The sequence below is a fragment of the Agrilus planipennis genome, unplaced genomic scaffold (genome assembly GCF_000699045.2).
Source record: "Agrilus planipennis isolate EAB-ADULT unplaced genomic scaffold, Apla_2.0 scaffold211, whole genome shotgun sequence".
NCBI lineage: Eukaryota > Metazoa > Arthropoda > Insecta > Coleoptera > Buprestidae > Agrilus > Agrilus planipennis.
Window position 1 is genome coordinate 113,761 of NW_020438967.1, and position 72,089 is coordinate 185,849.

The 72,089-nt window shown below is 34.9% G+C and overlaps 1 protein-coding gene across 5 annotated transcripts; it reads right to left on the bottom strand.

Annotated features, from left to right (window-relative positions):
- Window positions 1–24,282: 24,282 nt before the first annotated feature.
- Window positions 24,283–52,536, bottom strand: LOC108738439 (YEATS domain-containing protein 2). Of its 5 annotated transcripts, none has more exons than XM_018471844.2 (7): window positions 52,234–52,533; window positions 51,508–52,171; window positions 51,279–51,424; window positions 43,663–44,495; window positions 40,371–40,632; window positions 24,486–24,717; window positions 24,283–24,419 (listed from the first exon to the last, which is right to left on the bottom strand). In XM_018471844.2, exons 1-7 carry the CDS (start codon window positions 52,307–52,309, stop codon window positions 24,323–24,325), a joined length of 2,310 nt encoding a protein of 769 aa, XP_018327346.1. In that variant the 5' UTR covers window positions 52,310–52,533; the 3' UTR covers window positions 24,283–24,322. The 5 variants fall into 5 exon arrangements, with proteins under 5 accessions (XP_018327346.1, XP_018327345.1, XP_018327348.1 ...); XM_018471843.2 differs by lacking the exons at window positions 24,283–24,419; window positions 24,486–24,717 and adding an exon at window positions 38,813–39,778 and having other exon boundaries at window positions 52,234–52,311; window positions 52,361–52,536; XM_018471846.2 differs by lacking the exons at window positions 24,283–24,419; window positions 24,486–24,717; window positions 43,663–44,495 and having other exon boundaries at window positions 40,490–40,632; window positions 52,234–52,534.
- Window positions 52,537–72,089: the final 19,553 nt, after the last annotated feature.

A 72,089-nucleotide genomic window follows, 5' to 3' on the forward strand; every position in this document is an offset into this window, starting at 1 on the left:
GTCACCATTCGGAGCTCTCTTCTTGCGAAAAATCCCAAAAAGCTTTTCCCTCACACAATACAATATTATAAAGATCGCTATAATACTCAATATGACGATATAGAGTATGTTGTTAATGTCATGCCATGGTTCCTTCATGTACGCTACCGGGTCATTCATATCGAGAGTCAATTTTGATAGTTGGTCTAAATTAATAGATTTTAAATTTAATTGTATAGGGTTAGCGTCTAATACCTCGTATGGTAACGGTGGTAAAAATACCGGTTCCTCAATAATATTTTCTCGTAAGTTAGTATATGTAAAATCCTTAGTCGTGAAGGAGCATGAATAGGGTACGTTTATTAAAAATGTCCCTTGGAGATTATGTACCTCCTCGGTATTACATTTTTCATGAAATAGCGTCCTTATCGGTACTATAGCCAAATACCTTCCGTCATTAATTGTTTCAATTAATGGTTCTGTTATATTTATGGGAATTTGTTTACATTCCGGATTATGTCTTACTTGTAGTAAATCTTTTATACATTTGTCCTGCTGAAAATTCTTTTGAATTACATCACTTTTACAAAAATATTGTTGTTCTATCAGTTTACATTTCTCTTTAAGATAATATATGTTTTCCTCAATTAATGCTACATATGACGTCGGTGATATTATAGTCGTGTTAAATCTAGTAGGTACAGAATATAAATGATAAAGATTATAAACTAATTCATCCAAAATAGGCACATGCAATAAAAATACAACATAATCGTTATTAATGTAGAACTCTACTTCAATGGACTGAATAAAAAGTACATGATTATCTGAATAAAATGATAAGTCGTTATGATGTTTACTAAAAATTTGTTTCATTCCAATTATTTGTTGTTCGCTAATAATGCTGAGGTGCAGTACACCCATGCTAGCGAAACCAATAGCGGTCTGAATTCTTTCTAATACAGTATTTACTTCAAAAATTAACATTTTAATCACAATTATTGAATGTATCACCTTCTCTTGGTACATCAAGCTGCTAATCGCGGTCTCAACCATTTTGAAATTATCTGAAATATTTTTCATCTCTTCCTGAATTTCATTAAGAACATGCTGATTGATCGAAATTTGTTTATTAAAGTGTGTTATCACATTTTCCTGATTAGATTTTAGGCCGTTTCGTGGTTGTTTCCACTATTCCAGGATGTATAATTAAAAGTTGCTGTCTTAGACGTCTTATCTCCCTTTCAACAAACGTAATTTCTAGTAGATTCCTATCGTCTCGATTATTTTTGATTACTGCTTTGATAATTTCCGCATTATTTTCTATTTTACGTACATACTCGCCTAATGGTTTTAATGGGTAATTATGAATGAAAGTGTGGTGTGTTATTTGAACTCGGGCTGGTCCTAACTTCAAAGGCAAGATACCAGGGTTTTCTTCCATGCTCTTTATGTCAATCCGTTGAAGACTCACAATTACTATTTTAAGAATTACTATTACAGCGGTTAGTAAGTGACTCATCTGCAACAAAGGTTTTGTTTAGTTGGGATTTTCTGAAGGGTTTAATTTCCTTTTTGTGATAAATTCTATCCCTATGTGTAACTATCTTATTGTCTAAGTTTTCCTTACTAATTTCCTTTCTGTACCGTGGCAGTTTTTTATTTCGTATTTGTTGCCTAACATATATCGGTGCGTTCGAAGGTATGTGTGGGCGTTCTGTTCGCTTTTCATTCCGATTGTTAATATATTTTTGTTTGTTTTCCTGTTCCCTCTGATTAATTATATCATACAGTGCCCTAATTCTATCAAAAGTTTCACTAGTAAACTGATGGTAATAATTAATGTCGAAGGTCTCCAGTAAGTCATGTGTCTCAATGTGACCAAATATGATTTCTAAAGGTTTAAATTTCGTCTGTGAATGTATACTACGATTGTAAATTATTACTGCGTTTTCAAAAAGGTTGTTCGATAAAACTTTATTCTTAGAGGCTGTGATCGTTTTGACTATTTCCAAAATAGTACCATGCGCACGCTCAATTGGACCGTTACTGTCCGGATGTAAGGGTGTTATTACGTGGTGATTAATTCGATGTATCCGCATTAAATCTTTGATAAGAGGATTGTCAAATTGATTATTCGTGATAAGAATTTTGGGAATTTTATAATGTGCGAATAGGTTAACGTACGCCTCCACAATGTCCGGGATGTTCATGGATACTAGAGGATGATACATAAAAAATTTACAAAAGTTGTCTATCGCTGTCAAAAATTTCTGGTTTCCCAAAGAATATATATCCACATAAACAGTATCGAAAGGTTCTCTAGGTGTGGGGGTTAATTTTAGTTTTAATTTAGTGGGATGTCTTTCATATTTTGCCTCTTGGCAAACAGAGCAATTATCAACAAATTCTTGTGCGTCCTTTATTATATTGGGCCAATAATATTCCCTACCTATTTGCACAGATAACTCTTGCGCTCCGCGGTGACCCGGGATATGCAGTTGTTTCAAAATTTCCCTTTGTTCCTGAAGGTCAGAGACATCTTTTAATAGTTTATTAGTGTACAATAATTTAATAGAATCGTTAAAAACGTTATGTATCATCTTTCGTATAAATGCAATTAATAACTTTCGGGTTCGCGTATTCGCGTATTACGTTAACGAATTCGTTCTCACCATTATTTCGAGTTATGTGTAGTAAATATCTCGTCTTGTCAAAAAGTTTTATTTTACTTAATTTCGGACTACTGAAAAGAGTTATAACAAATTGCATCTTGTGGAGATTAAGGGGTTTGTCTGTAATTGGCAATATCACTCTTACATTCTCCGATTGAGAATGTCTTGTGACACTAGAATTATCTTCTGAAGTCCTTGTCGAATCGAGCAAGTTTCGATCCTCAAAGTGTTCGCGTTCTGGGGGTTTGATCCTAATGTCCGACAGTATCCGAATTTTCTCTTGTACAGGTTTTTCGATAGGTTCCGAAAACAAGCGCTGCTCTGGTTTCAAATTTTCCTCAGGTAAAAATTCGTCCAAGTCGCTCGGGGCAATATAACTTCGTTCGGCTATATCTCCAGGATGGTTAAACATAGAAAACAAGTCCTCCTGTGTTTCCACCGGGTATGTCTCCAGTCGCGATAAGAAGTCAGCATTAGTATTAGCCTTCCCCTTTTTATAAGTTATCGTGTAATCGAATTCCTCCAGCTTTAACCGCCACCTTACCAATTTTGAATTGGGCTCCTTAAACATTCTTTTTCCACAGTTGAGTAGTTTTGTTCATGATTATTGAGGGTCCTGCTTATGTACATTATAGGCCTGTCTTTCCCAATCGGTCCTTGTGAAAGGACGGCACCCAAGCCTACGTTCGAAGCATCCGTAGTTACATTAAATTTTTCGTTGAAATTAGGATAAGCCAAAATAGGGGGGTTTGTAATTAATCTTTTCACCGATTCGAACGCATTTATAAATTCTGGTGTATGAATAACCTAACTATTCTTTTTCAAACATGCTGTAAGTGGTTTCGTTATTGTCGCGTAAATCCGTATGAATTTTCGATAATATCCGGATAAACCTATGTATGTTTTTATTTCCTTTTGGGTGGACGGTAACTTAATGTTCTTAATTTTGTCAACTAATTTAGGGTTAGGTTTAATTCCGGTTGTCGTTATAATATGACCTAGATATTCAATCTCCTGTAAAACAAATTCCGATTTTTCCAATTGTATCTTAAATTTGTGCTGCTGCAACCTCCTAAACACTTATTCGAGATTCGAAAGATGTTCTATCTATCAATTTCCTGTTTGTGTATATGAGGAAAACGATATGGTTTTACAAAAACTGGTACATCAGAATTTAGGGGAATTTTATGTTTAATTGTATTGGTAAACGTCAATACGTCTCCCTCCTTATAAAAGATTTCTTTAAAGTTATCGCATAAATTTTGGATTGAAATTCTTTTGTCTTGAGATAAGTGGTCTAACTCCAGTTGAAGATGTTGTACATTACTATTAGGTCTCATTATAGCGCTACATATATCCGTATCATTCTCATTGATATGCATACTTTTGATAGATCTTTTTGGGTTTGATCTATTAATTTCGCCAAAAACCGGGACCTTACAGTGAAAGTTATTCGCTATTGTTATTGTTTCGGGAATGATTACGTTGTCATGTAAATGATGTTGTGGAACCCTTATTAGTCCTTTTCTAATTGAAGTCGGAAACGTCAGTCGAGTGAATTGACTTTGTTTTACGAAACTAGAGCTATTATATCTAAATAACGGGTAACTTATATCGTTTAAAGCTATGGTACCTGTTGAGTAATTAACTTTGGCCCCCATCTGATCAAGACTCTCTGAGCCAAGTAGTGCGTCGAAATAGGAGTGAAATTGACTACGAAAAATTTTAAAAATTGTTCTTCTAAAAACAAATCCACTACGATCGACCTATCGTGCTTAGTTTGGGAATTTATGGTACGCAGAATAAAATTTTCGTTACATAAATAATTAGAAAAATAAATATTTGAAGGTTCGGGATTAATCNAATGATATGTAGGATATTTGAAAGGGGAAATGAAACAATTATGCATGTGCTGGGAGGATGTGAGGAAAGTAAAGATATGGATGATTGTAATGAAATATTAAGTGGGGGTGGCGATGGGCTGATCCTGCTAAAAAATATAATTAAAAAATGAAAAGGTTCAGCTTAGTTGATAAAAGGGAGGGGGAGCAATAGATAAATTCGATAATTGAATATATGGCATATATATGTATGTGTGTATGTATATATGTATGTGACATATAATATAATAAGTGATATTCGATTAGTTTGTTAGTATTTAAGTTAACTTTCTTATTGTAATTGTCGTGTATGAATTAGGGCTTAGTTTGATAAGAAGTGTATGTATTGTATAAACCTTTGTATGTAACTTTATGTTGACATATAGGTATGCTATACTATACTATAGAAACTTTTTGCAAAGAAATTAATTATCTAAAGACAAAAACCCAGTTACCATCTAGTAGTAAATTACAACCACTAAATTAACGATTTAATCATCTTAAGTATCAATTAAAAAAATTATCATGCTGGTACCCAAGTCACTTTATATGCTGTTTGAAAATTGTAATTAATGGAAAAAACCAAATACTATGAGTGATAAACAATTGCGTAAGCTGCACTTGCAATCAACCCAAGCAATTTACCCATCCCATGGGTTCATTGCCGCAACAGCGTGTTACCCCATAACAACCATATTCCCACGTCGGTATAAATTTTTGCGGACCCTTTTACATCAAGGATACTTGTTTTCGGAACAAAAATGAAATTAAAACTTATATTGCCATCTGTATTTGCCTGTCGAGTAAAGCGATCCATATAGAGCTGGTTAGTGACCTCACCACCGAAGCCTTTATTGCAGCCCTAAGATTTATTGCCTGAAGAGGTAGATACAACCACATTTACTGCGACAATACCATCAACTTGGTAGGTGCATAAAGAGAATGCAAAGACATACTTAAATTGATAAAATTGCAAACCGTGATACAACACAACTTTTAACCAACGAAGAAATATAATGATATATTTTTCCACCGACAGCTCCTCACTTCGGTGGATATTGGAAGGCTGCCGTTCGCTCCTTTAAACATTACATTAAAAGAACCGTTCGTAAAACAGTTTTCAACTTCGAGGTATTAAATACCTACGTCACAGTGATTCTAAATTCCCGACCGTTAACTCCAATTTTTTCTGATTCCAACGATAATCCTAGCCTTAACTCCTAATCATATCCTTATTGGTGAATCCACAGCCAATTTGCCTGATCTGGAATTTAATTCTATCCAAAAAATCGATTATCCAACTGGCAACAGGTTCAGAAATTAAAACAACACTTTTGGAAGGGATGGTCGAAAGAATATATTAACGAGTTAATGATGCGTAATCGATTGTACCAAGGCACTCAGAACATCCCAGTTGATATCGTGGTGATCCTGAGGGACGACAACCTACCTCCTTTACAATGGTCTTTAGTATGCATCGTAGAAGTTCATCCTAGCGACGAAGGCATTATTCGTGTTGTTAGTGTGAAAACCGCGTTTGGAGTTTAAACGAAGTGTAAGACAATTAGCCCCTTTTTTAATAATTAGTTTAAGTGAAATTCAGTTTGAACTGACTATAAACAGAACCCAACCCTCAAATTAGTTACTGTGTTATGTTGTAATAAACTCTTTGAACCAATAGTGTTGTAAGATGCTTGAACTTTTTCCTTATTGTGTTTTTTCTTTAACGTGACTGTCGGCGGTTCCGGTTCATCAATTACATGAACAATGCTCAAAACTTTTTACTATTTAGAAAATTTAAACTGTTCCTGCTGTGCCTTTGAACCTTTGGTAGCCAGGCTGTTTTCTTGATTTATGACTTATATATCTTGTCGACAGTTGTCCCTCGATATTCGAGGAACACGGTAACGAATTGAATTAGTTTAGGATTATATTTTTGTACACAGCTCCAGAACCGACCCTTTCCCCTTACTTAGAATTTCAAAACGCCTACCACTTTCCTATTTCTTTTCTCATCCAATAGTAATAACTACCCCACTTAGTTTAGTTTTTAAATACTTATACCGGCCTGACGCTGGAAGCTGGCGGAAATTTTAAAATGGCATGGATGCGCGGTGGCAAAAGTAGGCAGTTTTAGGTATAATGATTGCAGCCTTCTTTCTTCAGTATTCCTATCAGGGGCGTAGATTAAATATTTAAAAATAGGGATCAGTGAGCAAGTAATAGACAGACAAACAGAAGAACTAATTGTTGATGTTGGTGACAGTGATAGAGATTCCCATGATGACAGTGAATGTGAAAACTAACTATAAAACAAAAGCAATAGGTTNTACCTCCTCGGTATTACATTTTTCATGAAATAGCGTCCTTATCGGTACTATAGCCAAATACCTTCCGTCATTAATTGTTTCAATTAATGGTTCTGTTATATTTATGGGAATTTGTTTACATTCCGGATTATGTCTTACTTGTAGTAAATCTTTTATACATTTGTCCTGCTGAAAATTCTTTTGAATTACATCACTTTTACAAAAATATTGTTGTTCTATCAGTTTACATTTCTCTTTAAGATAATATATGTTTTCCTCAATTAATGCTACATATGACGTCGGTGATATTATAGTCGTGTTAAATCTAGTAGGTACAGAATATAAATGATAAAGATTATAAACTAATTCATCCAAAATAGGCACATGCAATAAAAATACAACATAATCGTTATTAATATAGAACTCTACTTCAATGGACTGAATAAAAAGTACATGATTATCTGAATAAAATGATAAGTCGTTATGATGTTTACTTAAAATTTGTTTCATTCCAATTATTTGTTGTTCGCTAATAATGCTGAGGTGCAATACACCCATGCTAGCGAAACCAATAGCGGTCTGAATTCTTTCTAATACAGTATTTACTTCAAAAATTAACATTTTAATCACAATTATTGAATGTATCACCTTCTCTTGGTACATCAAGCTGCTAATCGCGGTCTCAACCATTTTGAAATTATCCGAAATATTTTTCATCTCTTCCTGAATTTCATTAAGAACATGCTGATTGATCGAAATTTGTTTATTAAAGTGTGTTATCAAATTTTCCTGATTAGATTTTAATTCCTGTATTGCCTGATCATATCTCTCGCCGTCATCCGCGTCAAGGGTACCAGAAATGAATTTGAAAACTGAGCCAACTGCATTTATCAGTCCGCGTTTAGGCCGTTTCGTGGTTGTTTCCACTATTCCAGGATGTATGATTGAAAGTTGTTGTCTTAGACGTCTTATCTCCCTTTCAACAAACGTAATTTCTAGTAGATTCCTATCGTCTCGATTATTTTTGATTACTGCTTTGATAATTTCCGCATTATTTTCTATTTTACGTACATACTCGCCTAATGGTTTTAATGGGTAATTATGAATGAAAGTGTGGTGTGTTATTTGAACTCGGGCTGGTCCTAACTTCAAAGGCAAGATACCAGGGTTTTCTTCCATGCTCTTTATGTCAATCCGTTGAAGACTCACAATTACTACTTTAAGGGTTACTATTATAGCGGTTATTAAGTGACTCATCTGCAACAAAGGTTTTGTTTAGTTGAGATTTTCTGAAGGGTTTAATTTCCTTTTTGTGATAAATTCTATCCCTATGTGTAACTACCTTATTGTCTAAGTTTTCCTTACTAATTTCCTTTCTGTACCGTGGCAGTTTTTTATTTCGTATTTGTTGCCTAACATATATCGGTGCGTTCGAAGGTATTTGTGGGGGTTCTGTTCGCTTTTCGTTCTGATTGCTAATATATTTCTGTTTGTTTTCCTGTTCCCTCTGGTTAATTATGTCATACAGTGCCTTAATTCTATCAAAAGTTTCGCTAGTAAACTGATGGTAATAATTAATGTCGAAGGTCTCTAATAAGTCATGTGTCTCAATGTGACCAAATATTATTTCTAAAGGTTTAAATTTCGTCTGTGAATGTATACTACGATTGTAAATTATTACTGCGTTTTCAAAAAGGTTGTTCGATAAAACTTTATTCTTAGAGGCTGTGATCGTTTTGACTATTTCCAAAATAGTACCATGCGCACGCTCAATTGGACCGTTACTGTCCGGATGTAAGGGTGTTATTACGTGGTGATTAATTTGATGCATTCGCATTAAATCTTTGAAAAGAGGATTGTCAAATTGATTATCAGTGATAATAATTTTGGGCATTTTATAATGTGCGAATAGGTTAACGTACGCCTCCACAATGTCCGGGATGTTCATGGATGCTAGAGGATGATACATAAAAAATTTAGAAAAGCTGTCTATCGCTGTCAAAAATTTCTGGTTTCCCAAAGAAAATATATCCACATAAACAGTATCGAAAGGTTCTCTAGGTGTGGGGGTTAATTTTAGTTTTAATTTAGTGGGATGTCTTTCATATTTTGCCTCTTGGCAAACAGAGCATTCATCAACAAATTCCTGTGCGTCCTTAATTATATTGGGCCAATAATATTCCCTACCTATTTGCGCAGATAACTCTTGCGCTCCGCGGTGATCCGGGATATGCAGTTGCTTTAAAATTTCCCTTTGTTCCTGAAGGTCAGTGACATCTTTTAATAGTTTGTTAGTGTACAAAAATTTAATAGAATCGTCAAAGGCGTTATGTATCATTTGAGCAATGTTTTCGTATAAGTACCTATCTTTCGTATAAATGCAATTAATAACTTTTGGGTCCGCGTATTCGCGTAATACGTTAATCAATTCGTTCTCACCATTATTTCGAGTTATGTGTAGTAAATATCTCGTCTTGTCAAAAAGTTTTATTTTACTTAATTTCGGACTACTGAAAAGAGTTATAACAAATTGCATCTTGTGGAGGTTAAGGGGTTTGTCTGTAATTGGCAATGTCGCTTTTACATTCTCCGATTGAGAATGTCTTGTGACACTAGAATCATCTTCTGGAGTTCTTGTCGAATCGAGCAGGTTCCGATTCTCAAAGTGTTCACGTTCTGGGGGTTTGATCCTGATGTCCGACAGTATCTGAATTTTCTCTTGTACAGGTTTTTCGGCAGGTTCCGCCACCAAGCATTGCTCTGGTTTCAAATTTTCCTCAGGTAAAAATTCGTCCAAGTCGCTCGGGTCAATGTAACTTCGTTCGGCTATATCGCCAGGATGGTTAAACATAGAAAGCAAGTCCTCCTGTGTTTCCACCGGGTACGTCTCCAGTCGCGATAAGAAGTCAGCATTAGTATTAGCTTTCCCCTTTTTATAAGTTATCGTGTAATCAAATTCTTCTAGCTTTAACCGCCACCTTACCAATTTTGAATTGGGCTCCTTAAAATTAAATAACCACTGGAGTGGTCCATGATCCGTAATGATATTGAATTTCCGTCCGTACAGATACGGCCTAAAAACCTTGGTCGCCCAAACTATTGCCAAACATTCTTTTTCCACAGTTGAGTAGTTTTGTTCATGATTATTGAGGGTCCTACTTATGTACATTATAGGCCTGTCTTTCCCAATCGGTCCTTGTGAAAGCACGGCACCCAAGCCTACGTTCGAAGCATCCGTAGTTACATTAAATTTTTCGTTGAAATTAGGATAAGCCAAAATAGGGGGGTTTGTAATTAATCTTTTCACCGATTCGAACGCATTTATAAATTCTGGTGTATGAATAACCTTACTATTCTTTTTCAAACACGCTGTAAGTGGCTTCGTTATGGTCGCGTAATTACGTATGAATTTCCGATAATATCCGGATAATCCAATGAATGATTTTATTTCCTTTTGGGTCAACGGTAACTTAATGTTCTTAATTTTGTCAACTAATTTAGGGTTAGGTTTAATTCCGGTTGTCGTTATAATATGACCTAGATATTCAATCTCCTGTAAAACAAATTCCGATTTTTCCAATTGTATCTTAAATTTGTGCTGCTGTAACCTCCTAAATACCTGTTCGAGATTCGAAAGATGTTCTTCGAAAGTTTTTCCTAATATAATTATATCGTCCAGATAGACAAGACATACTCTATTAATTAGGCCTTTCAATACATTATTCATGACGCGCGCGAAACACGCGGGGGCGTTTCGCAGACCAAAAGGCATACGAACAAAGTGCCAATGTCCCCTCTCGGTGGTAAACGCTGTTTTATGTCTATCCTCAGGTTCAATCTCGATTTGGTGGTATCCGCTTTTCAGATCTAATTTCGAAAAGTAATTTGAACTTCCAAGCAAATCTAAAATTGACGTAATGTTGGGTATCGGGTATTTATCCTCAATCGTCTTTTCATTTACCTTCCTAAAGTCCACGACCATGCGCCATGACTTATTACCGTTTTTATCCGGCTTCTTTGGTACTAGAAAAATCGGAGAGCTGTATGGTGATTCGCTCTCGGTAATAATATTTTGTCTACGTAATTCCTCCACTTGCCTATCAATTTCCTGTTTGTGTATATGAGGAAAACGATATGGTTTTACAAAAACTGGTACATCAGAATTTAGGGGAATTTTATGTTTAATTGTATTGGTAAACGTCAATACGTCTCCCTCCTTATAAAAGATTTCTTTAAAGTGATCGCATAAATTTTGAATTGAAATTCTTTTGTCTTGAGATAAATGGTCTAACTCCAATTGAAGGTGTTGTACATTACTATTAGGTCTCATTATAGCGCTACATATATCCGTATCATTCTCATTGATATGCATACTTTTGATATATCGTTTTGGGTTTGTTCTATTAATTTCGCCAAAAACCGGGACCTCACAGTGAAAGTTATTCGCTACTGTTATTGTTTCGGGAATGATTACGTTGTCATGTAATTGTTGTTGTGGCACCCTTATTAGTCCTTTTCTAATTGAAGTCGGAAACGTCAGTCGAGTGAATTGACTTTGTTTTACGAAACTAGAGCTATCATATCTAAATAACGGATAACTTATATCGTTTAAAGTTATGGTACCTGTTGAGTAATTAACCTTGGCCCCCATCTGATCAAGACTCTCTGAGCCAAGTAGTGCGTCGAAATAGGAGTGAAATTTGACTACGAAAAATTTTAAAAATTGTTCTTCTAAAAACAAATCCACTACGATCGACCTATCGTGCTTAGTTTGGGAATTTATGGTACGCAGAATAAAATTTTCGTTACATAAATAATTAGAAAAATAAATATTTGAAGGTTCGGGATTAATCAATGAATTAGTTGCGCCTGTGTCTATTAATATTTTAAGTGGTGGATCACTAGTTACTATACAGGGTAATGAACTTAATACTGGTTTCTCTCCGAGGCAGTTAACTGAAAATGTAGTACGTTATGTGCATTTTCGTCATTATTACAATATGGCAAGGATACATCGTTTTCATATAGGTATTGGTCAGGATAAGAACTCGGATGTTGTTGGTCTGATTCGGGGTAATTGTACCTATCCACGTCGTTATTCAAAAATTCGTCGTCATAATTTTGTGCATGTGGCGTGATATCTTGCGATGCTTGGATAACTCTGGTGCTAATAGGTACCGTTTGTCAGGTACCTGCACTAGCTTTCAACAAAATAGTTGAAACATTTTCATTTAATCACATAAATATTTAACAAACATGATCCTTATAGGCAATAAGAGGACTGGAATCGTTCACGTCCTTTCGGCAAGCTTTGTCTTTTTGTAGTTTTTAAGTTTCACTTATTTGTTGTATACCCCTAACAGTATCTCTTTCAAATTATTTGTATTCTCTTTAAATTATTTACAAATACTTTCCTTAACTCTTACCGAATACCGTAGCTCTAGCTAGTAGAAAACCAAAACAAAAAATGACTAAACTACTAATAAATAATCACAAAAACTAATATTATTAAACATAAAAGCGTAAAAGAATTGTTTGCGTTTTAAAAGAGTTTGCTTCTTATAAGTAATAAAGTTAAGACATTGCAAATTGTTGTAATGTTAATTGTCAAGCAAATACTTATAGATTACCTTTTATTTCTACATTAATTTGATAATGCACTAATAGGATACCAATAGAGATGTAAAAATTTTCGTGTAAATGGTCACTATTGTTGTAAAAGAATGGAAATAATTGTTGGTAATAATTATTGATCATGTACGCCATAGAGTTAGGTAAAACCCTCATCAAAAGAGTTTGTAGCTCAATGTCAAAAGCCCTCACTCTCTCATTTTATTTGTACATTATTTTGATAATGCATTAAAATAATACCTACAGTAATGTTAAATTTTGGTTTCTTCGATTTTACCGTTAAATAGCTACTTAATTGTAAAGCATATTTTTTAACATAAAAAGGTCCTTATGGGGGATAACCCCAGTTCCCAATATGTACTTTAGCCGCTGTAGGGGTAGAGGTTAAAGTACGTACCCGGCACTGACCTCACAGCACTCTCCCTTCCTTTAAATTACAAACTACCAAACAGGAAAAACTTTTCTGACGGACATGTGTTGCTAACCTGAAGTGTATTATAGTAAATAAGAGTAACAGAAACAGAAAATTGTAGTTCGGGAATTACATGGGTAGGAATGAGGAAGATTACAATGTGCTTTTAATTTAGTGACCACTTCTTTTGGTCAATCATTAACCCATGGATTCGAATTTTTGGTTGCCAGACTAATTACATCTCTTGGAATGTAAATAATCCGTACATTGCAATACAATAGCATAAATTATAACACACACCAACTTCCATTTAATGATAATTTAATTTAATAATTATTATATTGTTTATTTTATTATTTAATAGTAACATGATAATAACCTCTATATCGATGTTATTTTCTTACGGCGAAAAATGCCGAACTACTGCCGAAATTGTTACGATAGGCTTAAGCAATGCTTAAGTCAGGAACATCCTGTGCTTAAAGTTAAGCATCGGTTTCGATTCTTAAGCGCGACTTAACTTGCGGTGCAAACCAATTCCGTCTTTTAAGAACTACTTAAAGCTAAGTAGTACTTATTTACGTCGGTGCAAACGGGCATGAATTCTTTTTTTTCATTTACAGTTTCAGGTCAACAATATCTGTTCACTCAGTCGTAAAAGCTATACATGCTCGTTCCCTTTTATCAAACTACCCATTGGTTCTTGTTTCGCTAGGTATTACCCTAGGCAATTATCGAAAAAATAACCTGCCACAGATGTATAACTTTCTCATGAACGGTTTTTAACCGACCGCTATCCGGCTTTTGTAGCTTGCCTTATCTGATTTGCCTTCACATTATTATTCATATTTCAAATTTAATTACATATTTCTCTTAATTTAAATGAACCAATTAAGTTTGTAAATCAATTGAGTTTGAAGTGAATTTTGCTGGAGCATAGCGGCTTTCCAAAAAAAAATACTACAAAACAAGACCACATAATTACAAAAGTTTAGCAAATATTGCAACTATTCTGCCTCAGTAAAGCAGAGAGCCGGTCAGAAAAAATTTGGACAGAACTGAATACACCTCTGCCGGTTCCTTTTTATAAACAGAGATTAACAAAACCTCTAATATTATTTTTAAAGAATCTAATAGTGGAATAATGATGTGGCGTAAATTGATAACGTGTTTTTTTCCCGCCATCTACTACTAAAGTTAGTGGACAGGCACCAGACAATACTTCCAAACTACACTGTAGGGCAAAGCTGGAAGGTGGAGCGGAAAGCCTCTTTAATCCTTTGCTTAGAAAAATGATATGGACGAAATGAATATGTATTTTTTACTCGTTAATTTCTGATTAAATTAACGAAATTCAAACCGTTTGGTAATCAACTGGCTGGCTAGCCACCCACTACGCGAATGATGTTAAAAATATTATTTATCATTGTTGTGTGGATTAATGCATCTTGGGCAATAAGTCGACAAAACTTTTTAATTCACCTTCCATAAATAATGCATTCAATATACCTAAACTGATAATTTTATGAAATGCAGGTGTAGTTGTTATCTTGCAAACGAAATATGTGTTTTTAAGAGAGGAATAAAAAACAATCGTTTTCTCTTGGAAATTTTGAAATTCAGTTTTGTTTGTTTCCGTTGCAACAGGCAACCAGCTTTACAATACACTACTATTAACACTCATTTGCACAAATTACATTTTAAAAACTATTAATTACGTCAAAGTATACATCGCCAAATACCATGGTATTCTTATAGCTAACTGTAACGTCTTGGTAAGATATACGATATGACAAGTGATGTCTGGTACTATGACATCTAACGATAGAAAATAACACATTCATAGGGCAAGATGCAACAGTGTCGTGGTAAAAACCACCCAACTGTATTAACCTTTTTTGGTTAGAAAGATGCAGTTTATCAATGGCGCATTGATCATTGTTAGTCGCCAAATTTAAGAAAAATTCATTTTTGCCCACTTTTACAAAAACTATTGGCAGAGAAACTTACATCATCTATTTTGAAAAATGGGTTCCAAAAATGTGGCCTCGTTACCTGGGATGTCAATGCAATTACATTTCCCAATCCGAAAATTGACATTGTGAAGAAAGAGCAAAAACTGTAAGAATTAAAGGGTGGAATACGTTATTTTCAAATCGATAAAAATTGGAATGGTGACAAAGAGGATTTATCACTTTTTAGTTTCTACAAGAACATTTGCTTGGAATGCAACAATCTTCAAAAAGAAATAAAAACCATCCAATCACAGTAATCTGCAGACGATGTAACAAACGAAATATTTGAATATGAGGAGGTCAATAATAGTATCGATCAAGTCACTCCACCCGCCTTTGAAAATTATGTACAAGACCTAAACACTGCCCAACAAATACCCGAATTTAAAGCTAATACTTTCAACAAGATGTTTGTACAAGCAGATGTACATAAACCGGTGATTTATTGGCCCCACGTATCACCGAGAAAGCAAAATAAAAGTGCTTACCAGTCGCCAAAATCTCTTCAAGAATCTGGCTATGATTCGACAAAAACATGTCTACTTGCCACCTCTGTCATAACTATTCATCCACCTGATTCTGACTTGGTAAAGATGCCCGAAGAAATTTTGCCCTCCCCTTTCAAGCGTGCACTTTTCTGACTAGAATCTAAGCCCGCAACCTCAAAAAACAAACGGAAAGTAGAGAAGATACCAGCAGTTGTAACATCAAAAGAATGGCAAGGCTACCATGAAAATAAAGATAATAAAAAGCTACGTTTAGTAGAGGAAAAAAAGAGCTGAAGACAGGCAGAAGAATAAACAAGAGAATATTTTAAAAAAAGAAAAGCTGGAGCAACGCGGAAGCTATCAAGAAGAAACAAAAGCCATCTACGAGGAAACGGAAACTTTCCTTAAGTACTGATGACGAGTCATGGGTTGAATCTGGGATTAGTACAGATGACTTATCCGCTAAAGAAAAGAGTGATGAAGATCCTAAGGAGAAATAAATGATGAATGTTATCAAGAAGGTGAATATATATTAGTCTAGTTACCCAGAAGTGTAAAGGATTATAAATATGTATGCACTATACAAACAATCCTTAAAGAAGTATGAATTGTTGTGACGAAAAAGAACTATGTTCAATCCAAATGACACAGACATAAGCTTTCCACAATTTAACCAAATGCTGAGGAAATTTGTCAAATCCTAAAATTATCATTGCTGGAGAGACTTAAATATCAATTTCTGACACCCATTGAAGTTGACGGTTGAATATAATAGTCCCTATTTTCATGTTTATATTTACTTTTTGTGTATGTTATACATAAAATTCTTTTTAACTAGCATAAAAATTGTTTCTTTTTCATGTCAACTACTGGATTTTTTAGTTTTTTACCAACAAATTTTAAGCATTTCTTAAAAATTCTTAAAAAAACTGTACCTCTATTTTTTAAATTATATCATTTTACCTCACTCATAAGAAAATAAAATACGAAACTATAGTACATTATCTAAAGAATATATTAAAATATAAATATAAAAGCAAAAAAAACCTTCTTTTCCCCCATTATAATGTCAACTACTAGTGCGTTCACCTTACGCAAATTTAATTAGGCGCGTAGTCCGTCTAAATCAAGACGGGACATAATCTATTCGTCGAGTCTCATTGTTCTACCGCAAGCTGACTGTCCAGAGAAAACATTCGTGATGGATATGCTAAACTATAATACAGTACATGTGTCGTATACGACGCCATAATAGCGTTTGCGTAATGAAATTGTTTATTTTAAAAATGGCACCTTCAACCAGATATTTAACTAAAGCATAACCCGAAGAAATATTGAAGCAGTACGAAGATGAAGAAGATAGTTTGGACAACGATTTATCTGCAACTGGTGCTGAAAGTGAGGATTCCAATGATATAGACATTCCAGAGAGTGAACACTTTGATTCATGTGCTCCAGATGAAGTGACTCTGATCATGAGGAGATTTTACCAAAAAAGGTAAAACACAGAAAGAATGGACATCAGTGGTACATTTTTCCATTCCACAATAAAAATACAAGAAGCTTGAAAAGAAATATTGTACTTAGATTACCTGGACCCAAACTGTTGTGAAAGAAACTCTTAACTGCGTGAAAATTTTCTTTTAATGAGAAAATGCTGGATAATGTAAATATTTGCACTAAGAAATTGCTCGCTAATCTGTTAAATATTCTACACCACAGATCTTTATTGGCGACACCAACACAACTGTATTGAATAAACATATTTTTTTTTACGAATTAAAGTCTTAAAACATCTAACACCTTTATAACTAGAGTATAAATAACTAATTGTAAACTTCGTTTTTCACATTATGTTGAACTACACTTTAATCTTCATCTACCATTGGTAGAGGACAAAGTCGGTTGATTACTCTCTTATAAGTTCCACTGCCAGTCTTGACTGTTGCGACTCTCGTAATTCCATCTCTACCTGGATGTACTTCAATAATACGACCTAGAGGCCAATGTAAAGGTGGGATATTATCCTCTACTATAAGTACTAGCATTCCAACTTCTATTGGTTTACCAGGAGAGACCCATTTATTTCTTTTTTGAAGCTCTTGCAAATATTCAATTTTCCAACGCTTCCAGAAAATTTGCTGGAGCTTTTGAAACTGTTGCCATCTTGACAATCTGTTATCTGCTGTATCTAGATACGTATGTTCTACTGGTTGGATCAAGGAATCACCAGTTAAGAAATGAGCAGGTGTAAGTACCTTCAGGTCATTGGGATCATTGGTTAGTGGCGTAAGTGGCCTCGAATTTAGAATCGCCTCAATTTGGCAAAGCAATGTGCAATATTCTTCAAAGGTGTAAGCTTTACCTTGAGTGATTGTATATAAATGTCTTTTTGTTATTTTTACAACTGCTTCCCATAATCCTCCAAAATGCGGTGCCCTTGGAGGAATAAAATTCCATTCAATCCTGTGATTTAGTAACTGATTATTCAGGTCTGACTGATTAGTTTCTAGCCAATCGTACACTGCTTTTAATTCTTCTGATGCTCCTACAAAATTTGTTCCATTATCTGAATAAATTCTTGTACAGATACCTCTTCGTGACATAAACCGTCGCATTGCTGCCATAAATGCCTCAGTAGTCATATCCGAGACTAGTTCTAAGTGTACTGCTTTTGTTACCATGCATGTAAACACTGCTATATATCCCTTAGATATGTGAATTCTTCCTCTACGTCGACTTTCTCTTACTTGTATTGGGCCGGCATAATCTAAACCTGTATTAGAAAAAGGACGTTGATACGCTTCAACTCTGACTCTTGGCAAGTCACCCATTAGCGTTTCTGTCATGGTAGGTCTGAAACGAAAACACTTGATACACTTTCGCACAGTTTTTTGAGCTTCCCTTCTTCCACTAATAGGCCAAAACTTTTCTCTCACAATGTGCAGTAACTGCTCTGGTGGACAGTGCATTGCTCTTTCGTGTTCTTGACGAAATATAAGGCTTGTGACGTGATGTTTTGCTGGTAACACTATAGGATGTTTTTGATCTGCTGGTAATGACGAATTATTTAATCTGCCACCTACTCTGATTAACTTGTTATTGTCTAAAAAACCCTTCAATGATTTTAATGGACTTTTCTTAGGCAGTTCTTGATTGTTTCTCAAACTATTTCTTGTTGAAAACATTCTCGTTGAACCAATTTTAATATTGCTGTTTCAGCTTGTTGTAATTCTTCAGTGCTTAATTCATGACCTTTTGTTAACTTACGACAGTTTTTACTAAATCTACATATTTTGTGAAAGATGAAAGTTTCTTAATCATTTTCAGTGGAGTCATGATTGTTACTACTATAGAGACTGCTTTGAGTTCTGGAAGCTCTGTTTCTGGTTTTTTTGTCACTTCTGGACATCTATTAACTGTTCTTAACCACGATGGCCCATACCACCACAATTCATTGTCTTGAAGGTCACACATACTCATGCCTCTTGAAATAATATCTGTTGGATTCTCTGCCGTAGGAACATGCTGCCATTGCACTTCATCAGAAATACATTGAATCTTTGATACCCTGTTAGCTACATATGTTTTAAGTAATCTTGGTTCAGTTTTTATCCACCCAAGGACAATGGTACTATCACTCCATGGTTTTGTTGTATTTATTTTGCTTTGTAATGATGATTTAACTGTCTGATACAATTCTGCTAGAGCTGCTTCTAATTCTAATCTTGGTAGTGATAATGTTTTGACTGGTGCCACTCTTGACTTAGCGCATAGTAAATGACTAGTGTAAATACCTTCTTTGTTTTGACTTATTACATAAAAACATGCGCCATACGCTTTTTCCGAAGCATCTGCAAATCCTACCAAATCAACGAAATCACAGTTGGAGGACGTGACACGTCTTTTTCCGAAGCATCTGCAAATCCTACCAGATCAAGTTTCATTGTAAAATTCTCTTGATTGACATTTCTAGGTATGATTAATTTGTCAACTGCGTTTAGTGATTGATAGTACTGTTTCCAACACGATAAAGACTCTTGATCTAGTATTTCATCCCATTCAACTTTCTTTATCCATAGATCTTGTAACAGCATCTTCCCAACAATGAGCAGCGGAGAGATTAGACCTAATGGATCAAATATTTGTGATACTTTTGAAAGTATCATGCGTTTGGTATTTACTGAATTTTCTAACAATGATGACTGATACTGTAGCATGTCTTCTTTTGCATTCCGTAACAGTCCTAATGTCTTGATTGCTTCTTCTTTGTCTAATATTAACAACTCTTGATTATTATGTTGTTGCTTTATAAATTGTAAAATTGTTGAATTATTAGAACACCACTTTCTCATGACGAATTGAGCTTTTAATAATGTCTCTGATAATTGAGTATGTAACTTTTGAACGTCTTCCACTGTATTACCTCCCGATAAACAGTCATCCATGTATAAATCATTTTCTATTACATTTGCAGCTACCGGATATTCTTATTTGTAAATTGATGCTAATTTTTTCATACATTTAAGTGCATGATATGGTGTACATGCTGTATCATACGTTCCAGTGTTGAGTTGATATACTTGTGGGTCTTTGCTTTCATCTGCTCTCCATAATATCAGTTGATATCTTCGATCTTCAGGATGAATGAGTATTTGTCTGTACATTTGTGCTACGTCTCCAGTTAGCACCACTCGATGAGTTCTGAACCTTACAATGATTTCAAAAAGGTTTCCTTGGAGGTTAAGACGAGGCATAAGCTTATCATTTAGTGTTGCACCTGAACTGGACTTGGCTGATGCATCAAATACTACTCGTAGCATTGTAGAAATACTTTCAGGACGTATGACTGATTGATGTGGAATGAAATAATGTTCCTCACTTTCCAATTGTGTTAAATCAGTAACTAAACTCATGTGATTTTGATCTAAATAGTCTTGCATGAATTCTACATATGCTTTCTTTAATTGTTCATCACGACGAAACCGTTTTTCAATAGAATATAACCTCTTCATTGCGTTGTTTCTCGATTCACCAATTTTGATAGCTGATCTCATGGGTAACCTAACTACAAATCTTCCTGTTGTTGATCTTTCTGTTGTCTTTTCAAAAAACTTCTCGCATTGACTTTCTTCTTTTGACAAATTTCTTGTTTCTGGTAAAGATTCTTGTGTCCAAAACTTCTCTACTTGTTGCTGTAATTGCAAATTTGTTACTTTTAAACATGTAGCTTCTCTATTTGTTTCTAGACTGTTCATTTCACCACCACAGATCCATCCTAAGCGAGTGTTTTGCCATGCTGGTTGGCCATCTATGTCGTTTTCAGGAGCTCCTATGATTAGCTTCCAATAGAGTCCTGCTCCTATGAGTAATTCAACTTCACCAGGTTCAGTAAATTCTGGATCTGCTAATTTGACATCTTTTGGCTGATTAATTTTATCTACTTTCAGTTTGCCCTGTGGAATTTGATCTGTGATTGATGGTATCACTGAACAACTTATTTCTGTTTTGAAATCTCCATAAATTGATTCTAAGACTGTTGTTATTGTTTTGGATGTATTAACCTGTGCTTGATTTACTCCACTTATTGTTTTATTTGATCTACCATACTGTAGATTTAGTTTCTTGCATAATTGTTGTGAAATTAGATTAACCTGTGACCCAGGGTCTAATAATGCTCTGCAACATATCTTTTTCTTCTGATTACCTGATATGAAAACTTTAGCTGTTGATAAAATCACTTGTGACATTGGTTTTCTAACACAATACATAGATATTGATGTTTCTTGTTCATTTTTGATTGGCTCTTTTTGTTTATCATCTTCATGGAGAAGTGTGTTATGTTTATTACCACACATTTTACATTTTGAACTGGTACAAACACGAGCTATATGTCCTTTTTTCAGACAATTCATACATAGTTTTTTCTCTAACAACTTTTGTCTTCTTTCTTTAACAGGAAGTTTTAGAAATTCTTCACAACGAAATATACCATGATCTCCTGTACAATATTTACATGAATCTGATGTTACTGTTGCAACAACCCTTTTATCTGTCTTTTTTTCTTTCTGATTGCTATATTTCGATGAATTGACTGTATTCAACTTATTGTTGACTGCTTTTTGATTTAACATTCTCAGTGTGTGACTACGCTCTGTTAAAAAACTCAGAAACTCTGTTAATTTGGGCATATCTCTTGGTGTTTTGCCTTTTATTCTTTCCTGCCATTCTTTCTGCTCCGCGTAATCTAAATTTCTTCTAGCTAAATAAATTATAATACTATCCCACGTATCTACAGGTTGTGATAATGCTTTGAGTGATTGTACATGTGTCTGAATGTGCCAAACGAGATTCTTCAAGCTTTCTGCCTTACTGTCTTTTGCTACTGCGGGAAAATTAATAAGATTTTCTAAATGCGTTTCAAGAATTATCATCTCATTGTCATATGTTTCTTTAAGCAACTTCCAAACTGCTTCATAATTTTCCCCATTGACACTAAACCCTTCAATTACTTTAAGAGCTTCTCCCTTAAGTACTCCCAATAAATATTGATGTTTTTGTGCGAGTTCAAGATCTTCATCATTATGAATAGATGTTTCAAAACTAGATTTAAATAACATCCATTTTGAATAGTCTCCGTTGAATTCAGGTAATTTCAGGTCTGGCAGCTTTGGTTTCTTTCTGCGCGTATTACCACTGCTTGCATCATTGTTTTGACCTTGATTGACATGATCTTGATTTCCAATACCTCTAAATTTACGTTCTTCTCTTTGTTCTTTATCTCTGTCAATAAGTTTTTGAAATATACTAGCTAGTGTATAAAATTTGTCTTCAAATTGTTTTCTTTCTTGTTCATGATCTTCGTCTGATAACTGTGCTTGCTCACCTAACCTATCTGTTTCATCTTCAATCAGTTGTTGTAAATTTTCAAATTCTTGAAACCAATCATTTAACTTTTGTAGTCTGACTTCAACTTCTGATGCTAACATGTTTGTATGCTCTTTTGTAACATTTTCCATCCGTGTTACTTGAGATTTGACTACTCCTCGCCTTCTGATAAGTTTTTGAAGACTTTCCATGATGCTATTTTATCTACTTTGATGCTATAATATCAACTTAGATGACTTCTAAATTGACATTGTCCAACTTTGTTTTGATATGTTTTTTTTATTGTCTTCACAATTATCTGCGTTTGTATGCGTTGTTGGCCGTTAAACTGACGCCATTAATGCGTGCTGACAGCTAACAAATTTTCCTTCTTGAAATTGACCTATGAATTTTGCCTGTTCTTCGATCTCAATTATGTGAGCCGACACGTTGGGCGCCAATGTTCTTGATTGTTGTGAATAAGATCAAATAATCATTTTTTAGTTACAAATAAAAAAACACTTTATTAAGCATCCAAAATGACACACTATTGCTTCCCATTACATCAAAACACCTACAGCGCCCCGATCTATCTATACAAATTAAATATGAATGACAATATCATGAATAACAATATCAATATGTTTTTCCTGACTGACCCTACAATGGAATAAAACCATGCGAAAAATCTTTTTGAATTGTTGTCGGATCGTGCAAAATATGTAATATTTTATGAACGACCCCTAACAGAAAACAGAAAGGTGTAAGAAAAATGCTGACTACACCACTGTATTCTACTGAAAAAATTCTATAAAAATACCTTATAACTTTTTTGATAAGTTCAAAGATAACTGAGACACGAGGAGGTGCTTCAAAGGCGATACTTTTCAATTCCATCGTGGATCTCAAAAACTAATGAGGATATAAAAATTCTGCTTACTTTATCTTTAATTTCACAAAAAAAATAATAAACTGTCGCGAAAAGCACAACCCTCCATCTTTAGCAAAAAGGGAGGTCCCCCCAAAGGTGCCAAAAATGGAATACCATGTACAATGAAAAAGAAAAAACAAAACATTAAATGCAGTTAAGCGTTTTACCTTAAAATTTACTTTTAAGTAACATGACATGCATAATAAACTACTATAGATAAGATAAGTGGTATTTACAGAACCATCAACTCGTCGATAACTAAGCGGTAATTGGTTTATCTTTACATTTGGCGTTGACAACCGACTCTGTGTAGCTCCTCATTCCGTATTGCAATTTGTACTCATGAGATTTAATCGTACTGCACCGACATTGCCAAATAACGCCTACAGCCAGCAATCAGATTGTAGCTTATTGTGGTTTTCTTAAAAAAAATTACCCTTAACCACACCACTATACTTACAATGCGATCCCTTATTACATCTAGCAGACGTTCTCCAAAGCTTCATACTTGTTTCAACTATACCCTATTTAGTTCGAATTACTTGAATTTACAAAATAAATTGAGACATTTAGAAGAATATTTTGCAGGATTATTTTTAATGCATTAAAGTGAATTAACTTTTGAATTAATTTTTACCACTAGAGATGACCTCAAATTAACGAAGGAAAATTTTTGCTGCTATCAGATTTAAACTGATCTAACCTTGCCGGCGCTCCATTTTTCAACATTCTTGTGACATCTATTGATAAAATTTAATAGCCAATAGAAATTAAACTCAAAAACATGCACACTTATAAAAAACTAGAAAGTATAAATTCTAGAGGTTCTTCAATAGGAACTTCTGGCATTGTTGACAAAACGATTGTGAAGTAACTTCTTCCACTGAAAAATGGCCTGAAAAGAAGTTCTGAAGGTCAAAAAGTAGTTATATGTAAGATGGACAAATCATCAACATGATTTGGTGTACTGCTTTACTTTACTACATTTCACAACATTATTTTTTTCACTTTAAAACTAAAGTTAACTATACATGTTCTCTTTCCAATTTAATTACTCCTTTATTTTTAATTTTATAAATATACAGTATAAATATATTTAAATGCTAAGTACAACGGTAGGTAATTTAAAAGTTATTTAATTATCACTTTTTTCCGCTACAAGAAAATTTAATTCAGGCCTGTGATGTAAAACTTTTAAGATGTCTTCGACTGTCAATGTACATTCACCTTCCCTAAAATTACATATAAGCAACTGATATTTTAAAACAAATTCTATTTTATTCTATTTGCGTTCGCACCTGTAATTCCTTTCAAATACTCTACAAGCTCTTGCTTTTCGAATTAAATTTTCCGCAAGACATATTACAGCCTGCAATATGACCCTCTCTGAACTATTAAACAATAAGCCTGGAATTAATTCTTCAGGTTTTAAAACTATTCCAACATCAAATGCACACTGTCGTATATACGAACACTCGGAGTCGATCTTTGAATCAATTAATTTGCTTAAACTTCTTTTCGGAAATTTTTCTGCAACAAATATTCACAAACTGAAAAACAAAGAAAATAGTATACAAAAAGTTCATTAACATTAGTTAAGTCATTCTAGATATATTAGACTGAATATAGAAAAAACTGTCAAGAGTAGGACTCCCAGAAGTACAACATTGGTATTGGAATATGCGAGAATTCCTAATTAGCTTGATATCCACCAAATAAACTAAGCAGGGAGCAAAGGCGAATTACGGCCTTTTGCGTTTTCATCTGGTTTTGGAAAACACGGCTATCGAAATGGAAAAAAGGTGCAATTTAGCGTATTAATAGTATAGAACTGCAAAAGTTGATCATATTATACATTCAGACATTTCTGAGCTTCCCAACAAATAGACAAGTAAAGACCAGTATGCCGGAAACATTTTGGCATTCCTTACAAGCAATCTTGTTTTGTCAACCAAAACTTTCAACAAGCGTTAATGACGCAATGGTATGGATGTGTGGCTGCCACTGAGGCGAGTCTGAGCTCCATTCCCGACAAATGCTACACACCACTTTTTTATAATTTATGCTTATTAATTGATTGCTAATTTCTTTTTTAATATTAAATGCATTACCTGAACAATGCTTCTGTATGATTAATTACAATCACAATGTTTCAGGAGAAAAAGAAAAAGGCATTAAAGTGAAATTTCTGTTATATTTTTCTGCCACAAATTACGGCCGCTTGACGTGTCCATGTTTGGACCATTACAGACATATTACAATGTCGCTATTGATTCATGTCTTTTACGTCATCCGGGAATACCTTTAACAATATGAAATTCTGCAGAACTACTCGGTCAAGCATTCGAAAAGGCTATGACACTCATAAATATAAAATCGGGTTTTATGAAAACCGGTATATTTCCTTTCGACAGGAACATTTTCATAAGCGACGATTTTATGTCAAGCGGGGTTATAAACCCATCTTTAGAATCCGAAGCTTAATTATTGCAGCAGAATAAACAGGCAACAGATGCCTTGATGCAGGAAAATGAACAATCTCTGAATCAGCCTACAATTTCTAAAAATTTCATATTGCAGCAGCAGAATGAACAGTCACCAAACCAGCCTATGACTTGTAAAACGACGTTGTCACTGCAACAAAATTTTGAAGAAGCTCAGAAGCTCAGCGATTCAATGATTCCAAAGAATTTAAGCTCAACAAGAGATATTGATCCAATGAAAGGCATTTTAGTGAACCCAATCGAGTGTAGAGAATATGCAAAGACGAGTCTCGACTCTCTGAAAAAGGAAGAAAAAGGGGGAAAAGTTGTATCGGCACCGATACACCGATTAAACAGAAATTTGAAGAAGTGGCCAAAAAAAAGAAGAAACCAAAGAAATAGTTGAATAAAGATTCGGGCTATAGGGTCGTGGTCTAAGTGAACTATTCTCTCCAGACGTTTCTTCAGCAACTGCGGCGTGGCTTCGTCGGCCTGACTAATCCGATGAACGCTCGGTGTAGTAGAATGGCTTGTCAGTGTGTTCGGCGCTTTCTGCATAGTTTTCTTTATGACTGGGTACCATACTTTATTCAAACGAAACCAAAGAAAGTCGAAAAGGTTACCAGGGTTTTATTTCCAAGTTCTGGAGAAGGCTCTGAAAATTCTGATTAAGATTCAGATGCTCTATCTAACGGATCAGATAACAATAACATCCCTCTGTCATTACTGAAACATCCAAAAAAAGAAAACGTTTTTTATTGCTAAATATTCTGGAAAGAAACCAAGCATTATATTGGAAAATTATTGATAACTGATAAGAAAGATGAATATGTCAATTATCTATGCAAAAGTAGTTAATGTCTTTTTATTTTCCTTTAGAACCGGATTTTGCTACTATCATACAAGATGATATTGAGCTTATATTCCCATTACCTAAAATGGAAAAAAAAAACACAAAACGTCAAGCTGTTTGCTACTCATTCCCAAAAAAATACTGAGGCGCTTTAATCTAGGTTAAGAAAAGATAATTATTAATGTTTGTACCTCTTTGTTCATGTTTACCATAAATATGTTACGGAACATCATCATCAGTCAGACTGGTTGAACACGCATCTCTCTTTCCTATCTTGCGCTAATCTTCGCATTTCCCTAAAGCTAGAACAACCCATATCCTTATATATATGCGAACAGTAATCTAATCTAGGTCTACCTGTACCCCTCCTAACTTCCGTTTCTGCCTCTAATATGTCTCTACTAACCTAACTCGCCTATTTTTTATTGACTTCCATAGAGTCCTCTGTTCTCTTACTCTTTCTAATAACTCTTCATTTCTAACCTTCTCTATCCACGGTATCCTCATCATTCGCCTGTAACACCACATTTCAAACGCTTCTAACATTTTCTTTTCCGCCGCGCCCACTGTCCATGTTTACGGAAAATAATTCAAGTTAAAGGTTTTCTATTTTTCATATTTCATTTCGTTTGTCTACTGTTTTAGTGTACCCCCGTCTTATTATACGGTACCCCTATGGTTGTTAAACTGTTTCCCACCCCTGGGGCACACTATAGCAAATTTGTGATCTCACAAAACTAAAAAAATAAGTAGTTTCCAAGTATAATTTTGATATTACTTTAAGCCTTTCATGAAAGTTAAGAACTGCTGATTTTATAATAACTAATAAGAGGACCATATAATATAGTAGACGGTTGTTTTCTAAAAATAAAAATGACTTTTTGTTACACTTCCCCCACTTAACCCTACATTTTCTCCTGCATAGCTTTTACCGAGACAAGACGTTGGATTTCCTGCCTAGGCATACTTTGTATGTGTCTCCATTTCTGATAATTGGTAATTAATCTGTTTTAATCCGTTTGGGAGTTTGGAGTTGTACTTTTGATATAAATGATTAATATAGGAGATTTGTTTTATGTGTTTAGACCCATTGTGTCTGTTCCTTATCCTTATCTGCTACAGTTTGTGTGTTCGATTTTGGACTGGTTTACTGTTGACAGACTGAAAGTTTCATATATCAAACCAAGACATAAGAAGAGTAGAAATGAGGATGTATCAAATTACAGACTAGTTGCTCTGTTGTGCTCGATTGCTGATTTTCGATAGTATTGTTACTAATACTCTATCGGATCAATTCACAAGTTTTTATCGAAATTTCAACATGCGTTCATCAACGGTCATCAATCATACCTGTTTCAAAAATTACGTTGATGAAGCTGCTGAGGGGCTTTAGACTGATATAACATATACTGACCTGGACGGTGCGTTTGGCGCTATCAACCACAGATTTTTGCTGTCTTGCATTAATATAGTTATCAAACAATTTAATAAGGTGGTTCGAATCATATTTGGATAATAGAAATTCTATAGTTGGGGTTAACAGCGTCGAATCTCTACCTACGTTGGTTGAGTCTGAATACCTCAGGGTTCACACTGCGGTCCTTTTTTGTTTATCACATCTAATATTGATGTTAATGTGATCGAGTATTCTCACATACTAATTTATGCGATGGTGTCCTTGTTTAAAATAAATTTCTTCGAATTAAACATTGAAAAATGCTCGACTGTCACGTAAACGTAAACAATTTCAATTTGGTTATAAGATTAATGATAAGATTATTAAAACAGCATGAGTCTAAAGATTTAGGAATAGTTTTTGATGAAGAATTAACTTTCAAAAGTCATGTTATTTATCTTGAGGAAAACATCAAGAAACTTATATTTTATTATAAAAAATACTATGGAATTTACGCAATCACGAACACTGATTAGGCTTTATGATTCTTATGTATTATCCGTACTTATGTATGAGTCTATTATTTGGTCTCCTCTAACAAAGGGTGTATTTAGACTGGAGGGGATGAGGCACAGGTGTCTCTGTTTTTTATCATTTAAAAAGAGTTGTGCCATGAATCGACTATCTCATGATTACGTAGAAGTAGCGAATAAATGGAATACTTCCTCTTTACAATCATTGAGAGAATACCATGACGCCTTATTTTTCTTCAGATTACTGAAGGCTCTAGTGATTCAATTTATTTGCTTAATTAAGTGAAGTTGTAGGCTACAGCTAGGCCACTAAGGAGTAGACCTCAAGGATTCTTTTATGAACGAAGCAAGGTGTTAAGGCCTTTTCTTGGAAAAAGAAATCTAGAGAATTTTAAATAATTTGAAATAGATGTTAAATTTAGAAAGTGCAGGAACAACTGTAGATAAGAAAAATATATAATAATAAATAAACAGCATGCCGAGGGTGGTCGGTCTTGCCATAAATCGTAGGTAGTTCTTAAGAATCACGAAGTGACCCTGACTATAAAGAGCAGAGGGTGAGGGGTAGCGACGGTGCTGGACACAATTTAACTTTGAGTTTTAAAACGAGATTGAACGTCAACGATATAGGTTGAATTTGTACCCAAAAAGAAAAAACTTTGTACTTATACTGAAAATAAATTTAAACTGCAATCTGTATTTCAATATAAGGATATAAAGGTGACAATTTAATAACTAGTGGTAAAAATTAAGTGTTTGAAATTCTGTGACTCTAATTAATAAACGTATAGTTGCATGAGATGTGACTATCAATAATTGTGGTTTTAAGAAGAACCGATTTTATAATAGCGTTGGACACATTTCTACATCAATGATGAATTGAACAATATTACGGCATCCGATGATTGACACTATTGCAGTATCCCAAGGTTGACACTACTGCAGCATCCAAATTAAAGTGAGCCTGGTGTTAGACTGATTTATTCAATTATTTACACGCTATTTATATAAAAATTGTTTACATTGGATTAATAGCAATAGTTATTTCAGCAGTTTACATCTGAGTATGTAAATGTCTATGACCTAGTTAGTCGCACTGTACCGCGATTTTACTAAGTCGGCACAAATGATGAACTTTAATTATTACACATTTAATTTGTTTAATGCTATACCGAGTGTTCTCACAAACGTGTGGTACTATGTTGAAGAATAATTGGTGGAAAAGTGTGTGTGATTGCAGCCTACACTCATTGTACAATGTCGAATGGTACAGCGTACATCAAATAAAGAAAATATAAAGGATAAAGGTAAATATCCAATTATCATTTTCTTCCATTTTCTTAAAACCATTCAATATGTGTTAATTAGTACAAATAAAATAAATAACAATGGACCAATTAAAATTTAAAAGGATATATATTAAGGAGAGTTTGACGCGTTTTTTAAATTGTTTAGATTCAGAGGATGTAAATCCTCATGAAGTTAAAAAACGACCAGAAAAATGTGAACAGTTATACAAGCAGTACAACGCTATTGTCGGCTTGACTGATCCGATGAACGCTCGGTGTATTCGAATGGCTTATCAGTGTGTTCGGCGCTTTCTGCGTAGTTTTCTTTCAATATAGACTCCTCCGCAGGAACAAGGGATTCTATAAACACCGGCGGATATTAAAGGATCTCTAAGATCTTTAGCTGATCTTATTAAGATTCGTAGCTGTTGTGTGGGTTTGAAGAAGGTTCTGATGTTATGACGCTTCAATAACTTCCCAATGCGATCCGTTACCGTTTTAATATATGGTAGGGAGGCGAAATCTACGGGCGGTGGTTGAGGTGTCTCCGGTGCAGTTCTCCTGGGATGAAGCTGTAGCTAAAGTAAATCAACGCTTTGCTATCAGTCGTTCAGCTATGAGAGAGATCACCATGCAGCTGCATCAACTCTTACATGAACATAATCAGTTGATCCGATTGTTCAAAACATCCTTAAAAATGATGCCATTGGACGATCATAAAATAATGAACAAAGAAGACAAAAAACATGCAGAACATGAGAGACGCTTCAACGCACCAATGTTAAACGAAGTAGCCATTGCGGTTGTTGGAGAATATGGAATCTCGTGACATTGTAATTCAACGATGTGATGGTGATATATGTATGTATACAAATGTATCAATGCAAGCATAAAACAACTAATGGCAGAAATAACCCTCTACTGTTGTTATAAACTTTTTTCATTTTGATTACTAAATAAAGTAAACTATTCTTCTACAGATCAAGAAACAAAACAACGTCAATTCGATGAATTTTTATGTGTACGGTTTTATGATTCGTCTAAACGAGGAAAACCACATTTTGAAATGCCGCAGATTATTTCATCAGTTCGCCGTTGATATGCATGTCAAAACTGAAATAGAGCATCTGACATATAAATATACGTTAAAAATAGAAACAATTACATTCAGAAGAATACATTCATTCGTGCGATGCCATGAACACAGATGGAAATAGAATGAATGTCGGTCGACTTACTATTTAAGAAATGCTCGAAGCGTTATCCCCGTGCTTTGTTAGCTGATAAAATTGCAGGCAATGATGGTTACCCTCTGTATCATCGTCGCCCTGTAGAAAACAACGGATGAACAATATCGTTGCAAGTCAAACATGTGGATGTCGTAGTCAAGAACAGCTGGATTATTCCGTATTCACCGCTGCTTTTCAAAACATTTAAAGCGCATTGCAATGTTGAGTACTGCAATTCAGTCAAATCGATTAATATGTTTGCAGTACGTCACGAAAGGAAACGACATGACTGTATTTAGTATTGCACCTTCAAATAATAACGATGAAGTCTCACAATGTCTGGGAAGATATGTTAGTAGCAATGCGGCAGTTAGGAGAATCTTTTCATTTTCTATACATGAACGTCATTCCACCGTAGTCCATTTAGCTGTTCATCTGGAGAATAGACGAGTTTATTTCACGATAGAAAACGCAGCGCAAAGAGCTGAACGACCACCAACGACAACGCTGACAAGCTTCTTCTTATTATTCATATAATTTGAAGAACAAATACAAAGACAATATAGCTGAAGATATTTTGCATCGAGTACATTCAATAACGGCAAATCCCGAACTTGAATTTGACTTCCAGTGTTGTTAGAGGTTGCTTGTTATTTTTTTTCTAGACAGTTTAGAATTCTCAACGGCATACAACTGTTTATTTGTTGTATCAGGTATCAATAATGCTGATAATAATATAAGCAAAATCAATTTGTGCAATAAGGATTTTCATTGGGAACTTGGTACAATGGGGGAGAGAAAATCAATATACAGGGTGTCCCATTTATAATTATTAAAAAAAAAACATGGCTTTTATGAAAAATGTTGAAATAGTACGCCATTCGCATCAATGCAACACTGACAGCGCTGTACCCAGTTGCTGCGAATTTTGGCCCAGATACCGGGAATATTTCGAATTATACGATAGGCATTGGTAATGTAACTCACCACCAACTGACGATTGAATGAGAACCCTACTAGAATGCACTATCACACTACTAATTGTCCTTATTGTAATAGTCTTTTATGAAATGATCACTAAAAAACAAGTAAATTCCACAACAATCCAAAGCAAAGTGAACAACTTGTTAGAAACTACGACATTATGTGTATTTATTCCAGTCACTTCCAGCAGTGTAATTATACGAGGTTATATCAATATTTAGCTTTTTATATTTAATGAAAACAAAATAACCAACTCGGTCCTTCTGGACACATCCTTGTATTACTCCACGTGGGGTTAATGAGCCCTACCAGGCAAAACTAACGTCAGAATGAGCAATTTAACACGTGATTTGTCAAAGTAGGTCTGCATCACATACATTTGTTTTCGTACACTAGTACGTTATGTTACAAAACCCTCACCAAACGCTGGGTGGCCAGAATCGTTTGTGCACCGTTTCTAACTATTCCGTAGTCGTTATAATTTCTTTTCTATTTAAAATAACATAATACTCGACGTCATGGGCTACATTAGGTCCGTTTACGATCATGGGATTTTCGATTGTGATAGATATGTAGTTTTTTTAACATGTTCAGTCATCTAATGGACCTTAACGCGAGTGCATTTTCTTCGGCTGAACGTAACTTAATGCCAAACATAAACAATAACATTACCCCAAAAAGCAGCTGATTCCGACCTACTAAAGGTGAATTTTTTTACGATCGACTGGCAATCGTAATTAATTTGCGATTGTGCAGGGCCGGCATCAAAACTGTTATAATTTTATAACTTTTTATTTTGTTTCAAAATACCAGCTAAGACAAGTTTGGATCTACTATAATTATGATTGACAGTCTTTATGTTAATAAGCATAATCTTCAGGCTTTAGCAATTTCTTCAAAGGCTATTACATTATGGAAACCTGCTTCTAGTGCTCTTGTATTAAATGAAGAATTTTGGCATAATCTTCAACAAATTTTTCAATTGATAAAACCGATTGTAAAGTAGATAAATATTTTAGAGGGTGATAATCCTTTAATTAATAAAGTACCAGAATGTTTTTATGATTTATATAATCATTTTAATAATATTGAAAATATTTCTTATCAAATATGTCAATTTTTATGTGATATTACTATGTTTATAGTTGATAGAAGATATAGATTATATGATTTTATTTTTTCATAGATAATTTCTATAAAAGTTAATAAAAGTTAAAGTTCTTTATGATATGTAATAACGAAGGATTATATATTTTATAAAAAAAAAATTGACAGTGGTGAGGGATCCTGTATTAATAACTTAGCTTAGGAAAGGAAAGAGTGAAAGTGCGTCTCCAACCAGTCTTAGGACTGACAACCTTATAACGATGATGATATGGTTGTATTGTAAACGGAAGATTTTGTCTCATCTTTTGTCATTAAGTACGTAACGTGTAACATTTCTGGTACTTTATAATTTGACAGGTTAATCACTTTCGATACATCAATCGTGTCAATATATGGAATTATTGATAATCCAACTGATTTGAATTTACCGGAAGTGTTACATTTTCTTAGTCGGCGAGTGTCCACCAACCGTGTGAAATCGAAGCGGATATAAACAGTAAAACAAGTCTTTCGGAAATTTCGAAAATATTCACGAAAAGAAAAATATGGCAGAACAAAGTTCCGCCGGGTCAAAAGAAATGAAAAGGAGTACGCCAACATGACAGTTCAAACGTCACATAGTTTTGCATCAATAATACAGAAGTACCGATGATATTGACGTAAGTGCCTTTGACACCAATAAAATACTTATTAATGCTGGTCCAAAAGGTAAAACGATAACGAAAAAACATCTGTTGGGATAGCATCCGATAAACTATTTGCATTACGATCAGATAGTAAAAAAACACACTGGTGAAATAAACGAAACAAACACTCTAATGATGAATGTCATTCACTGTCACGCAATTAAGAGAAGCTGTACAAATACGCTGTGGTTCCTCATGAAAAAAAAAACATTTTCGAATGAAACTGTTATCTCAAGTAAAATGCATGTACGACATACATATGTTTTTCAAAGTCGTAAAGAGAGAAGAAATAAAGTTATCGATTTTGCTGCCGAACTAATTCGTATAAAAATTTGGACCACTGTTTGCTCCGTGAGTAAGTATTCTGCCAGTAACAAGGTATCTACAAAGTTTAATAAACATATTTCGGCGTACTGCACTTTGTGCAACATTTACAAAAGCAGCGGATGAGCTGGAAAAATTATTTACCTCACGTACACAGGATTATTCCCCTGTAAATGTACGCTGGGAAATATTAGAACAAAAATATAACGCCTTACGAATCGTAGATGAGGAGATTTTCAATAATCTACTGCAAGGAAATGCTAAGAAGGAAATTCTAATGATAGACATGTAATCTTCAGATGAATATTCGAGAAGTTTTTTCACACTAAAATTTCAAGCCAGTGGTCAGAGACAGAAGAGACAATACGAACAGGGTGCGACGAACTGAAAGAATACGATGATGATATTTGCGAGTGTTTCCAGTACTCGTAGACCCTGAAATTGATAGTATTGATAAAATCGAATTTCTTATTTAGGGCAACTATTCCGGAATTTCATGTAGGTCGAGTTTCCCCCCAATAAGCGGAAACAATCAAAAAATGATAAACAATTTAAAATCGAGATTCGGGCGAGATCTCCAAATCGAAGTTTACGTGCATGAGCTGTTGATATTGGTTGTAAATAATGCAGCAAGTAAAGAAAAAATGGAACTCTCAGCGTTATAGGTACGATCGAATCGAAACAAATGCGCGCTCTAGAAACGTTGGGTATTCTAGTGATAAGTGTTCGGTTATGTTTTTTTCCAAAAAATGAGCACATAATCGTGTTTGCAATGGAAGGGTTTGACTTGGATGCTAATTCACGTGAATATGTGACACTTAAAACCAAACAAAAAGCGACTGATTTAAATAGCTGCGAAATAAGTGCGCATTTTGTGAAGGAAAACACGACAGTGAAAAATATTACTGTCATTGGACCAAAAAATAGACTCCTTAGTCAAAAATGGGGCATGTTTTCGTTGTCTAAAAATCGAACATCAATCGCGAAAATGTCGGCAACGTTTAAAGTGCGTCTTGTGTGGAATGCCTCAAGTAGCCTTGATGTGTTCTGATTTATCGAAACCAAAAGAAGATTCTAACGAAAACAAGGCAAGCGTTGCGTGTACTGAATCCGTAAACCAAACAATAAGGAGCAACTCTAATGCTCACATCGTTTTACAAACTGTTTGTGTTAAAATAAACAACAGATATAATTGGGGAAATTCGAACTTTAATCGATAGTAATTCGCAAAATTCATGTTTATTTATTTATTATCAAGTAAAAAACTGATTCATTCATTGTTCGTTGTTTGACGGAAAAATACAGCTGAACTGGAACACAAATGTTATAACATCAAACTGGAGGCGGTGGATATCCAATATTCTTTAGAAGTTCTAGACCAAGAAAGAATATGTAACGTTCCCGTGGGTCCTTTTGGATTGACGAACTGACCAATTTAATTATCAAAATAAGCGACGTCGGCAATTCTGTGCCTATCGAACTTTTAATTGGAGCAGATGTTTTGGAAAAAATATATACGGGGTGATTGCCATGGAAACGCTCTTTGGGTGGACATTGATGGGCAAGATTCCACAAAAAAAACGGAGCAATACGAGCTCCATAATTATTATGTCTCGGTTTTCACAAGATAGGTCTTTAACAAATTTATGGAAACTCGACTTGAGGATTTCCGAACCGTCAATTAAAAAAAGCGACACAAACGGAGAAAGATTTCTTCCTGGAACTGTTGGAAGGTCGATACGATGTCCGACTAGGGCAACCACCTACTGGGCGAAGAAAAGATTAAACTCGTGGTGCAAAAACTAAAAAGCGATGGTCTTTGAATGAAATCTTCAAAGAGAGGGGTTGCGGAAGGTATAATAGAAGAGGTTCCCTGTTCTGAATTAGAGTGTGCTTCTCATTATTTACTATACAGATCTGTAATCAAGAGGAAAGTAAAACAAAGATCAGATCAGTGTTCGGCGCCTTCTACAAGAGAAAACATAATCCCTTGTTGAATCATTGTTTAGAAAAAAGGGCCTATTCGCATCAAATTAATCCTGTCCATTTAAGTAATATTTAGAGAATAGAATAGGGGTAGTTTCTGATATTGGGAAAGCATTCTTGCAAATGAGCGTTCAGGAAAAATTAAAAACCTTTTACGCTTCTTATGAGTGAATTTAGAAGTAAAAGAAGTGGTATTTCGCCACCAACGACTAATATTCGGCGTACAGTGTAGCCCTGTCCTTCTAGGTGCAACAATAGTCCATCACCTATTTGAAGGCTTGAAACAATACTCTGAAGAAAATTCAGTTTCTTCCATGTCGACTAAAAAGTTATGTTGACAATTGTGTTGCAAGCCTTACCAATGATACAGATTTGAAAGCATTTATTCATGAATCCACAGAATTTCTCAGTCAAGCGAAATTCGAATTGAGAGGGTGAGAATTTACTCGAAAGCAAAGTACACGTTTCAAAGAAATGTGCTAGTTCGGCCGCAGACCGAGGCTAATGCGACAGTGCTGCAAAGCAGAGTCCCCGTTCCAGAAACTTAATAATAAATACATAAATGATTACTTATTTTCTGAGTAACAAAATGGTGTGATAGAGTACTATTAGTATATACTTTAAACGTATGGATACCAGCTAACTTGAGCCGTAGGCCAATTTGCAGATACCAAATTAATAAACACACTTCCCACGGACAGTAATTTCTGCCATACGCTTCAAAGTTCGCCAAAAATCGTAATTTTACTGAGTTTTCAGTTTTATATACGATACTTAGGGAACTATTTCATGACTTTCTGTAAGTAGGTACACCAATTAGAGGCGCCAAACATGTCATAAAGCCATATAATTATGGTGCTTACCTATAGGATGTCCCAGTTATAATAATTAACATTTATACCACAGATACCACATTTGGAACATAAAATGTTATAACACTTTTGACTTTTGAAACAAAATTAAAAAATAATAAAATTATAACAGTTTTGATGCCGGCCCTGCACAATCGCAAATTAATTACGATTGCCAGCTGATCGTAGAAAAATTCACCTTCAGTAGGTCGGAATCAGCTGCTTTTTGGGGTAATGTTATTGTTTATGTTTGGTATTAAGTTACGGATCAGCCGAAGAAAATGCACTCGCGTTAAGGTCCATTAGATGACTGAACATGTTAGAAAAACTACGTATCTATCACAATCGAAAATCCCATGATCGTAAACTGAAGTGGACCTAATGTAGCCCATGACGTCGAGTATTATGTTATTTTAAATAGAAAAGAAATTTTAACGACTACGGAATAGTTAGAAGCGGTGCACAAACAACCCTCACCACCCAGCGTTTGGTAAAGGTTTGTAACATAACGTACTAGTGTACGAAAACAAATGTATGTGTTATGGTTGTAAAAGTTGAGACAAGATGCAGACCTACTTTGACCATTCACATGTGTTAAACGTTAGTTTTGCCTGGCAGGGCTCATTAACCCCACGTGGGGTAATACAAGGATGTGTCCAGAAGGACCAAGTTGGTTATTTTGTTTTCATTAAATGTAAAAAGCTAAATATTGATATAACCTCGTATAATTACACTGCTGGAAGTGACTGGAATAAATACACATAATGTCGTAGTTTCTAACAGGTTGTTCAGTTTGCTTTGGATTGTTGTGGAATTTACTTGTTTGTTAGTGTTAGTTTATTTATTTAGTGGTCATTTCATAAAAGACTATTACAATAAGGACAATTAGTAGTGTGATAGTGCATTCTAGTAGGGTTCTTATTCAACCGTAGGTTGGTGGTGAGTTACATTACCAATGCCTACGTATAATTCGAAATATTCCCGGTATCTGGGACAAATTCGCAGCAACTGGGTACGCCGCTGTCAGTGTTGCACTGAATCAATTGGCGGACAATTTCAATATTTTTTATAAAAGGTACGCTTTTCTTTTTCACTTTTACCTTTTTTTTACAAGGCGGAAGTGCATTCGGTATCTTCCCGCTAGGTACTTGTTACATCCACACTAGATCAGCTGAGCGACGTTAGTCGCCTAGATCCAGGCCCGTAATGAAACAAATTGTACGTTCAAATTTACAAAGACGATTTGCGAGCTCAATTGTCACTGGATTGAGAAATTCTATAACACGTTTTTGTTGTATTTTGTGTCAGGAAGACATGTTTCTTTTTTTAATTATTATGAATGGGATACCCTGTATATCTACAGCGACATTTTAATTGAGTCTGGGAGATATTTGACTCGTTAAAATTGCGATTTTTTTTGCGAACTTTGAAGCGTCTGTGTAACAATCAGCAGTCAGACTTTAAGAAAAGTAGGTAATATTTTTACTTACCTTTAGCAGGTGATATCTGCAAATTGGCCCACGACCCAAGCTAGCAAATACGTATATCTTCAAAATACACAATAATACTACCTTATCCTATCCATTTTGTTTCTCAGAAAATAACTGATGTCTGGCAGCTCTTGGATCTTGGACTAGAATGAGTATTCGCAGTATTGCAGTTCTAGTTGTATAGCAGTATTACGGAAGTTACACGAACACTTTGTTGACAAAGAAAAAAGACTAACACCGCGAATACGAGAACATGATATCATTTAAAATTTACAGAAAATCGCAAATTTCTCAAAAAATATTAATTATAGCAACCAACAACAGGAAGAAAATTTAATTTTGCGTTATAGGATGTAAAAAAATATAGTGTTCCAGTAAAAAAAAAGTAGTTGTTCTTATTTGAATTTGTAAATATTATTATTATTTATTCAGGTGTAAGTAAAATTACAGATATTGCTTACAAATATTTTGGACGGATTTCTTCGCAATTTACATTGCAGACTTTTATCTCTGTCATGAGAGTATAGACACTTAAAATCTAACATTCATCTTTCGCAATATCTTCGCTAAAGGCAGTAATGCCTGTGCGCGACCCTGTACATATAATTCATCATTAAAACTATTTTCTCACTTTCTCTCCATACACATGCTTATAAAAAAGAAACTATTATTGCGTAGATTATACATACATACATACATACATTATCACAAATCAAAAGATGTGGTGAAATAATAAATTTATTTCATTACTATTTAAAGTAATAATCCATTTTCTGATAGCTCTTGATCTCTCAATTTTCTTTTCTTTTAAGTTTTCTGGAAGTGTAATTAAATGTTTTCACACTGACGTATCTGTTATTCCTTCTATCAATTTCTTTATTTATCTTTGGCGTTTGTAAGAACTGTTGTCTAGCAGGTTTTTATTTTATTTTTATAAATTTGACTTGAAGTGACTGATAATTAGTGAATAAGTTACGATTAACTAGAAAATGCTATAGTATAAAGTCATCAACTGTTTACTTGAAAGTATACTTCTTAGTTTATAAAATAGGTAAATAATGTATCTTGTTTTCTTTGTAATGTTAGAGACATGTTCATTCCATCTCAAATTAGAATCTACCATTATTCCCAAATATTTGGTACAGTTTACCCTTTCTATTTGTTCACAGTTACATTGGTCGTCAACATTACAAAAGAATTCATGAATCGTTATACTGGATGTTGATGGTAAACTATTACTATAACTACCAAACGTGATATAAACTGGTTTTCTAGTGTTCAAAGAAAAATGGTTATGGCAAAGCCAATTCATTACTTTATTTAATTCTATATTTGCAACTCGTATTGCATCATCCCAGGTTTTTTCTTCAATTAGTAAAACTGTATCATCGGCAAAAGAATATATATTAGCATTGAGTTTTAAACTAAAAATACTATTTAAATGTAATATGAATAGAATTGGGCCTAATATAGTGCCTTGAGGGACTCCACATTTGACATCTTGCTCATTACTTAATTCATCATCTATTTTAACTAGTTGCTTTCTGCCCGACAGATAGCTTTTTCATAATGATAAAGTGCTCATCTAGTATGTGTAAATGATAGCTAATCGTTTCAGAAACAAAACGTGAAAAATGCATCCCTCTGTTCAGAAATATTGAAAACGGTGCAATAAAAAAAAATCAATAACTCCAGCACGATGCGACCTAAATCCAGTGTAATATTAATAAAACGTTTGCGCAACTTTTATTGAAAACATTTTTAATTTTTAGTATATTTACAGACCGTTTCAGCTTTAGTGACTCCGCTGTATAAAGATGGCCGCTTTCTTCGTCAAAAAAAATTAAAAACTTTTTTCCATCATTTATCATAAAATTTTAATCGATTTCACCCTAAACCTATAATTTTATTATAACACTTCCGCATGGCCACCCATTAGTCAAATAACAGCTGAAAGCAAATAAGTACTTACCTAATTCCTTTTCTTCCTTTTCTTCGTCAATATTAAGTTCACAATCAATGCTTCTTAATTGAAATGGTTTAATTATTTGAGGATGTTCAATCATCAATCGATAATAATCATTATATTTCGTTTTTTTAAAGATTCCATAATTATCTAATGGAGTAAAACCGTATGCTCTCCCAAACATAATGATTGATTTTGTATTCCATTCTTCACAGTTACTTAATTTCGTCAACATTATAAATTCCTTTACCAACTTTGCTCTGAACCACTACAAAATAAAAAGTTATATAAAAACTGCTAATGTGACACTTTATAAGTGTAAAGAACATAAATAGATATGCATATTACATTATATACCTACAACTAAATTATCCGATTAATTTAATAAATTACCTTATGAATTAGTCAAAGTATATATAATGAGGGGGCAAGAATAAGCAATTAGTTGGATTCAACAATAACCACTTACCATTTATGTGGCGCAATTTGTTTGAATATAAGGAATAAAATTTAGTGCTATTTAATACAAAATTATTAGAAAGGATCATATGGGCATGTAGATGTACACGTATATGTATTCAAGGTATTTCTGAAATATATAGAAACCTTGTAGAAGGTGATAGAGGTAAAAACAAAAGAAAATTAAGTAAATGTTTACGGGTTCGAAAGTTCACTGTTTTCAAGAAAAAAATAGTTGAAAGTACAGACAAATCTAATTCTGGCCCTGGAGAGAAATACTACAATGCAACGCACAATTCAATCAGTTGGTAAATGGCAGCATCAGTGTTGTATTTTTTTTGTATTTTTTGCTCATGTATTGTTTATTATTTGTTATATCAAATTAAGAGTGATTCAAGATGCTTATGTTACAGCCAATTGCAGTTAATAGTTATTTTGTTCTATTAACGTTACAACCTTCATGTATTTAGTCAATTGATGTAGATCACTGTGTCCATGTTAATGCAACGATCAAATTATACGGTAATCGCAAGGTGCACCTTATACATTATATCACTGCTAAGAAGATGAAACCCTAAATATTAATTTAAGACAATCCCAAAAGTAGTACATACGAAATAGCAAGCAACGTTGGCTCCTCGTGTGACAATGTTAAAAGAGTAGTTGCTGAATTCTTATCACTTACAGTAAATACAAGCCTTAGCAATATCTCAAGGGTGGCATGAAAATTTCTCTTTATAAGAAACTTTTTTTTATTTCTTTTGTGTACTCACATGCTGAGGTAAAATTTAAATAGTGCTTCATACTACCAATAGTGAACAAATTTTATCAATTTACTTATACCGTGATAGGCAACTAACACATAATGTGTGATTTTGTTGATGCTTACTTTGGCCAATCGATAAGCAGTTTTCCATCGTTGCGTGTCTCATAATCGCACTGATATACTCACCGTGCGATTCCCTATCGCATATAGTTGACACCTTCTAAAGCTTGCTACTTATTTTAGAAACACCCTATAGACACATAATCTGTACATAGTAATCGATATATTTAATTGAAATAATGTTTGCATACATCACAGATACGTGTACCCTTAGAACATACACTATTTCCGAAAGTACTTTGATTTAAAATTTGAAAACTTGTGCAATGGCGTTATTGAATATGCTCTCCTCAATTAAAATAACGGCGTCTATGTAGCGCATACGGTTATACCGTCAGATGACATCAATTTCGTTATCTTAAATGGAACACCCTATATATTATAGCGGTTTTGAATTCTAATTCCGATAAACTCATTTGTAACAGCTCAAACCGTTAAACTAATACATTTAATTATTATCAGCTGATATCACTTATTATTTAATTTTAATAGTTTAGTTGTTTTTTTTTACTATTGTATCTGTAGTCTATGTATTGCAATTGATTTAAAATTCTCAATTTAAATAGGTATTTTCATTTTCCATTCTGAATAACAATATTCAATAACTGACTCTGACAATCAAATTATTTAATTACTACACTGTCAGCATGAATGTTTGAGTGACAACAGTTAACTTGTATTATTTGTTTTGAAATTCTGTTAAGAATTTTACAACCATCTTCGTAAAAAAATTGCACACTTTTAGTTGCTTTATGCTGTATTAATCACTGTGATATTGTCGATTATTTCCATACCATAAATTAAGATTTGACATTAGGAATCCGAAGCAACTAACTGAGAAGCCTACCAAATACAATTATGAATTTTTCAGTGTTACTAACAAACTTCGTAAATCTTGCAATACCTCCCCAAATATAATACAAAACTGTAACACTATTAATCTATTCAAGTTACAATGCAAATCCTTTTCATTTATATACGAATGATTCTTATTGTACTCTAAGCCTATATACTTAGTTTCTACTTACTTTTAATTCTGTTAATTTGTAAAGGACTCTTGTTCGTTGATTATGAAAATAAATAAATAAATAAATGAATAAATAGAATTCAAAACCTTCATAATATATAGGGTATTATATTTAAAATAATGAAATCGGTGTCAACTTCCGGTATAACCGGAAGTGCTACATAGATGCCATCATTTTATTTGAGAAGAGCATACTAATAATGCCATAAATATCCTAATAGATGGTCAGCGTGAAACACCCTGTATATGCTCTAAGCATATCCCATATATAAAATTGAAGGTCTCTGCATTCGACCTTGCACGGTTCACGATTATAACATCATAAGAATGTAAACATAAATTAATAGTCACTATCCGAATTACTGAAAATGCTGGATGTTTTGAGTAAAATCACAAAATGAGACTGAATGATGATTCTAGGTATCACACGTACTTTAGTATTAAATTAAATAATTTGTAAAAATTGATTACGATATAAAATGCTTACATTCTGATCAATGTACTTTTGTAATATAAAATACCAACAGCAAAGTACTATCTACACCCGACAGTCAGCTTTGGGATAAATGGCTGTATAGTACGCAATTCTTAGAAATATTCTTTATTTACTATTTACCGATTATGATTTTATTCTTGAAAACCTTAATAAACCCTTTCACCCCATTCATTTACGAGTACCAGTAGAACATTCTCAAGTTTTGTGAGTATATAGCGGTTTATATAAGTACTACATTTTAATCATTTTCCGAATTGTTTTATTATTCCACCCAAATCCTAGTAAATATAATTGGTACATTTATGATTTTTTACAATAACTAATCTATTTATGATACAAATTTTAAGAAACCGTGCTAAATATCACTAACTCAGTTTGAAAAGAAAACATAAATATATAGCAAAAATACAGTTTTTCAAAACATACATACCTCTGCACTAAGTCGTCTTTCACTTATCCACGATAAATATTCGTGTAATGATGATGCTGCATATGGATGAACGGTTTTATATTTGGGATTAAAGGCCAATTCTGTTACTAAAGGTAGCTTTTTAAAAAGGAAAGGCAAAATTTCAATAATTGTTTTAAAATGATGAACTGGTAACAAAATTTCGAATTTAAAGCTATCTGATTTATGCATTGAAATGAGTTTATTATCTACTTCAATATTTGTTGAGCATAACACATCCCATCCCTCTTGGCTAAAATATTGATGGCTTGTTTGCACTTCATAATTTTTACTATCACTCCTTTCAGCACTATTTAAAAATTTGACGTTTCCACTCTGCAACATAGCCGTTTCTTCAATTCCAGCATTGCAACTCCATACTTTTTCGATTTTAAACATAGAATTATCTTTTATAAATGTTTCTTTCTGTGAATGTGGAAGACAATAATCATGATCAATAATGAAGCTAGATGTATCATATTCCCTTTGATCTAATGTTTCTTCAGTAGAGCATTCTTTAATTAAATCATCTTTATAGCAATAGTTATGTTCACAGTAAGCTTCATCTCTATTTTCTATACTTTTATCAAATTCTTCGGTTTTAATGATATATTCATTTTCAGTAACTTCATTTGTCAGAAATTCCTTATTCTTTACCTCATCATAAACTAAATACGCTTCATCACTTTGACAATAATGTACATATTGATCTTCATGTTGAAAATCTTCTTTGCTTGTATTAATATTATTTAAACCTTCATGCTCATTTTGATTATGATTTTCATAAAGAAAAATATCCACAACTGTCTCATTTCCTACATAATAAAATAACTTAATTAGTTAAAAAAATACTTTTTCGAAATATGCATAAATTTCCGGCAAGTGTTAGTTTAATATTAGGACGCGGCACACCGTCCGGCAGTAGCGTAGCATGGGGGTTACAAAGGAAGCCATGGGCCCTTAGCGAAGCAAATGTGGGAGACAGCAAAAATTTTTTCTTCGGTTTTAGATAGAACCAGGTCCATCGCACAGTAACGTTAGCATATCCCAATAATTTGTACCGTGCTGCAAGACATAACCGTCTCGGTTCGCAAAACTATCAACATTTTAGTGTTGATAAAAATAAATTATTTTGTTGTAATTTACAAATGTATCATATGGAAAAGAGCACATTTCTTTTGCTGCCGAAATTTATTAAGTTCTCCGTCATAAGCTCGTTTTTGTAATGAATCCGAAAAACCAAAATCATAATTTTCAACGAATTTTGCAATTCGAAAGACTCGGTGGCATTACTAGATTCTTTGGAGATGAAGTATTAGGAGTAGTAACAATTTGATCTGAAGAAATAATCCTAACGTTCGTTTTTCTGTTTAAACAAAAAGACTGGAAAAATGTAAATGTGAGGATTTCTTCAAAATATTTATTATTTTATATTAGGGAAGCTGGTTGTGTGAATTTTACAGTACACTGATCGCACTCTTGTTTGCTATTGTACTGATTGACACTAATTATCTCCTCTAAGAACCAACTTACAAAAATATTATCAGTTTTTGTGTACATCATTGCACCGCAATCCCGACTAATTTAAATAAAAGGTCTATCATTGTTGGAGGTTGGGTGACAAATGGAAACGAAACACTCGTCTAAATTTTAAACAACCGATTTATATTGAACTCGAAAATACAAAGTGAAAAATTAATTGTATACAAAGATTGATTAGTAACTATGACAACGGAAACAATAAACAACGAGAGCCCATGTGTATAGGATGGTGGGGGAAACCGGCGGACCACGTGATTTCCAACACTTCCCCTCGAACAACATCCGAAGAGAAAACCATTGAGTTATCTTGGTCTACGGGAATCCAAACCAAGACCTTGGACACAGCTCTCGTGCTTCGGCCTTGACAACCCATTCGTCAGTATATCGGCAGGCATATCGTCTGTCGGAGTGTACTCGATTGAAATCATCCCCTCCTTTTTAGCATCTCGGACGGAGTGGTGTCGAATGTCGATATGCTTCGTCCTCGAGTGAAACATAGGATTCGACACGAGCTTCTGTGCAAGGCTTCTTTCGTTGCGTCTGACAGGGCCATGTATTCGGCCTCTGTCGATGACAATGCTACCGTCGGTTGCTTCCGGGACTCCCAACTCACCGCTGCGCCGCTCATGATGAATGCGTATCCTGTGTACGACTTCCGGTCCACGATGCAGTTTCCCCAGTCCTGGATCATCGGACTTGGAGAACAGGAGACCCAGGTCACGTGTCTTTGCGAGATATCGCAAAACTCGCTTTGCAGCATTCCAGTGCTGTTCCTCGTGGCAGTCATTGAACTGCGATAAGGCACTCACCGCGTGAGATATGTCCGGCCTTGTGCCCACTGACAGGTACATTAGAGCTCCTATCAGTTGGCGGTAGGGGAAGCTCTCAGCTTGCTCGTCAGATTTCTCGTCCTTCTTTCGCAGCTTCGTTCCCGGTTCTATGGGCGTACTGACAGGTCTGCATTGTGACATGCCGAATCTCTCCAAGATCTCATCGATGTATCCTCTCCCTCAGGAGTTTCCAATTCGTCGATGTCAGGTTGATCTTGTACGACTGTCTGCTGTTTCAGGAATCCAAATTCGGTACGCCTTTGACTGCTCCGAATAGCCCACCAGGACTCCTTCTCTCGAACGGCGATCGAATTTCCCCTTGTTTGGGATTTTTCCCGAGACAAAATACCTTGCTTCCAAATTCCCGCAGGTGATATGCGGTCGGCTCCTTACCGTACCAAAACTCGAAAGGTGTTTTCCCGTTTAGCTTCTTGGTTGGGCATCGATTTCTAAGATAGTTAGCTGTGTTAATCGCTTCCGCCCAGAACGATTGAGGTAATCCGGATTGCAACATCAGACATCGAGCTCCCTCCTCGAGAATTCGATTCTTTCTCTCGGATACACCATTCTGCTCGGGCGAGTGCGTCGTCGTGAGTTCGCGTCGGATGCCCTCAGACTTCAGGAAGTCGTTAAACGCCCTGTTGTCGTACTCACGACCATTGTCAGAACGGACGCACTTTATTCTCAACCCGTGCTGCTTCTCGACGAAGGCCTTCTATTCGCGAAACATCTGGAACGCTTCGTCCTTCGACTTCATGAATCGCACTTCCGTCCACCTTGAATAGTCGTCCGTGAACGTAATTACGTATCGGGAGCCGGAGTGCGATGCAACGCGCGTAGGGCCGCAGACGTCCGTGTGAATGACCTCGAGCTTTGAAGTCACACGGTGCGACTCTTTCGGGAAAGGCTTTCGCGTCATTTTGCACTTGGTGCAAATGTCACAGACAAGGTCATCCAAATTTCCCTTCAGCTCCAATCCACGGATGGCTCCACTCCTCGCAGCTGCGATGAGGTCGCGAAAGTTTACGTGACCCATCCGACGATGCCAAAGTTGTGCCAACTTCTCGTCTCGGTCCACTGCAGATACTGCGTTGCGACATCCTTCGATGGGGGTAGCCTGCACGAGGTACAGGTTCTCCTTGCGATTTGCAATCATGTGCGTCACACTGTCTCGATCAAAAACCTCCGCTTTCTCTTTGTCGAAAACGACCGAAAAATCGTGATCAATGATCTTCGACACCGACAAAAGATTGGTCCGGGTCTCGGGAACGCGCAGTGCCTCATTAAGGGTAACTTTGTGCGGCTGGCCATCCACGCTAGTCGCAATTCTCGCCGTTCCTTTCGCCCTTATCTCCGCCGTCGCACTGCTCGCCAATTTCAGCCGTCCCGTCTCGCTTTTATCCAGCTCGATGAATCTCGTCGTGTCGCCACACAGGTGAGAAGTGCATCTGCTGTCGAGGCTTCAGACGTCCTCGACGCCGCTAGTTGCGATATGGCACGTGTGGCTCTCCTCGAATATCGCAAGCATCGATACGTCTTCTAACTTGTTTTTCTTGCCCTTGCCCTTGCAGTTAGCCGCCTTGTGTCCCTTAACTCCGCACTTTGAACACTTGTAGGGAAAAAAAGGTGTCCTTGTCGCTCTTCTCGTTCGAGTTCCGAGCTGGCTTCGGTCGATACTTTTTATCGGGACCCTTCCTATTGGCGAACATGGCACCTTGATCAACAATCGATGAAGCGTTGTTTCTGACGTCGCTTTCCTCGATTATTTTGGTGCACAGGCTCTCAACGGTTGGCAGTTCGTCTCGATTCTCGATTGCGATTCGAAAACTTTTGAAACTTGGAGGCAAACTGTACAGCAGTTGGATGGTGAGTTGATCTGGGTCCAGTCTGATGTCCATTTCCGATAGCTTGTCGACGTTTCCGAAAAAGTTGCCAAGATGATCACGTACATCACTACCTTCTGTCATCTTCTGCATCATCAGACTTTTGAGCAACGCGGCCTTGCGAGCCGGCCCCTTCGACTGATTTGTGCTTTCCAGTTTGAGCCACATCTCGCAAGACGTTTTACAGTGCTTTACTGTCATCAACTGGTTGTCACTGAGGGTTAGAGTGATGTCGGACAGAGCTTTCTCGTCGTTCGTCAACCACTCTTGTACATCGACGTCGTTAACATTTTTATTTTTCGACGGATCTGGTTTGGTCAAAGTTCCGTTGACATAGCCCCACATACCATTCTTGACTAAAACGGCGCGGATCCTCAGTTTCCGCATATTGTAATTATCTCGGCCTAGGGCCTCAATATGCAAAGTACCGTTGGCACTCATGTCCTTCCTTTTATTTACTATCGATCGGGTACACAATGTCCAAGAACGCGTCCTTTGTTCCTTCTTGCTTCACCTCAAAGCTTCTCGAAAAAACAAGATGACTGCCGCGCCGACACGCCGTTCTCTTAATCACATTGAGGTTATTTTCTTCGGTTTATATAGACCCGCGTGTTTATTTGCCTGGGCCCATAACCTGTTGGAGGTTGGGTGACAAATGGAAACGAAACACTCGTCTAAATTTTAAACAACCGATTTATATTGAACTCGAAAATACAAAGTGAACAATTGTGTACAAAGATTGATTAGTAACTAACTATGACAACGGAAACAATAAACAACGAGAGCCCATGTGTATAGGATGGTGGGGGAAACCGGCGGACCACGTGATTTCCAACAATCATAACTGCGAAAATATCGGAAAAATTTAAAATTCTCCTCAGAAATTCACGCTAAGCCACTGCCGTCCGGTGACGCTTAAATAGAAATATGCCCTCGACATTAAATTAATTACTTACTGTTCTGACAAAATATTTTATTTGATTCATAAATTGATCAGAATTCTACTACGAGGGTGGATTGATAAGTTTCCGGCCTGACCAAGAAAAACAAGGTTTTTAAAAATTTTTTTTTTTTATTTCTCAACATAATCTCCTCCAAGGCTGATACATTTCTCATAGCGGTGTTCCAGTCTATTAATGCCATCTCTATAGACTGATTCGTCAAGCTCCTCAAAATAACCATTTACAGCTTCGATTACTTCTTCATTGTCCGCAAATCTCTTACCGCCAAGCCATTTTTTGAGATTAGGGAACAGAAAATAGTCACTCGGGGCTAGGTCTGGAGAGTAAGGAGGGTGCGGCATCAATTCAAACTTTAGATCGTTGATTTTAGCCGTCGCAACGATTGACGTGTGCGCTGGTGCGTTATCGTGATGAAACAAGATTTTTTTCTTCGCCAGATGAGGTCGTTTAATTTTCACCTCGTGGCTCAAACGTTGCAATAAGTCTGCGTAGTATTGACCAGTGATAGTATTACCCTTTGCAAGGTAATCAATGTATATAATACCTCTTGCATCCCAAAAAACAGTAGCCATAACCTTGTTCGCCGAAAAAATTGTTTTTGCCTTCTTTGGAGTTGGTTCCCCTGGTCCAATCCACTGTTTAGACTGTTCTTTGGTTTCAGGAGTGTAGTGGTGGACCCACGTTTCGTCAACGGTTACGAATCGACGCAAAAATTCGCTTGGATTACGCTTATACAATGACAAATTTGCGGTAGAAATGTTTTTTCGAATCAATTTTTGGTCGACTGTTAGCAAACGCGGCACCCATCTTGCACAGAGCTTTTCCATATGCAAATGTTGGTGCAAAATATGTTGCACACGTTCATATGACATCTTACAGGTCTCAGCTATCTCACGCACTTTCAATCTGCGGTCTCCCAGCACTATTTGATGAATTTTTTCGATCATATCTGGAGTTGTGACCTCAACGGGGCGTCCTGAGCGAGGCCCATCAGAGGTGCTCACACGACCCTTTTTAAACTCGGAAACCCACTGCTTAACGGTTGAATATGACGGGGAGGATGTCCCCAGTGTTGAGTCCATCTCTTTTTTAATTTCCTTCGGCGTTAACCCCTTCAAATAAAAGTATTTGATGACAGCACGATTTTCCTGCTTTTCCATTTTTACGAAAACCACAGAGGCGTCTTGTTCAGCGTGCTGTCAAACCTACACTAGCAAGGAGATCGGGCTGAAACTATAGCTACAAGCTATCCAAGGATGGTACTATAGAATGTCACCTCAAGGTAGGCCTAGTGGCGTCATCTCTTGGTTAGGCCGGAAACTTATCAATCCACCCTCGTATTTTAATTAAATGCTGAATAAAAAATTAATTTCTTGTTCATTCGAATGTTGAAGTCATTTCTAGTAAATGTTTACTAAATGTTTACTAGAAATAACAGCGGGTTTTTTGCTTTAGGAAACTTTAATTAAAAGAAATTCTCTATGCATCAGTATGGCTTATGTCTGAATTAAATTCTTTACAGCAACTGCATGCACAACATGCACATCCCGTTTGTCCAGCATTAAAATAGGTACATGTTATTAATTAAAATGTTTTTACAATTAATAAAAAAAAAAAGAAGCTATTCAGAAAACTACTATTAATGAAAATTATGTTGCATAACATTTATCTCACAACTTATAACTTCACTGCCTTAAGCACTCCAATCGTGAGTAAAATTGCGGTCGGACTGACAGATGAGGTGACGACGCCCTACCAGTTTCCGCATTTTTTGTCCTAAATGCACACAATATTGCCTACTTTCTAATACTACGACGCAGTCTCATTATAATGATAGTCTCTACTTCTCTACTGCTCCTATGAAATACTTAATTTAAAAATTAAGCACTCCATATTAGCCACTGCTTTGTTTTACAATGTTATACGGAAAGGTTATACTAAAATTTTATAAAGGAAAATGTGTAGATATTAACAGATCGGTTGCCGAAAATTTCACAATCTTTCTGTGAATAAACAAATAAAGACGGTCATTTATACTTTACAGTGAAGATGAACATGCAGAATAACTAAATTTAGTAACTCCCACGATATTTAATGATACTACTGGCGATTATTTCGTTAATGATGCTTACCCTACTCAACAGTATGAAAAATACTTTCTGATTTCATATCAGTCAGCTACTGTGAAATTTAATTATAAATACCAAAAGACAAAATTACTACATATTCATATCACATTTACAGTGTTTTCTTTGTTAAGTTCCTAGTTACAGAGAAAGTACTGTAATGGGTTAGAAAATCAAAATTAAAGTTTTCAACATAATTTGCCATTTTGAGTGTGTGTATGTGTGGTATACAAAACTATTAAAATTACTATTTACCTAATGTTTGCTGGCCAGAATATGTCCGATCCAGTTTCAAGTTATGTATCACATCCACAGGTTTGTTTAATGAAGAGTGAAAATAAATTTTTACTCGTAGGGGAAATTCACCCCATCCTCTTCTAGACAAGTGGAAAGGAGCAGATCTACAAAATAATAGATCCACTTTAAAAAATTATAATCACACAAAGTCATATACAAAAACTTTTAACCAACAGATTCTGCTTACTTTAGCTCTACTACATCATTAGGTTTGTAAGAAGGATGAAGATGAAAAATTACTTTCTGAACAATACTGGAAATATTAGGGCTTTCTTTTGGTCCCCTTACATAAACCATCCATTTATGAGTGGAACCATCAGAAGGCATCCATTTTGAAATGTTTCCAATAAGAATTCTGTATTTTTGCTTGCGTCTATTACGAACATTATCAACTGACTTTCCAATTTCATTTTCTTTAGGAAGATACTCGTATTGCAATTCATTTTGTTCTTGTACTGAAGCACAGTGATTATTATCAATTGTTTCTTGAGTAGTACTTGAATTGTCTAATAAATGTTGTTTCGTTTTTAGTCTACTTCTCAAACCAGAACTGTAAATATATGCGAGATTGGAATCATCCTTTCCTATTAATTTTTTGAGGGCAGGATGAATTCTTTTTTGATAATCGACAGATAAATTTTCACCTTCATTATAAGTATCTGAAAATGTTACTTCTAGATCTTTTCTATTGTAATAAGAAGTAATCAATGCATAGCGTAGTAAATGTAAGGTTTTTTGAGCTCTACTAATTCTATCTTGAATTAATTCCAACTGGCTCTGTCTTTCTTTTAATTCAATTTCAAATTGTTGACTTAACAGCCCCTGAGCCTTTTGCAAAGCTTCATTTTGATCTACAAAATCATAACATAAATTGTAAAGATTAAACAGAATAACATATGAAGCATTAACTAACCCTTTTCTAGACGTATTTTTTTTCTTTCAGCAGTAACACATGCAAATTCATAGTCGGGGTCCAAATAATTATCCATTTCTAAAATTTAGTGGTGTAACAGCATAATAAATAGTTTATTTTCACTCACTACTGCACACAGAATTATCTCAAAACTAGAATTTAGTGCATTTATGGTGCATTTTAGATTATACACAACTAAATAGTTATAGCTATTTACATATTACATTGATTTCGTTTTTACAACTGTTTATAACAAGAATAAGCAACAAGTCAAAAGTCATAAAATGAAAGCACATAGAAAAGATGTAGCGTTGAAAAGAGCAGAGAATCAGTCAAACCGAGTTTTACCGAATAGGACCGAGTCACAAAATTCCCTACCAACGACGTTTACTAATGGAACATGCCTTAGCGGTCAGAACTGTGGTATAACAAAAGAAAGAGATGGAACGAAGTTTCGGACAACGTCCATCTCTCTCACGATAATGCGTAAGCGTGTCATGAAAGAGATAGTACTAGTCCGAAACCACACGCCATCTCCCTCACTTTTCGAGCGAAGAAACTATTGCAAGGACATACGGCTAAGGCACGACCATTAATATATGTCTATGGGGAACATGAACGCTCTGTCCATGGATATTAGGAAGTATTAGGAATACGATACCCGACTGTGTAAGGCGACGCTAAAAACGGCAAGACTCCGTAGCTCTTGCGCAGGCGCGAAATAATTTTGAGTTATGTCTATGATTTTGCTCTTGCCGCCTTTTTATTCGAATTCAAACAAACGATCTTAAGCGTTCTGATCTGAGGAGTAGAAATAAACTGGGCAGTAATCTACTAATAATTGATAACGTAGGCAGAAAAATGATACTCATATACAATGTAAACGCATTCTTTATTAATATGAATGGAAAATAAAATAAAAAATAAAAAATTATTTCAACAAATTTATAATGCAAAATAAATACATAACAAACATGTTTAATTAATTATTAAATTTATTGTAATTATGGACAGGTTTCTATGAAACAAAGCTAAAACATCACAAAAAACGAAGAAACAATTCTCACTTTAAACTTTTTCGAAGGTTTTTATTAAAATACAAAGTACAACTGTTTCGATTAGATTAAGTCTTTCTGAAGAGTACATACAAAATGGTTTTGTACATTTGAATCCTAATGTACTCCTTTCTGCTTTCGTTAACTTTATCATCTAGAAAAATAAAAAAACTTTTAATCAAGGTTTCTCATTTAATGTTTAGAAAAACTCATGTTTGGGATTAGATTACATACGTACTTTATTTTTTCTTAGATAGGAAATACTCCTGTTTAGCCATTTTACGTTTTCTTAAATTTCTACTTTGTTTTTGAACTTTTTCTGTATGCTTTCCAAATTCCTTGAGTGCTACTTGAAAGGCTTCATCATCCAGTTGATTCATTGCAATGCGATACGTTTGCATTGCTATCTTCAATTGCGTTTCACGGTCTTGATGTACTTCTTTGTTATTTATATTTTTCTGATTTTGAAAATGATTAATATAATATAACAGATATAACGTAAAAACGTCTGCCTAATAATATAAACAAATACATTAAATTGTTCGACACTATTTACACCAGCACCACTTATAAGCTAAACACAAAAATAAGTAATTGTTTTAAGAAAGCAGAATAAATTCGCTTTTTAAACAATGATTATGAGTCTTTGTTTAATGCATAGATTAAACACTGTTGCATGTGCACAATTCTGCAGATGAAGGAAATCCAAAAACGAATGAAATAAATCAGCATACACGATTAACCATGAATTGAATTGACGGTTAAAAATGTAGTTAGAGGTTAGAACGATTTAAAAATATGAAAAAGGGCAGCAAGACGATTCTCATAGACATTCTTGACAGGAGTCAATTTCGCGCCTGCCCAAAAGGTACGGAGTCTTGCGGTTTTTAGTGTCGCCTGACTGTGTAAGGCAGTGATCGGCAACTAATTTTAGGTGGTGTCCGGATGTTTTTGAAAATCTTTATAGAAATTCAGAAAAAACATATTCCTTCCTACAAAAAATGAAAGGGTGATGCTCAAAACTCATGCATACTTTGTTATCTACAGAAATATATTGTCTAAAAAAAAAGGTATGAGCGTGTATTAGTGAACACGCGTAAAAAATGAAATTTTATTAGTTTGTAATATATATTATTGTAGTATTTTTAAATTAAACTATTGCATTACTGATTGCTAAACAGCAGAAAAATACAACTTTATTTCAAGCGAACCAATGCGGAACATTGGTTTATTTTTGTTAAAAGCACAGACGCATACAAATCCATATGTATACAGTACAGCGTATGCGCGATCTGCTGAGAATTGGTCAAAATGACCATTTTAATCTGTTGCTACTGACCGGTTAGTATAGAAAGTAGAGGTCATCATCATAAAGTCGTCAGTCCTAAGACTGGTTGGACCCGCACCTACACTCATTCCTATCTTGAGTTAATCTTCGCATTTCCATAAAACTACAACAACCTACATCCTTAATTATTTGCGAACAGTAATCTAATCTAGGTCTACCTCTACCTCTCCTAACTCCCGTTTCTGCCTCTAATATATCTCTAACTGGACCTATATGCTTGAGAAGGTGTTCTGCCAACCTATCTCGCCTATTTTTTATTGACTTCCATAGAGTTCTTTGTTCTTGTATTCTTTCTAATACCGCTTCATTGTAATCTTCTCTTCCCACGTTATCCTCATTATTCGCCTGGAACACCACATTTCGAACGCTTCTAACCGTTTCTTTTCATGTTTCACACCAGTACAGCGCCGCGCTCTAAACACACCCTTAAAACCTTTTTAAAATGTCTAAATTTACCGTGCGCGAGCATAGAAGTGACTTCTTTTTATTGAAGACGACTCTACCCTGCACTATCCTCTTTATACCCCCACTACTACTTCCGTCCTAATTTATCTGACTTTCTGGGTACCTAAAATCAGCCACTTCTTCTAACTTTTTGTCTCCTGCCTTTATATACGCTCTTTCTCTACTTTTTTCTCTTACATACCAATACTTTTGTTTTACTTTTACTTCTTTTCATACAGTTGTGTTTTGTCAGTACCGCTTCCATTTTTATCTATATCTGCTCCTGAATAACTCCTACATTCTTTCACTTGATTTTTAAATCTTTGCCTAACAAGTATGTAATTTAACTGATATCTCCTTAAATCACCTGGCATCTTCCACTTATAGCGCCTCCTAACGTGATAGTTGAATAAAGTATTTGCCCACGGTTAGGTTATGTTTATTGAAAAGTTCAGTCTGTCTCCTCTATCATTTCGGTTGCCTAATCCAAAGGAACCTGCTATTACACCTATTACTGTATTGAAGTCTCCTACAACTATTAGGTTTCCCTGCGCTTTCACTAAATTTAACACGCGTTCTATATCTGCATAAACTGCTTCTACGTCTTCATCACTACAAGAGGATGTAGGCATGTAGACCTACAGTAATACAGTTTTTACCGGTATCTATTTTAATTTAACCATAACTATCCTATCGCTTTTTTGTAAATAACTTGTTTCCACAGAAGTCTCCAGCTTCGGACCAACGGACACTTATGCCCACTATATTTTTGATACCTTTGATTACCAGGGTAAAACACGTGGTGCGTGATGCATGACGTTACACATGTCGATTTTATACACTACCGTCGATAAGGGAGTTTCACTTCAATTATTTATTTGAGTGCAATGCAACATTTTTTACTGAAAATGATGTAAAATGACCAAAACTTACATGAAATAATCCGGGGGAGGGCCTTTTTAACGCTTTTTTTGCAAATTAATATTTGTAGATCGCACGTCAAAGTTGACAGCTCATTTTGACAGCTACTATTAACTAAAAGTCGTTTCCTTTATCGAAAATAACTTTTTTCGTTTATAAAAAGCTTACACTACTTTATTTATTGACGAAATACAAGAAAACAGTCAGAGGGAAGGTGTTTTAAACAATTTTTTATGTAAATTAACATGTTATGAGCAGATAACCTTTGCGAATTACACAGTCACTAATCATAGACATGCGATAGGTAATAGTCATTGACGTTTAGTGGACATGCCTTAGCAGTCAAAATTGTGGTACAACGAAAGAAAGAGATAGAACGAAGTTTCGGACAATATCCATCTCTCTTACGATAGTGCGTAAGCGCGTCATGAAAGAGATAGTACTAGTCCGAAACCATACCCCATCTCCGTCACTTTTCGATACAAGAAATTATTACATCGACATATGGCTAAGGCACGTCCATTAATATACGTCTATGGTAATAGTCACGGCCATTGAACTAGACTACAGATACTGGAACGCGTACGCTATGTTAAATTTGTGAGCGCAAGTGTGCGAATAGCTCCGCTGCTGCGGAGTGAGATACCATCTTTCACACACAGGCGCTTATGAGTCAATAGCGGTAGTCAGGTGAAAATGAGGCAGGTGTGCGATACCCGTGTGTGATTTTACATTGCCGTGTGGTATCTTTATCGCAGAAATTATTAACAAATTATTGGCGTATTTTAAAATTTGTTGAAAAGCAATAAATCCATTAGAAATAATTTTTATTGTACCACAATTCTGACCGCTAAGGCATGTCTATTAGTAAACGTCGATGCATTTATATTACCCATTGAACTAGACTACAGATACTGGAACGCACTGTTAAATTTGCGAGCGCTAGTGTGCGAATAGCTCCACTGCTGCGGAGTGGCATACCATCTCTCTNAAAAACTAAGGCTAGAAAACTGGATCGAGGTAGCTGCTTCACATCTCAAGAATTCGACGAATTTGTTAAGGATCATGATATAAAAGCACATTTTAAGGTTGCTACGGGCTCTCTGCAAGCCAACGGCCAGGTGGAGAGGGTTAGTCGCTTTTTGAGTTCTTTCAAAATTAATTGATAACAAGAAAAAAGATACTTGGTCAAAAATTTTATCGGATGTAGAATATGCTATTAATAATACTGTCAATAAATCTATTGGCGAAGCGCCCAATAAACTATTGTTTGGAGTAGATCAAAGAGGTAAGGACATCGACAAAATTAAGGAATATTTAGGAAAAGTTTTGTGATAATGAACGAAAAATGGAAATAGGGAATAAAGCTAGTGAGGAAATTATAAAATCTCAAGAATATAAAAAGAAACACTACGATAAAAAACATAAGCCTGCTAATAAATATAAAACTGGAAACTGTTATGTTATGTTATGATCCGTAATTTCGAAAGTGCGCAAGTGTCTCCACATAAATTGATTCCACGGTTTAAAGGCCCTTGCGAAATTATTATCGTTATATTGTGGCGGACATTAAAGGCTTTCATGTCGCACAAAAACTATATTAGGGCGTCTGGAAACCAAAAAATTTGAAACCTTGGCGTACCAATGATAGTTAAATTAATTTGTATCGTTCATTTTGTATCTTCTCACACATGTTTTATTTTTCAGTTCTCGAGTATGTATTTATTAAGGAATTGACGTTGTCTCGTCCGAGGTCGGTCGAATGTCAAGATGGTCGAACTGTAAGAGGAAATTTAAATTTTTGTAACTTTGTAACTTGGTCGCGGATGAATAGACACCTGGAACGGCAACGGTGTAAAGGGTTTAGGTGAAACACGTGCGAAGCGGTTTGGTGCGATTGATCTTTTGGTAACGTTCGTGATGGCCACCTCGGCGAGCTCTCTTCTGTATTTCATTTATATATTTGTATTTTTAAGATTAAACAGTTAATTACTAAACCTATTTCTTTTATACCTTCTTACAAATCATAAAATTCTTAAGACTTATAGCCTGAAAATACCTTTTTAGATGTTGTCTAAAAGCATCTTCAGTTGGTGGAAGTCCAGAAGTAGATTTGCATAATGTTGATGAGGTTAAATGAAACCTTAAATTGTTTAAGTCTGTGATGCTTTTATTCTTATTTTTATATAATAATGAAATATATTTGCTAGCAATTGTCATTGCTTCAACTTCAGATAATATTGAAAGTCTGTGTAATTCTATTCCTATTTTATATAATATGGAGTGGTATTGCAACAATCGGTTAAACAATGGATGACTAATAGGTTTTTAGTTATTGGAATCCATGATTTTTAACTACGTCGTGAATAACCACCTGTGTGACCTGCTCTTCTATCTTAACAAGGGAGATAATGTTTCTAGTAAATATTAACTTTTTTCATGTTGCATTATGACTGCAACAAAATTACTGTCAATATTTATCGATCACTCAAAATTTCCACACTGCACACTAACCAGTTACACTTGCAAACGTGAGTTAATTTCTTGCAATGTATTGCTTCCTTTAAATTCCAAATTCAACTGATAAACATCTAATGTAAAAAAACTCCTGTACCTCAGGCCGTTCTAGGATCACTTAAGGTCCTCTTCAGCAGTATGTATTTGTGTATTATGTAATTGTGGTTTTTATATGATGTGTGTGTGTGTGTGTGTGTGTGTGTGTGTATACGCGCATGTACGAAGATGTGTACGTGTGGGTATCTGCGTACGTGTGTGGTCATTTTTTCTTGATCGAAAAAGTTCAAACCAGTTTTCTTAATAGAGCAATCACAAGTCGAGGGATGCAAAATAACTAATTCTGGAAATTTTAGTTAGTTTATTGTAAAGGTAGTTTTATGTATCTATCTGTTGATGTAATGTTTAGGAGATTGCTGATTTCTGGGTTTTCGTGATGGTCCAAGTGGTCCTTAAAGGAATTTGTAATTGTTGCTATGAATTCCTGTAATGGTGGGATATTCATTTCTCTCTGTATTTGTGACTTTCTGATATATCAGGGGGTGTCTATGGTGTTTCAAATAATCCTGTTCAAAAATAATTCCCAGATATTTTACTTCTTTTGAGAGTGAGATTTCGGTTCCTTGGAATATTACGTTCGTGGATGGCGTTCTGCTTTTTCAGTTAAAGCATATGGCTTCAGTTTTGTTAGGGTTGGTTTTGATTCGCCAGGCCCTTAGCCATTTTTCAAGTTCGATGATATAATTGTTTAGTCTTTTGACGGTGTGAATTCTTGTTTTTGCTTGAGCTGCTATGAGTGTGTCGTCTGCGTATTGGGCGATGAATATGTGTGGTCTAGTTGGCATGTCTACAGTGTATAGAAGGTAGAGTACTGGTCCTAGGAGTGATCCTTGTGGTACTCCTGATTCAGATTTTCTTGGTGATGATCTTNGAAAGAAGTGTTGCGGATATACCCGAGGGTATTGATTATGATATATTTCTTATGGACGAAAGATCTTATGACACACCTAAGACCGTGGTAGGAAAATTTAACGATAAAAATCATACTTACGAAATTCTCTTTCCTTCTGATAAAATAAAAAAGGTAAACTTTATTCTTCACGACACAGAAAGTCCCAGTTTCGATGAAAATATAGAACTTAAACAATCGCAATCAAACCCTAACTTAACATATATAGTAAACAATTATCAAAATCCTAGAGAATTATTTGAAAACGTCTTAATTATTTTAACTTTGGCATCTTCTAATGATCTGTTGCGATTTACCGTATCAAAAGAAGAAAACGATACATTAATTAAAGTTATTAACTATCTTAGAAACAAACTAAATTTTCCCGACGATCAGGAAATACAAATTAATAACACCTATAAAAATTCAGGTAACCCGGAAAGTAAACAACATATCATTTCCCTTCATCACGACCCGCCAGCGTACGGACATAAGGGTATAAATGAAACTTTAAATAGAATTCATGAGTACTTCGATTGGTCAGGAATCAAGGACGATGTAACAAATTATATTAACAATTGTGAAACGTGTCAAAGAAATAAAACAGTGAGAAGATCGTACGAAAGTCCAATGACTATAACAGAAACGCCAACATATCCGTTTGAACGCATAGATATGGATACAGCCGAAATTTACTTTTCAAAAAAACAAAAACGAACCGTTTTAGTAATCCAGGATCAATTGTCTAAATTTATTCAATGTTACTTATTGAGTGACAAATCAGCTCAAGAGGTATCAAACCACCTTCTTAAATTCATAGCTACTTTCGGCATTCCAAAAAGGGTTCATTCTGATCAAGGAGGCGAATTCCTTAATAAAATTTTATCAAAATTAGAGAAAGAACTATTTATAGAGCACACGTACACCATTGCATACCACCCTAAAAGCAACGGTGCTGTAGAGAGAGTTATTTGCACCTTAAAAGATACAATTGCCACAATAATTGACACAAATAAACACACTAATAATTATGAAGCATTACTTTCCCACGCTGTGTTATCTTACAACTCTTCAGTAAATAGTAGTATTAAATTGGTACCATATGAAATATTATACGGCATTAAACCGAGAAATGTAAATAATCCCCAAGATTCACACGTGAATGAAAAAACGTCAGCATCCTACCTAGTCGAGAGAAAAGGCATTCTTAGCAGATTGCATGAAATAGCGCACAATAATCAAGCTCAGCAAAAACAAAAAGTTAAAGACTCCCATGATTCGAGAATTAAAAACCCGTTACCTCAGTACAAAATAGGCGATAAAATATTTTTAAGAAATTTCTTAATAAACAGGCAGGGTAATTCGAAATGGTTAGGTCCATTTCAGATAATGGAAATTATTAACGAGAAAAATTTCAAAATTAATAAAAAAACGAAAAACAAAGAATTCACAATAGTTAACATTGAACAGATTAAATTATATAAATCTGTTTCTTTTTCAGATGCGTAGCCGTAGACATAAGTACGGATGAGTTGCCTAATACAGGAATATATTTCCATCCTAAGGGAAATCTCATTGTATCTGACACTTCATATACTATTTTAGTCTACAAAAACATAAATCCATTATTTTCGAATTTGAAAACAATTAAACAATTTTATACCCAGATTCAAAATTTAGAATTTAAATTAAACAAGATACATTTCAAATTCAATCATGTTACCACTTTAGGGGTCACAGTAATGAAATTAGAAAAAGATTTAGAGGAAATAAGATTTTTATTACCTGCAAAGCGAGCCAGAAGAGGTTGGTTTAATATCTTTGGAAAAGGCTTACACACATTATTTGGTACTTTAGATGAAGACGATGCTGATAAATATAATAAACTCATAACAGAACTACAAAATTCAAACAAAAATACATTGAAAATCTTAAAAGAACAAACACATCTATCACAGGTATTGTTATCAAGTTTCAATGAAACATTGATTAAGGTAAATGGCAACGAAAAAACACTTCAGCAAAATTTGTTAGCTATCGATCAGTCATTAAAAAATGATACAAATAGAATTAATGAAAATCATCTAGCACTTCATATGATAAACACAGTGACTGTTCTTCTTGAAATCGCTAATTTAGTCCAAAAGGAAGTTTCTAATATTTTAGAGTCATTATCTTATGCAAGAGCAGGTATGTTACACCCATCAATCCTAAATCATGAACAATTAAAAACTGAATTAAACAAAATTGATGTTACCGAGTCCGTACTGCCATTTCCAGTAGATGATAGTGAAATTTATAAATATTATTTGATAATCAAGCCCAAAATTTATTTACTAAATCAAGGCTTATTGATTAAATTAGAAATTCCTCTTTGTAAATCTTTACAGTTCAAGTTGTACCAACTTTTCCCTTATCCGGTACCTACTCAAAACTCCTTATTTCACATCCTTTTGCCACCAACGCCATATCTTGCTTTATCTACTGACCACCAATGGTTCATCGACATTCTGTCCGTAAATGATTTGCTACAAATTGAGAATATCTGGATATCAGAAGAAGTTGAACCACAGGAACTGTTTCACAACAAAGCCTGCATTCCTCAATTATTAACATCAAAATCGTTTCCTGATACATGTGAAATCTACACCACTCTTGCAAGTGAGGAACTGATTCAAAAAATTGATCAAAACATTTGGCTAGCAGCTTCCACAAGTACACTCGACTTCACTTATAAATGTGAAAATTTACCGATAAACAAAGTCGAAATTATACGACCGACCCTCATTACAATCCACCAAAAATGCACCTGTTATTTTTCTAATGGACTCCGTATAACAACCACGGACACCCGAAATAATAACAAGACAATCAATTTAGACACCGAACTCCCAGTTATCCCATCAGACTGCTGCCTCGAAGAAAAATATAAAAACAAGTCACCAAATCTTCAACCCCTCAATCTAAACTACTTAAATCAAGAGAGTTTAAACCTGGCCGCAGCAAAACTCATGGACATTAAGAACAAAATCGATACCGAAGAAGAAAGAAAATTTTCAAAAATATATGGAAATTATTGGTTAACCACATTGGCTGCAATTACATCAGTATTACTATTGGTTTGTTTGGTTTATTGTTGTTGCCCAGGATGCTTCAAATTCTGTAGACCAAATCCAATTTGTCATCCCGGTCACTGTTTACGAATTGTCAACTACAACACCACAGCGAGAGAAGAACCCGTGGTCCGGTATCAGACGTCAACTTCTAACCCAACAAGCTATATAAGGGAGGTTTCACCCCGAACCTCACCGGTCATTACATCTAGAAGACAGTACAAGACTCCGACACCCTTGGAAAATTAATTGCAAGATTAACTTTCCATCTCAAAGGGGAGGTGTTACATGCTAAATATGACGACTCTTTTCAAGGACACTATTTTCCCATACCTGCAGCTGGTTATTATTTAATTTAGAAATGCTTAGTAGACAAATTATCAATATTATATTCTTTTATGAAAACTCAAATCATTCTAGCTTCAGACTAGGCCTGATAATCATTATCTTGTAATTGTAAAATAAAGTTCTTTTTAAAAACTCTTTTGTTGGAACTTTTATCGTATCAGTTGGCGCAGTCAGTAGGATCGTCTTTTCCGTAATTTCAAAAAAGGCGATCAGTGAATATTTTCGGGAATTTAGTGGTGAACTTTTCTCGAACAGATTTGTGAACTTTTTCGGGAATATAGTGGTGAACCCTTTTTCTCGAAGAAAACTGTTTTAACATTGGGAACTCATTGGAGAAGTGGAACATCGTGTTGTCCATAGAAACCTTTCGCAGTTTCGCCTTCAGGAGACATTCCGACTAAGGGAAAATCAAAAATTGGATTTCCGCCTGTTCGCCCTGCTGCTCAGGACCCATGAACTTGCACCTCTACATAGCAAGCATCTTATTGGCAAGGTTGGTGATCCTTTAATTAACCAATTTACCAAACTGTACAGGTTTACAAATACCTTTACTTTTTTTAAAATTACATAAATTCTATACTTGAAAACTTGAGAAACATGACCTCAAACGAGGAAAGAAACTTTTCAAGAAGGGAATTGGCAGAGCTTATTCCTACGTTTGATGGTGATAACATACCTCTCCATCAGTTTATTGAAAATGTAGATTTTGTTTTTATTAATTGCGGTGCTGGCGATACTCAGTATTTCGTTAGACTGACTTTAACAAAATTAACTGGTAGGGCAGGCAAAATTATTCTTTCTAAAAGAGTAGATGAATGGCCAGATATTAAACGCCACCTTGAAAATAATTTTGGTTTAGAAAAAAGTACTGAAAGTTTAGTAGGAGATCTATTTCGTTATAGACCCAAAGTAAACAGCAGCGTTAAAGACATTTACAATAAAATTTCACTGATTAGAGACAACTTGGTAGTTTCTGCAACAGAAGACTACGAAACAGAAGAAGAAATTGTCGCTGTTACAGAATTTATTAATAAATTAGCCAAAACTGTATTTTTAATGAACATAAATCATGAGTTAGAGATAGCAGTTTTACCATCAAAACCTGTAACATTAGAAAAAGCTTTTAGTTTAGCGAATGAAATAGATAAACAAATGAAAGAAAGACAGGAAAGACAAAAATTTTTGGAATATAAAAAACAGTAGCTTAAAATAGAGAAAATTTCTTCTAAATAATATTCAAAGTAAGTACTCCTAAGCCAAGTACATCTAATTTTAAGCCAAACTCTTTTAACCAATAGCATAGATTTTCTGGTACACCATTTAAGGGGTTTTCAAAACCTAAAATTCGGTCGCTAGAAGCAGTTGAGAAAGAAACAAATTCTGAACCCGAATACGAAATTGAATATCCCGAACACATCAAACCCTTAAACTTATCGGAGAACGAACAAGACGGGGATTGTGATTCAGACCCCGAAAATAACTCATTTCAAAATTTAAGCAGCTTTTCCACCAACAAAATTAAAACTCTTGTAGAAACATTACCTTTTATTAAAACAAAAATAAAGAACCAACCAGTTACTTTACTTATTGATACAGGAGCTGCCGTGAATTTATTGAAACCACATGAAACCTTCTTAGATAAAATTGATAGGAACAACAAAAAAAAGTATCAAGAATTAATTCCAATTTTTTTGAAACCTTAGGTAGTCTAAAAACTGATTTTCGAGGGAGTACAGTTAAGTTTTATGTAGCAGATATTGACATTAATATTGACGGTATTTTAGGCATTAACTTTTTACAACATTTACATTGTTCTATTAATTTATAATCCAATCAAATAGAATTCCAAGGTAACTATGCACCAATTCCTTTACAAATAAAAAAAGAAGTCAAAGTAATAAATACGGTAATTATTCCACCGCGTTGCGAAAAATTTGTTGAAATAAAAACTAATTATGAACCTTTTACAGAAGGCATGCTTCCGAAGCAAAATATTAGCGATACAACATTAATCCCTGATTGCTTAGTTAAGGTAGATAGCATTAGAGTTATTCGTACAAGTCTTATTAATCTTTCTAATAAGGAACAAACAGTCCAAATTAATAAGGCAATACTTCAAAAATTGTCAGACAAATTAGCACACATCGCAAGCTGTCAAAATTATCGTAGTAACAATTGCATAATTAAATTAGATGCGAATCTTCGTGTAAACCATTTAAACGAAGAAGAGAGAAATTTATCACCAGTTCGTTGATATATTTTATCTTGAAGGAGATGAACTCACTTTTACATCTATTATTAAATATACATACAATGTAGAAATCTTCCCGAAGTGAGTTAGTTTTTAATATGAAATATTCTCAATTTTTACCCACTACATACTTCCTCAAATTAATGAGGAAAAACTTTTTGCTGTTGTCACACCCCGCCGGGAATCGAACCCGGGCTCTTTGGCTTTACGCGCCAATGCTTTGACCACTAAGCTACAAAGCTCACTTCGGGAAGATTTCTACATTGTATGTATATTTATATTCAGTATATAGTTACATTAGTTCGACAGATCTGTGACTAATAGTACGGTTTGTCGTTGTTGCCGTTGTCATCTCTCGTAGCTTAGTTGTCAAAGCATTGGCGCGTAACGTAACGTAACGTAAGAGCCCGGGTTCGATTCCCGGCGGGGGTGTGACAACAGCAACAAATTTTTCCTCATTAATTTGAGGAAGTATGTAGTGGGTAAAAATTGAGAATATTTCTATTATTAAACATGAGATGTTTCGTCGCCTTGTAAGGGCTCGTTTTCGGCAATATCCTGCTGATACTTATCAGTAGGGCAGAATAAAGCGGCACCACCAAAACTAATTAGCAGTGCATTTAGTTGAAAGAAGAACGCATAGACGTTTGATTTGTGGACTTATATATTGAATTTACACCTACTGTACACCTTTACACTATATACATCGAATCTGAATCTTAAAGTTTTGAATTTCTGAAGTGAGTCTGAATAATGTTGTGAATCCTTTTGAGTCTCAATCTCTGAGTCTATATGAGTCTTGTGAATCTGTCTGTCTCGTTGAGTTTGTCTGTCTTAGAAACTTAAAACTAAGACTTAAATAAACTTAACTTATGCAAATAAAGGGGGTGGAGTGTAGGAGTCCCTTCCTAAATATTATGGATGACAAGCTTCATTGGTCATTACCACTGGGGGTGGTTCTGGTAGAGACAATAGTCCCAGATTTCACCATCTGACCCAGTTTCGAGTGAAAGTTTACTTTTATGGGGCAATAAAATAAATCGCTTTGAGTCCTCGATGGACCTGCACATTACAAGACATGAATTTATGACAGCCTTCTTGCTGTCAACCCTGACCAATTTGTTTACCCTTTTTACTTCATGATTTATAATAGTGCCATCCATAACACTATTTTACGCATAGGCACAAAAGAAACCCTTCTCGAAATCGAAACAAAAGATTTTGATTCTTAAAGAAACTATTATTTCAAAAAAAGCAGACGTTAAAAGAAACTGAATTTTGAGTGAAACGAATTGATGAATAGGACTCGAACATGCCGCCCACCTTGAACGAAGGTACTACGTTCAATAAAGAAATTTAGATAAAACGCATCGAAAGATAATAAACAAAAAAAATACACTACTTTCCCTACACGACTGAAATGATAATTGAAATATTAAATCTACGACTTATTGAACTATTAAACCGTTAATAATTATTAAACTATTTGGCAAATGTGAACTAGGATACAATTAAAGAAATTCGTAACTACTATACACAGGTACTTATCCTAGAACATAGAAATCTTAAATTGTAGCAATATCTGAAAGGAAATGAGTTCACTTATTCAATCGGTAGAGGTGTAACTCGCGTGATACTTCGTTTGTACCCTCCTGAACGCGTTTTAACACTTATTACCCGCACTTTGCCATCAGAAACACTGCAATGATTCGACCTCGCGGTGGCGTGTTGTCTTCCTTCAGGAGAACCGTGGTACCCACCTTGATATCAGCTGTCTTTGCTACCTGCCATTTGGACTGAACGTTTAAATTATTTAAGTATTCCTTGTACCATCTTCTCCAGAAATGCTGCTCGACGTATTGTATGTCCTGCCAACTGGGCAGACGATTAACTGGCTCTGGAATTTCTGGATCTGGCAGGCTAGTAAACGTATCTCCTACAAGGAAATGGGCAGGAGTAAGTGCTTGGAGATGGTATTCGGACAAAGAAGTGATCGGTCGGGACTTAAGGATCGCATCAATTTCGATTGTATACTCTATCAGTTCTTTGTCGGTGAATAATTTATCTTCGATTGTTCTAAAATTGTCATGTTTGACTGATTTCACTGCAGCCTCCCAAAGCCCCCCGAAATGTAAAGACCTTGGTGGTGCTAAATGCCATGTAATGCCTTTATTTAACAGAAATTTAGTCACACTGTCGTTGTATGATTTCGACTGAATTAATTTAACAAAACTATAAACTTTAACCTTTCTTCGGTTTTTAATTTTCTTCTTCTTTATGTAGAATGGTCCGCAATAATAAACACCTGAATTTAAAAATTGGCGGACCTGAATTATTCTGTTACGCGGTGGATCACCCATAAAATATAGAAAATTGGTCGGTTTGACAGGACAACAAACCACGCATTTTCGAATTATCCCTTTATTTATCGGGTGCTTTGATGATGAATTGTAGATGATCCTAACTTTCGTGGTAGAACTTAATTCTTTAACTATTGAGTGATGAGGTAAAGGACAATGCTCGGCTTGAACCTTCTTTTGTTTAATTTCTTTCGTATGACTTAGTACAATCGATTCGCGCATATTTTCAATGTATTGAACCTTTAATTGATTATTCTTGGATACCTTTCTTTCCAACGACTGAAATTGGTTTGCATCTAAGTTGTAGGACTCGCCTAAATTCCTAATTTCTTCATTAAATGGTAAACGAACAGTGTATTGTCTGGAAACCGGGTCTTGTGTTGTGTTTTGCTTAAAATGATTCTCAACTCTATATTCCCTGTCTGATAAAAATGTTGTATTTTGTTTTTCTTTAACTTCTGAATTTGTTGTAATGTTCTTTTCTAAAGTATTAAGTGTAACCATGCAATTTGATTTAACCGACTGTTTGGTTTCATTACCTACCCTACCTGATATGATCCAACCTAATTTTGATTTATGAATTCGAGCTCTGTGACCTGGTACTTTAATTTGACCTATACGCATAAGATTAACAAATATCTCGATTCCTAATAATGCATCAATTTTATTTGGTTCATTGAATTTAGGATCTGCTAGGGCTATATTAGAGGGAATTCTTAGTGACTGTTTGTTTATCAACTGACTCGGCAAATTGTTACAAATTTTAGGTAACACTAAGAATTCAGCGGTTTCCTTATAGTTATTCATTTTTGAATGAATACTTGTCTTAATTGAATATTTAATACGCGTTTCTAATTGGTTTAGGGCTTCGACCGGGAGATTGACATTTTTTAAGGGTAAGTTGAGTTGATCTGCGAATTTCTTTGTTATGAAATTTGACTGCGACCCACTGTCTAACAGAACCCGTGCTTCAAACATTTTTCCATCTTTGCCTTTGATATTTACTAAAGCGGTGGACAACAACACTTGTCTTGTCATCACTGCGCTATGTACCTTTACGTTTAAGCTTGCTGATTTACCTTCTTCTGGTTGATTTTCGACAACTTTATTCTGCTTATTAATATCCCTACTTGCATAATGTAGCAGTGTATTATGCTTTTTTCCGCATTTTTTGCAACCTGTCCAGGTACAGTCATTGTTACGATGTCCTGTCTTAAAACAATTAAAACATAAATGAAGCGATTTAATTTTATCTGCCCAATCCTTGACTGATAACTTTAAAAACGTATCGCAAACGTATAATTTATGATCTTTCTTGCAGATAATGCATGGATTGGATTTGTGGGCAATAGTGAATACTTGCCTCTTGTTTGTATGATTTTGAAATTTGTTTCTAACTATTGTCGTATCCGCATTAACTTTTACATTATTTACCGTGACTTGAATAATTTGACACCTTTGTTCTAAAAATTCCATGAACGTTTTCATGTTTGGTACTTCTGTCCCTACGATAGATTTTTCCCATTCTCTATGAGAATTCCTATCTAGTTTTGACGTGATTACATAAATTAATAAAGTATCCCATGCATCTACGTGTTCCCCTAACGATTTCAATGCGCGTATGAGTATTCGTATTGTGTCAATTAATTTTCTTAAATCGCATGCAGACTCCTTTAAAATAATGGGTAACTCCATTAACGCTTTTACGTGATTTTGCACGATGATTCTTTTATTGTCGAACCGACCTTTTAACAAATCAATTGCTATACAATAATTTTGGTCTGATTATTCTAATGTGCTTATAATAGACGCCGCTTCACCCTTTAAACAAGATCTAAGATAGTGCAATTTTTGAATTTTATTTAGATTTTGGTTATTGTGGACCATTGAACAAAAAGAGTTATAAAAATCTAACCATTTATCGTATGCACCGTCGAAGGTGACCAATTCAATTTTTGGTAAACGTATATTAATTTGGGGATTATCACTCGCATTACTTGTGTTCTCCACAGAGACAGCTTGAGATTCAATGAGATCATGTGCTCGACTAATGATTGCATAATACAGATTTTCGAACTCATCAAATTCATTAGATGGTTCTTGGGTTAAAGATTCAATTTCTGCCTGAATTTCTTCGAAATCATTTAAACTATTTTCAACCCTCTGTAAACGTAACTTAATTTCTGTCGTGTTATTACGATTTCTTTCATTATTTACAAAATTTGTAAACTTTGTGAGATTGGCTTTAAGTGTTGCCCCTTTTCTAATTAACTGATCTAACTGATCGGTATTTGGCATTTTGAATAAATTACTGATTTTGAAATAAATAGAAAACGATAGAACTTAAATATACAACTTAATTGAGCGAGATATTAACAGGAATTAAAATGAATTGAGATAGTTTACTTAGCTGCTTCTGGTGATGTCCGATGTTTGATGCTTCGTAGCAGGTTCTGGTTCGTGACCGGTTCGATGCTGATTCGATTGTTGAATTTGTGTTATACAGTAGATGTGGTGTCGGCACTTTTCGCATAAACTCACTTCACTTTATTTAATCACCTTTATACGCATAAACACTTCTCTTTATTCACTAACGCATTTGAAGTAACTTTTACTTCAACCACAAACTTCTTAAGTACCGACTTTCCGAATATTTTCACAAGACATGAATTTATGACAGCCTTCTTGCTGTCAACCCTGACCAATTTGTTTACCCTTTTTACTTCATGATTTATAACAGTGCCATCCATAACACTATTTTACGCATAGGCACAAAAGAAACCCTTCTCGAAGTCGAAACAAAAGATTTTGATTCTTAAAGAAACTATTATTTCAAAAAAAGCAGACGTTAAAAAGAAACTGAATTTTGAGTGAAACGAATTGATGAATAGGACTCGAACAGTNGTTATTATCGTAAATTCATTCCTAATTATGCTAAGATCGCGAAGCCCTTGACGACTCTATTAAAAAAAGATACACAATTCCTTTGGACAGACCAATGTCAAAATTCATTTACAGAACTCAAAAACTACTTGGCTCAATCCCCTGTATTGCAATATCCTCAATTCAAAGAACGGACGCCTCGCAATACGCTACTGGAGCAGTCCTTTCACAAGGTCCTATAGGTAAAGACTTGCCTGTGGCGTATGCCAGTCTAACACTTAATTCGGCAGAAACTAGTCGCATGGGCTACAAAACTTTTTCGGCCATATTTGTATGAAAAACACTTTAAAATTATAATTATACCGATCACCGTCCACGTACGTGATTGTTTAGTATTAAAGATCCGGGCTCCAGACTAATTAGATGGCGTTTAAAGCTTGAAGAATACAGTTATGAAGTCATTTATAAAAAAAGGAACATTATGCTCTTTCTAGAATCAAAATTGAACCCGAAATTCAAGATTCATTAAAAATTAATATATATATCGTGCTACAGATGGCGTTTACTGCACCATTTGTAGTATTTTATAAAACGCACTGTTGAGACAGCAGGTAAAAGTTGGTCTGTGTTCTGTCGGAGCTGCCTAATATTATTTTAACTTTGGCATCTTCTAATGATCTGTTGCAATTTACCGTATCAAAGGAAGAAAACGATACTTTAATTAAAGTTATTAACTATCTTAGAAACAAATTAAATTTTCCCGACGATCAGGAAATACAAACTAACACCTATAAAAATTCAGGTAACCCGGAAAGTAAACAAAATATTATTTCTCTTCATCACGACCCGCCAGCGTACGGACGTAAGGGTATCAATGAAACTTTAAATAGAATTCATGAGTACTTCGATTGGTCAGAAATCAAGGACGAAGTAACAAATTATATTAACAATGGTGAAACGTGTCAAAGATATAAAAAAGTGAGAACATCGTACGAAAATCCAGTGTTACTTATTGAGTGAAAAATCAGCTCAAGAGGTATCAAACCAACTTTCTTAAATTCATAGCTAATTTCGGCATTACGAAAAGAAGTTTATTCTGATCAAGGAGGAGAATTCATTAATAAAATTCTATCAAAATTAGAGAAAGAACTATTTATAGAGCAGACACTATTTCGTAACACCCTAAAAGCAAACGGTGCTGTAGAGAGAGTTATTTGCACCTTAAAAGATACAATTGCCACATTAATTGACACAAATAAACATAGCAATAATTATGAAGCATTACTATCCCACGCAGTGTTATCTTACAACTCTTCAGTAAATAGTAGTATTAAATTGGTACCATATGAAATATTATACGGCATTAAACCGAGAAATGTAAATAATCCCTAAGATCTACACGTGAATGAAAAAACATCAGCATCCTACCTAGTCGAGAGAAAAGGCATTCTTAGCAGATTGCATGAAATAGCGCATAATAATCAAGCTCAGCAAAAACAAAAAGTTAAAGACTCGCATGATTCGAGAATTAAAAACCCGTTACCTCAGTACAAAATAGGCGATAAAATATTTTTAAGAAATTTCTTAATAAACAGGCAGGGTAATTCCAAATGGTAAGGTTCATTTCAGATAATGGAAATTATTAAGGACAAAAATTTCAAAATTAATAA

Coding starts and splice junctions, on each gene's coding strand:
- LOC108738439 (XM_018471843.2), bottom strand. CDS start 52,309: ATGGATAATTATTTGGACCCCGACTATGAATTTGCATGTGTTACTGCT. Junction 51,425..51,507: donor AATGATGTAGTAGAGCTAAA/GTAAGCAGAATC, acceptor ATTATTTTGTAG/ATCTGCTCCTTTCCACTTGT. Junction 40,633..43,662: donor AAAGACGACTTAGTGCAGAG/GTATGTATGTTT, acceptor TTTATTTTGTAG/TGGTTCAGAGCAAAGTTGGT.